This window comes from Lindgomyces ingoldianus, assembly GCF_010093535.1.
Source record: "Lindgomyces ingoldianus strain ATCC 200398 unplaced genomic scaffold BDR25scaffold_46, whole genome shotgun sequence".
Classification (NCBI taxonomy): Eukaryota; Fungi; Ascomycota; class Dothideomycetes; order Pleosporales; family Lindgomycetaceae; genus Lindgomyces; species Lindgomyces ingoldianus.
In genome coordinates this window covers 223,137-277,946 of record NW_022985207.1, presented here as the reverse complement: position 1 = coordinate 277,946, position 54,810 = coordinate 223,137, and the positions used below count along the sequence as shown (strand labels likewise).

General features: G+C 40.8%; 15 protein-coding genes across 15 annotated transcripts; 6 read left to right on the top strand and 9 right to left on the bottom strand.

Annotated features, from left to right (window-relative positions):
* Nucleotides 1-1,369: 1,369 nt before the first annotated feature.
* Nucleotides 1,370-2,442, top strand: BDR25DRAFT_361684 (uncharacterized protein; the record flags this gene model as incomplete). Its single annotated transcript, XM_033696463.1, has 8 exons — nucleotides 1,370-1,498; nucleotides 1,563-1,717; nucleotides 1,794-1,823; nucleotides 1,850-1,900; nucleotides 1,930-2,002; nucleotides 2,114-2,188; nucleotides 2,232-2,261; nucleotides 2,299-2,442. The coding sequence occupies 8 exons, from the start codon at nucleotides 1,370-1,372 to the stop codon at nucleotides 2,440-2,442; spliced, it is 687 nt and encodes a 228-aa protein (XP_033541253.1).
* A 465-nt stretch (nucleotides 2,443-2,907) lies between these two features.
* BDR25DRAFT_307232 (uncharacterized protein) lies at nucleotides 2,908-4,023 on the bottom strand. Its single transcript, XM_033690803.1, has one exon. It carries the CDS (start codon nucleotides 3,590-3,592, stop codon nucleotides 2,984-2,986), a length of 609 nt encoding a protein of 202 aa, XP_033541252.1. The 5' UTR covers nucleotides 3,593-4,023; the 3' UTR covers nucleotides 2,908-2,983.
* Nucleotides 4,024-5,229: 1,206 nt separating this feature from the next.
* On the bottom strand, nucleotides 5,230-6,327 carry BDR25DRAFT_97031 (uncharacterized protein). The gene is made up of 2 exons (XM_033699316.1): nucleotides 5,575-6,327; nucleotides 5,230-5,525 (listed from the first exon to the last, which is right to left on the bottom strand). Exons 1-2 carry the CDS (start codon nucleotides 6,225-6,227, stop codon nucleotides 5,513-5,515), a joined length of 666 nt encoding a protein of 221 aa, XP_033541251.1. The 5' UTR covers nucleotides 6,228-6,327; the 3' UTR covers nucleotides 5,230-5,512.
* BDR25DRAFT_361682 (uncharacterized protein) lies at nucleotides 6,251-10,474 on the top strand (the record flags this gene model as incomplete). The annotated part of the gene is made up of 18 exons (XM_033696462.1): nucleotides 6,251-6,352; nucleotides 6,399-8,111; nucleotides 8,149-8,410; nucleotides 8,456-8,551; nucleotides 8,611-8,707; nucleotides 8,734-8,776; nucleotides 8,841-8,994; nucleotides 9,050-9,238; nucleotides 9,278-9,354; nucleotides 9,391-9,464; nucleotides 9,489-9,530; nucleotides 9,576-9,804; nucleotides 9,862-9,924; nucleotides 9,968-9,999; nucleotides 10,051-10,225; nucleotides 10,282-10,324; nucleotides 10,369-10,424; nucleotides 10,460-10,474. The coding sequence occupies 18 exons, from the start codon at nucleotides 6,251-6,253 to the stop codon at nucleotides 10,472-10,474; spliced, it is 3,462 nt and encodes a 1,153-aa protein (XP_033541250.1).
* Nucleotides 10,307-11,512, bottom strand: BDR25DRAFT_381198 (endoglucanase IV). The gene is made up of 2 exons (XM_033697698.1): nucleotides 10,957-11,512; nucleotides 10,307-10,897 (listed from the first exon to the last, which is right to left on the bottom strand). The coding sequence occupies exons 1-2, from the start codon at nucleotides 11,318-11,320 to the stop codon at nucleotides 10,500-10,502; spliced, it is 762 nt and encodes a 253-aa protein (XP_033541249.1). The 5' UTR covers nucleotides 11,321-11,512; the 3' UTR covers nucleotides 10,307-10,499.
* BDR25DRAFT_361680 (uncharacterized protein) lies at nucleotides 11,385-12,432 on the top strand (the record flags this gene model as incomplete). Its single annotated transcript, XM_033696461.1, has 5 exons — nucleotides 11,385-11,499; nucleotides 11,571-11,757; nucleotides 11,851-11,931; nucleotides 11,988-12,371; nucleotides 12,408-12,432. The coding sequence occupies 5 exons, from the start codon at nucleotides 11,385-11,387 to the stop codon at nucleotides 12,430-12,432; spliced, it is 792 nt and encodes a 263-aa protein (XP_033541248.1).
* An 842-nt stretch (nucleotides 12,433-13,274) lies between these two features.
* BDR25DRAFT_242745 (alcohol dehydrogenase) lies at nucleotides 13,275-14,475 on the bottom strand (the record flags this gene model as incomplete). The annotated part of the gene is made up of 3 exons (XM_033685791.1): nucleotides 13,275-13,409; nucleotides 13,469-13,842; nucleotides 13,905-14,475. 3 exons carry the CDS (start codon nucleotides 14,473-14,475, stop codon nucleotides 13,275-13,277), a joined length of 1,080 nt encoding a protein of 359 aa, XP_033541247.1.
* A 1,669-nt stretch (nucleotides 14,476-16,144) lies between these two features.
* On the top strand, nucleotides 16,145-18,162 carry BDR25DRAFT_361677 (uncharacterized protein; the record flags this gene model as incomplete). The annotated part of the gene is made up of 12 exons (XM_033696460.1): nucleotides 16,145-16,192; nucleotides 16,230-16,331; nucleotides 16,384-16,488; nucleotides 16,530-16,558; nucleotides 16,667-16,855; nucleotides 16,893-17,002; nucleotides 17,395-17,464; nucleotides 17,499-17,517; nucleotides 17,595-17,912; nucleotides 17,944-17,991; nucleotides 18,048-18,090; nucleotides 18,149-18,162. The coding sequence occupies 12 exons, from the start codon at nucleotides 16,145-16,147 to the stop codon at nucleotides 18,160-18,162; spliced, it is 1,095 nt and encodes a 364-aa protein (XP_033541246.1).
* Nucleotides 18,163-19,109: 947 nt separating this feature from the next.
* BDR25DRAFT_296798 (cytochrome P450) lies at nucleotides 19,110-20,687 on the bottom strand (the record flags this gene model as incomplete). Its single annotated transcript, XM_033688956.1, has 2 exons — nucleotides 20,200-20,687; nucleotides 19,110-20,142 (listed from the first exon to the last, which is right to left on the bottom strand). Exons 1-2 carry the CDS (start codon nucleotides 20,679-20,681, stop codon nucleotides 19,110-19,112), a joined length of 1,515 nt encoding a protein of 504 aa, XP_033541245.1. The 5' UTR covers nucleotides 20,682-20,687.
* A 6,321-nt stretch (nucleotides 20,688-27,008) lies between these two features.
* BDR25DRAFT_361673 (uncharacterized protein) lies at nucleotides 27,009-27,781 on the bottom strand (the record flags this gene model as incomplete). The annotated part of the gene is made up of 4 exons (XM_033696459.1): nucleotides 27,009-27,050; nucleotides 27,394-27,546; nucleotides 27,586-27,707; nucleotides 27,748-27,781. 4 exons carry the CDS (start codon nucleotides 27,779-27,781, stop codon nucleotides 27,009-27,011), a joined length of 351 nt encoding a protein of 116 aa, XP_033541244.1.
* A 1,736-nt stretch (nucleotides 27,782-29,517) lies between these two features.
* BDR25DRAFT_319265 (uncharacterized protein) lies at nucleotides 29,518-30,681 on the bottom strand (the record flags this gene model as incomplete). Its single annotated transcript, XM_033691809.1, has 4 exons — nucleotides 29,518-29,942; nucleotides 29,998-30,263; nucleotides 30,318-30,339; nucleotides 30,519-30,681. The coding sequence occupies 4 exons, from the start codon at nucleotides 30,679-30,681 to the stop codon at nucleotides 29,518-29,520; spliced, it is 876 nt and encodes a 291-aa protein (XP_033541243.1).
* Nucleotides 30,682-31,357: 676 nt separating this feature from the next.
* BDR25DRAFT_381179 (uncharacterized protein) lies at nucleotides 31,358-32,579 on the bottom strand (the record flags this gene model as incomplete). Its single annotated transcript, XM_033697697.1, has 4 exons — nucleotides 32,458-32,579; nucleotides 32,342-32,409; nucleotides 31,781-32,277; nucleotides 31,358-31,421 (listed from the first exon to the last, which is right to left on the bottom strand). The coding sequence occupies exons 1-4, from the start codon at nucleotides 32,543-32,545 to the stop codon at nucleotides 31,358-31,360; spliced, it is 717 nt and encodes a 238-aa protein (XP_033541242.1). The 5' UTR covers nucleotides 32,546-32,579.
* Nucleotides 32,580-38,468: 5,889 nt separating this feature from the next.
* Nucleotides 38,469-39,413, bottom strand: BDR25DRAFT_164563 (uncharacterized protein; the record flags this gene model as incomplete). The annotated part of the gene is made up of 2 exons (XM_033684080.1): nucleotides 38,469-38,836; nucleotides 39,032-39,413. Coding segments are annotated over 2 exons (750 nt in total), but the record flags the coding sequence as incomplete, so codon positions are not given.
* Nucleotides 39,414-43,689: 4,276 nt separating this feature from the next.
* BDR25DRAFT_307230 (FAS1 domain-containing protein) lies at nucleotides 43,690-45,385 on the top strand. The gene is made up of 3 exons (XM_033690802.1): nucleotides 43,690-44,703; nucleotides 44,753-45,116; nucleotides 45,179-45,385. The coding sequence occupies exons 1-3, from the start codon at nucleotides 43,856-43,858 to the stop codon at nucleotides 45,275-45,277; spliced, it is 1,311 nt and encodes a 436-aa protein (XP_033541240.1). The 5' UTR covers nucleotides 43,690-43,855; the 3' UTR covers nucleotides 45,278-45,385.
* Nucleotides 45,386-46,218: 833 nt separating this feature from the next.
* On the top strand, nucleotides 46,219-48,289 carry BDR25DRAFT_271861 (uncharacterized protein). The gene is made up of 2 exons (XM_033687278.1): nucleotides 46,219-47,229; nucleotides 47,282-48,289. The coding sequence occupies exons 1-2, from the start codon at nucleotides 46,298-46,300 to the stop codon at nucleotides 48,264-48,266; spliced, it is 1,917 nt and encodes a 638-aa protein (XP_033541239.1). The 5' UTR covers nucleotides 46,219-46,297; the 3' UTR covers nucleotides 48,267-48,289.
* Nucleotides 48,290-54,810: the final 6,521 nt, after the last annotated feature.

Here is a 54,810-nt window from a genome sequence, read left to right as displayed (position 1 = left end):
TATTTAACATTTTTTTAATATGTTTAAGTAGTATTATTAGAAATGCATTAGTGTAAAAAAAGTAGTTTAGTAAAGTTTTAGTAAAAGTAAGCAACTTAGGTGTGTAAGTAACTTGCCTGTAAAGTACATTAACATACTAAATAACTTTTATAAGATAATTTTATAGCTAACTTATAAAAGCTAAGTAATAATAAAAAGTAAGTAATTATTAAGTATATACTTAAGCTATATATATAAGAATTTTTCTTTTAGCTAGTAGTTATAACTAATATAGCTAACTCTTTACACGCTAAGTAAAATTTAGGCTATATTAGCATAAACTAGCTTAGTATATTTATAACGCGTTATTTAAAGCTTAAAGTAAAGTTTAAGTATATATATAACTATAAAAAAGCTTTTTATAAAAGTTTTAAAGTAATTTAAAGCTAGTTTAGCTTTATAAAAAGTATTAAAGCCAAGTATAGTATTTAAAATAATAATATATATAACTTTAATAAAATAAGTTTTATAATAAGCTAGATATTTACTAACTATACTTATACTTAAAACCTTACTTTAAACTTTAGATAATGCTTTATAAACATACTAAGCTAGTTTATGCTAATATAGCCTAGATTTTACTTAGTGTATAAAAAATTAGCTATGTTAGCTATAGTTACTACCTAAAAGAATTTTTTTATATATATAGCTTAAGTATATACTTAATAATTACTTACTTTTTATTATTACCTAGCTTTTATAAGTTAGCTATAAAATTAGCTTATAAAAGTTATTTAGTATATTAGTTATTTATTATATTTTAAAAGAACTTTATATATAGCTATAGTATATTACTTTAAAAGTGTTATGTTTTATTTAAAAACTTAAAGTATAAGCTATATCTAATGTTTTTCTAGCACATTTAAGTAGTGTTATTAGAAATATATTAGTGTAGAAAGAGTAGTTTAGTAGAGTCTTAGTAAAAGTAAGTAACTTAGAGGTGTAAGCAACTTGCCTGTAAAGTACGTTATTGTAATTATTAAATGTTAAAACTTAAAGATTAATAATAATAGTTACTATTAAAGTTAGTTGCGTTTCTACTGCTATAACATCTTACTAAGAACTATAAACTTTAGAAGCTACTTAAGATAGATAATTTTAAGTAGCTAACGTAATTTAGACTAATTATTTTATATTATAGTAAAGTACTTATTGTTGTTAGAAGTATCTTTGTAACACTAAAACGTAAAGAGTAGGAAAGTTTTAAAGGTCTAGAGAAACTTTAACAGTTTAACTATTACTGCATGAACGCAGTCTTAGCAAGGCGCTAGTTGCAATCATGGGGGTTGTAAGAATAGTAGCTAAGGGTGTGAGGATAGTAGGAAGGGGTATGATAATGGCAGGGGCCAAATGCAAATCAGAGGGCGACGGTAACTTTTCTGGCATAAGACAGGTGTGCATGAGTGCCTTGAAGTCATTGACTGAATCAGCACAAGATGTCACCAGCAATCTTCTTAAAGTCGAGTAACTGTATTGTCTGCTATTGAAAAAATACTTTTAGGAATCTAGGGCTGTGATTATAGGAAGGTCGTGGTTTTAACTCTCTAGTAGTCAGTTGGTCAGTAATGTATGCTAGGGAACCCCTACATCGGCCAAAATCCAGAGCATTCATTCGATGTACCCGCCCTGACATGGATTGCGCTCTCACAAACCGACTTTTATCTCCTTCCAATTTGCCGTGAAGCAATTGTCTTCCCGACCATTGTAACACCTACCACTCTCCTTATTGAATAGTAGATTCGGTGGATGACCAGGTGGAAATTTAGTCACGCTTGTACTAGTGAGTGAGAATTCTGTGCCATGGATGCAGAATCTTTTATTTTCTTGTCCTTGGCATCGTCGAAACTATTTTGAAAAGTTTGTTGTTTCTTTCCTTCTCCCCAATCGAAGCCCTGCACCTCCTCCTATTTATTGTAACATGAGTGCTTTCAATCAAACTTTGACTGAGGATGAGATAGGAAAGGTAAGGGATATTTAAAACGACAAGAGTATCTTTCAAGCTTGAAGAATGGTAAGCTGGAGCGGAACGGAAAGAAATGAAAACTTCTCCAATACAATCTTATACACCTGTTAGATCGTCTTTTTATTCAGTTTAGCACCCAAAATGAATAAATTTATGAGTGAGGAAAGGCAGATGCCACTGTGCGATGTGTCTTTATGAATACGCCTTTGCCTCATGCACAATACTCCAGACTCTCGCCTTCTCTATAGCAGATCACTCTGTAGCAAATGAGCCCTAGAAGAAGAGGAATGAGAAAGCTTTCCATTGCAGCCACTATCTTAAGAAGTGATGCCTACTGGACGGAAACCTATATTGAACCTAGTCGACCCGAAGGTAGTGGCGACGTAATTCCTCATACTGAAGTGTCATCCACTAAAACGACCTCCGCTATGGAGCCTTAAATGGTGGCGTGGATAGCAATACTAGCATCACGATATGTATCGGGAATGTAGGGCCCTTATGTTAACTATACATACGTCAAAATTATGGTGAGCCAACCAGGCAATGTCTGGAGGGAGGAACGAGCCTCACGGAAGTTAAGGCTGCAGTATCAGTGAGAACTCCAAATGGCTTTTGAATGGGCTATCAAGAAGATCTCTGGCTGTTCTTTCTTGAAAATAATTGCTTCAAAATGTCGTGCATGGCAATTAGCGAGTTAGGATATTTTAGACGGATAGTGTAAGCATCTTCTACGAGAACGAATATTTTGATCCACTGCAATGGAACTGTCCCCTATTTCCCGGAAAGACTAGCGGGAAATGAATCAAAATTAAAGAAAAGTGCATTTAGAGATCGAATGTAAGAGAAATACTAGAGACACAACAAATACATAGTTAAGAAACTGCTAAATAACACAATCAAATCCACCTGCCTTCACTCCCAAAGAAACGAAATCAAACTTCCATCTTCCGGTCTACCAAATCTCCCCACCTCTTCCAAAAACTAACAATTATGCACGATTCTCCACCCACCAAACGGATGTCCGTTTGTCTGGTACATGCGTACTCCTCCGTTAGTAACCTCCGCTGGCACCCTAAGTCTATACGTCATCTTCTCCTTGCAAGGCGCCGAATTGATAACCTTCTTGACATCCTGCGAATAGCCAGGCGTCGGCTGCGGCGGCAACTCGATATCGCCTGTGGTCCCAAACAAGCTCGTCGTACTTGGCGCAGTATTCCAGGTCAGAGTGTAATTAAACGGATTGCGAGGGACATTTCCATCGACGTTCCATACATCCGTCTTCACAGGGCCATACGGATGATCTCTGAAAACCAGGCCGAAGCCTTTTTCGAAGTACATCTCTAGCTGGCAGCCCCATGATCCTTGGGGGATGTTGAATTCAAGGAGAGTGTCTCTCCATTGGGTCCACTGTGGGCCGGTGTATTTGCTAGCGAGGATGTCGGTGTTGCCAGCTTTGGGAAAAAAGTTATAGTCAACCATATCGGAGTCTGCCCAGCCGATGTAGGATGGGACCTCGATGGCGCAGCTGCGACGGTCGAGAGGGGACGCGGTAGCTAGAAGTGAGAGGAGGAAGAGAGGTGCGAAAACCATTTTGTTGATATGAATCGATGAAGTAGTGAAGTTGAGGTCTGAAGGAAGTAAAGTTAAAAAGGTGATGTGTTGTTGATCTGGCTTTTGGGGGGGTGAGTTGCCATGGTCAATCAGCGGGATTAAATATCCCAGTTCGAGAGTTCAAAGGTGATTATAATTAGGATGCATAGCACCAATTCAAACTAAATGGTGTCCACTCGTGCTTGGCGCCATGGCGATACGATGAAGACCATCATCTCATTCTCGTGAATGAAGATTCGCGAGGCCATTCCCTGAGCACAAAAAAAGATTCTCTATAATTAGGATTGTGGATTCTTGTGAACACATGTTCGTCCAGCCGTTGGCTCGTGTCCTTGCCTCGTGCGTCCCATGTCGAGAGTCGGATGGTGGGTGCCGCTATTCGCTATTCGATATTCACAAATGTAAGGCAACACCGCAAGAAAATAGGCAACCCCTCCATACCCGATAGAAATGTGGGCAAAATGAGCATCGCGTGCCCAGGTAAGCTTGCATGTAGATATCTTGGAAGGCAGGACTTCAAAAGCCTCGTGACGAGGTCGTCAGATCACGAGATAAGTTATAGGAATAGAAATTGGCGCCTGGTGGTATTGTATTGTAACACTTTTCATAGAGTGATGTTACCTTATCTCCTGATTCTCTGAGCGATACCAAATACGATTTTGTGCAAGCAGCCGAACGAAATGATGTGGAAGAGTGGAAGTTCACAGCAAGGTAGAGGTTAGGTGCGATGACTAAGCGGCTTCCAAACTGAGTTTCAATGAGAGTTCGGAGTAGGCTCCTTCTCCGGAAAACTAGGGTCCATTGCAAAGCATCTAATGCATTAAGGAAGATGCTACACAATGGTTTGCTGCACTGCATGCTGCGGAACGGACTAGTCTGTGCAACTGCTGCTGAGGACGCTATGCTCTTGCCCTAACTCGATTTAAGCGAATTGGTTTGGTTATCTCACCCTAACATACTGCCACCATTTACTAAGAATACATAGCTTTCTCTCCTTGACGTGATCTCAATCGGCCCTGGTTTGACAAGAATTTCCAGGTTGTCGTAAGGTCAAGTCGACGGCCGCACCTTGCTTGCTGTACCCGTGCTAACTTATGTGTTCACTGCTAGTTCAGGAATTTTTTTTAATATTTAATGAAACTACGGTACCGCTACCTAGGCCGCCTGAACGGAAAACGCTTGCGGAAAACCAGCAACTCTGATGTGTAGGCTGCTTAGTCAGAATCGCCGCCGACCAATCAATACGCGGAGAAACCGCCAACCTCGGAGAGAAGACCGACTCAAAAGAAGACAAGAATGAGAATGAATGTAGACAGGAAGAGGCACGAACCATTGGTGAGATGGGTCGTGAACAGGAGCAGAACAGTATATGTATTCATCTATGGCACGAGTTACACTTCCTCGTAATGGACCGTAGGTGTGACGACCCCCATTTCGATGCCTACGTTAATAAAATGTTCACATAACGGGAACCCTTCTCAGGTGAGCTGGTTGGAGAGGTAGTGGATGCAATGTGGTGGGAGATGTGGTGAGAATGGTGAGGGTCGCAAGTGGAGAAAATCCACGGAACGGATTTTCGCTTTCCTCGCCCATCAATTTGTAGCATGCAACGATATGTCGCCCTTCCCCAAACGTGATATGTCCCGGGCGGTCATTACAAGGCTAGTGTCCTCCTGGGTTATCTTCCACGAGTTTCCATCGTCTATGCTGAACTAAGATGCGGAAGGAATGATAGCCTGGAGCGGCGGTCGGCGTGAATTATCGACGGGCACTATTGCACGAGGTGTCCGGTTCTGAACTAATATAAATCCAGAAGGCATTGCTAGTGTGATTCGTGATCGTTCGGTTCGTGGATGATCGCTTGAATGCGCAGGATGGTGCTCGATTTTGATTCTTCTGTCAAGGCGACGATCTGGGTAACGCATTAGGGTTACGCAAGTTTCTGCGACCTTGTTACTCACTTGGAGAGTTTCTTCTTTTTTTCGACTCGACTGCTGCGCCGCAGGGTAGGAATTGTAGGAGGACTGTCGCTCCGCCTCTTCCTGGTGGTGCGCGGGGCAGCATTGGCTTGTCTAGCCGCGGCCTTTGGTCGGGTCGGCTTCTTCGGCGGCGTTGCAGGTCCCCTGTCGCTAAAGCAGCGTCGAAGAAGGGAAAGAGCAGTAATGACAAACTGCGCATGGCCCTGGACCGTGGTTTCGCGAATGTTGGAGAGCAGCGGCGGTAGTTCACTTGGGAGCGCAGACGGCGGGGTAAGGAAGAGATCCAGCTTGGATCCATCCATCTCGTCTTCTAGGCGGTCAGTTTCGTGCTGCATGCGACGCGCAACTTCGGCCTCGACGCCCTCAATGCCACCCACGGCCGCCATTTGCTCCACCACGCTGGCAACGAGACGCTCGAAACCCCAGCTGGGCATGAGGGGAATCGACCGCCGGTTGTAGCGCACCTCCCACTCGGCGAGGTAGTGATCAGATAATGCGCATTTGTCGGCGAAGGCCGTGGCCGGTTGTGTGCCGGCGGACTGCTTCAGGTTGGCTGTGGGCGAGGATGTGGGCGAGGATGGCGGCGAGGCTGATGGGCTGGGGGGCCGATAAGGTGCCGCGATTGCATTGGCCATGACAAGTGCAGCGGACGTGGTTGATGGATAATGTGGTTTCGCGATGGGATGGGGGATGGGGTGATGTTGTTGGTGAAAGTCACGGTGAGGTAGTGAGGCCGCTGAGGTACTTTGAGAATTCGAATGTGAGGTCTCGCTGCATGCCGAGCATTGCTGCCCTGACCAAACAAGCGACTAGCTACGGGCGGCGGAAGCACCCATGTGGACGCAGGCCATAGCCACAGCCACACCACCCCACACGGCCCCGCACCCCACATCCTGGCGAACAATCATGTTCTGATGCACGATTGTCTTCACTGCACGTGGTTTCACCGTACCATCACTATGGACAATGAGGAACCCCTTGTTCGTGCCGTCCTTATTCCCTTGTCTGCCTCTGCTATTGTTACCGTCCGCGAACACCACCGCAGGAATGCAATCTCATCCCAACTGGCGTCACCCCTTCCACAAACTCTACATACCCACGATGTGTCTTCCATATCGCTCTACCAGGACCGACATACGCACAGATTCGTCATTGGATCGGATCCAAGTAGCCATGTGAGGCTTCAAGAGCTTGGGAAAGACCAGGACTATATCAACCTGCACCACGCCATCATCTACCCAGACCCCGATAACCATCACGTGGAGGTGCACAATGTCTCTGGCTCCACTTCCTTTCGCGCTTGGTCTGTAGAATCGCGGGACATAATGCATACAATTTTACCGGGCGACCACTTCCGGCTTGCATGCGGTAATTGGCGCCTGCAAATCAGCAAAGCACTCGCATTTGAAGTTCGGCTTCCATCAAGCATGGAGCAATTCAATGCTCTGGTGGAACCCTCACTGCACGATCCCGCACCCTCTCCTCGCCGGTCGCTGCGGCTACGACAAATAACCAAGCTCAGCACCGAAAATACCTCCTGCGCCTCGCGTGCATCTACTTCCCGGGCCGATAAAAAGCTAACGGCAAAAGGAAAAGCAAGTTCAAGGGGAAGAGCCCAGGGTTATCACCACCCAAGACCCGAATCGGAAGTCAATACAAAGACCCCCGAACTCACGCCACGCAAGGCGGCTGGCAAATCTGCTGCTCCTCGACACATAACACTGCCAAGCCCACCAGAACTCACGTGGAATCCGCCATCTAGGCCAAAAGCTCCTGTCTTGCACGAAACTGTTGGTGAAACCGTCCGCACTATAGTCCATAGGGGCAAGCGCGATGGCATCGTGACTGCCGTGAAGACTGCTCGAAGACCATCCGCAGAGAGCACCGCTAGGGAGTGGAGAAACGAGTGTGACATCCTAAGTAAGCTCCAGCATCCCCACGTAGTCAGCCTCGTCTACTACGATGCCCGCGACCTACGACTCGAGCTTGAGTATGTAGGCCCCGATCTAGCCAAGGGCGTTGACGAAGCCGGAATGTCAACACTCTCGCAGGAGGTCCAGTATCGAGTCTGGCACGACATCAGCAGTGCCCTTCAATACATCCATGGGGAGGGTATTTCGCACTGTGACATCAAGCCCCAGAATATTCTTCTAGGTGATAACGGCAAGAAAGCCATTCTGTGCGACTTTGGACAAGCTACCAGAACAGGTGTTGTCCATAGCGGCGGCACTCCACGTTTCATCGCTCCCGAATACGTCACCGGAGGTATCCGTGGGCACCCCGGCGATATTTGGGCATTTGGGATCACAATGCTGTTTGTCTTGGCCTTGATTTCGCTTCCAGAGGAAATGGGATGGGCAATATATCGTCTTGCTGAGGATGAGAGGGTACGAGAAGAGATGTCCTCTTGGATCCGCCACATTAAGGCCATCGAGATTCCACCTCGTTACGCCCTGGTAACGCGAATGCTCGAAGAAAGGCGCCGAAAGAGAATTACTGCTACTGATTTGGTTCAAGAAGTTTGGAACATTGAATCGTTCCAGCTCACGACCTGAGCCATGGGAAGATGATCGGACCGGGATCTCCTACACTGCAAACTACAGTGAACGATTAGGAGCGGCGACTACCCTAATTGGACCTTGCTGTATTCTCGAAGACTTGGTTGGTTCGAAATGGAAACCGAGTTCATGTACATGGCTCATCCATGGCCACCGCCATCGAAGTCTCGATTCAAAAGACCGAAGAATGGCGAAGTCCCTACCCCTGAGTAAATTAACTCCCAGGCTCTTCGGTACGGCTGCCTTAGATCCGGGGTATGGTGATTGAGATCTATCAGTGTGTTGACTTGTCGAAAGCACTTAAGGTAATGTCCTTAAGACTCTCATCAGCATTGGTAGGTCTGGTATAGTCCAAACGCCTATCCCGCCGCATGACATCATCGCCATGCGACCTCCTCTTGGTGGATTCTTGCCAGCCTCCTTGCTAGCTACATCTACAGACTGACCGGTATCTCCAAAGTCTACAGCAATAGCCTTCCAACAAATTTCATTCCCTCGTCTGGTAAACCCACATTCCATTCACGGTCGGAGGAAGGAAGAAACGGAACCATGTACAAGTAAGCTTCTCGCCGAGGCGCTTGAGTAACGCTAGCTTAGCTCGCCTGAGCCAGCTGCCACAACTCCTCGTGTGTCTCAAGATCTCTTTATTTTACCATCGCACCGCTCAAGGCCGACTCCCTGGAGGCCTAGATCCCTCTAAGTGCCGAAACACAGCTTTTAGGACGTCGCGCAGCGAAGGTCTCGACGACAGCTCATACCCATCCGACTTCCCCTCCCATCGCTTGCGTCGTCGGTCTGGCTTGGCTGAAGTTCTCCTCTACTGTACTACAACTTAATTGGAGTCGTTCTCTCCCGCCAACGTAATCTTATATGAGATAACGCCTACGTACCTGAGTCAGTAGGTAGTGTGGGTAGTGGAAGTGGGAGAATTTTGAGTGGCGGAAGAGCGACAGCGGTACCGCCAGCAGTGGAGGAATCGGCGAAGAGATTACGGAGTGGGAGAATGCAGGATTCTGAACCGCCCTCCCTAGTCGTCAGTCTTAAAACTAAAGTTCACTTGCAGCCAAGGACCCATATCCCCCCCAACAGTGAGCTGTGTATGCTACACTATTGCGCCGTCAGAATAGATCCTCCTGTTCTTTTCACGGATCGATATGGGCCCAACCTCTCGGAGGACGAACTGGGCATGCCACACCACGACACTGTTTGACCCATTTCCCCTCCACCATCATGGATCGAGATGACACCGCGGACCGCCCCTCAAAAGGTGTATTATGGGTCTTGTCCACCTACGGCAGCTGTCCCACCCACTAAGTGAGGGGACAACTCATGAATAAGTAGCGTTCCGAATGTCGACTCCCGAGACGCTAGCGTACTAGAGTCTTCCATCAGGAGGCGACACCAATCCGAGACCACTTAATCAAGCCGTACCGCCGTCCAAGCTCGACTCAGCCATAGCTCAATTTGGCGCCTGAGGGTCTACTTTTCTCCACTAGTAGTAGGGGTTCGGGATAGCGACACCGTCAAGGAGGGTCCATCTCCGGTATCATCACGAAATGGAGTAGCAGCTAAGATCCTCCGCGATGAATGTGGTTTTGTTAATCTGCTTGTATACATCAGCATCGTTCCCCAAGAGTTCCTTATCGGCTACCACGTTCTTCACTTAGTTTAGCTTCTATACCTCCAATTATCGTTCTCCGCCTTGTGGCAGAGACTTATACCGTACTATTGGTGTTTCTTTTGGATAATCGTCGAATCTACTCTGTTCCACGAAGTTAGACCTGCTCAATTAGTAATTCGTGGGCTCGGCGAATTAGGCCTCTAAGACTTTACAGACGAAAAGGAGGAAGTCTTGAAAGTAAAGAGCTGGGAGGCGATCTAGCGGCTTGTCATAATCCAGGCGCAACATCAGGCCCATTGAGCCAGGCTCTCGGAGGCAGGGCGGACCAATTACCAACGACTTCCAGGAGACTTTTTTTTTTTTTTCCAAAGATGTTCAATATCACCTGCGCCAAATGATCTCATTTTCGATTGTGATTACGGAACTCTCTAACCTCCTTCACCTGCTCGCTTTCGTATGATGCCGCGTCCTGTGAAAGTCACATTGACGCTATTCCTGTCTCAGCCCTAGTTTTACTTTCACGACCTGATCCTTGGCGCTCCAATGCTCTATTGTATCGTACCTACCGTATATAGCTGAGCTGTTCCTTCAACTCAGTCCGTAATAATCTGTGCGCTCCCAAAAAGCTCCACAGCTCTACCCATAGCATTCAAGTAGGAGTAATATCTTCAGTGCACGATTCAACAAGTTATCTACCATGTAGGGCGTGTGCCTTAAGACATTCCCAATCAATTCGCCCCCGTCCAAAGAGCTGGACCTGGGATGGGATAGCTCGAAAAGCTCGTATACAAATTAAACACAATCCCCACATCCGTGCTCCTATACAAGGCTGTCCCCGCAGTACCCGTCGGAGGTGCCACGCTGCCACTGCCACCGACCTTCAAATTCAAGCACTGGGGATAATTTTGCGCACCGTTGGCATTCTGGGCTCCATGCAGGGCGATGATCTCGTGTCGAATGACATAGTTACCAGCCTTCAGCTTGGGAGGAATTACAGTGGTGGAGGTGAAGTTGTTTTGCATCATCACATCAGTAACCCACGTGCCTGGAGCACTCCCGGAGATGAAACCGCCTTGGGATATCTTGGTCCATTTCAGGTCTCCTGCGGATGCGGTTGTACATTCACCTGGAAAATCAGCTCTCGATGGCCATGATCAAGAAACAAGACCAGAGTTACTACCATACCATTACAAGGCGCGATGTAATTGATTATTGGGCCCTTGTGGCTATCCGGCCACGTGTTCCAGTAAAATGTAATAGTATCGCCAGCATTGACGTTGACATATGCTTTCCCGGCAGTGGCGCTCCTGTGGCAGGCGATATTGGAGGTTCCATACGAATCTGGGGCTACGAAACCGTTGTCCTGGTTAAGCGCATCCCACCCCGCTGTTACAGGTGCAGTCCCAGCTGGGTAGTAATACCAGACAGGATCAGCACCAGCGGTCCATACTCCTTTGTCCGTGACTCCTCGGACAAAGCCGTGTGCGGTAGCGAATGGGAGCAGAGAAACACACCCTGCTAGAGCCACAGCGGAGATGAGAGAGTGCATGGTGTGAATAGGCAAAAGTAAAAACACGAAAGGGTAAATTGTGTGAGGTGTTCTTCGCGCAGAAATGGGGAGACTCGGGGTCGAGAAGAGCGGTTCTTATATCACTTGCATTTTCGCTACCAAATCTTCCAGTTACGAATCCGAGAATGCTACTTACCGTCCTTGCATAAATCCGCCGAGTTAGAGAGCCTCTTGGACGCATCATAGTAAAAGGAGACTGCTAGCCTCATGAGACACGGAACATGGTGAGCTAACCTCCCAAATATCAGGTCATACGGTGCGATTAATCTCCCATGTCACGGAATATCTTGGTTTCTTTTGAGTGCGAAGGTGCCACTAGGTATTTTGCGGAATGTAATCCAGTTCGCCGAGGCTTCAATTGAGTTTCCTTACCGTACAAGATGGCATCTGGTTGGCAGGTGGTTGGTGAAGCTGATGTTTTGTTATTATTTCGATATTATTTTGCCTAGTTTGACTTAAGATATAGCCGTTGTGGACGGAAAATCCTTTCACATTGGTGGTTCACTCAGTACCGGGTTGGACATTCGGATTAATATAAATATAGTGGGTGTTCGGAATATTTCACACGGGATACTCGTAGCCGAGCGCATGTGCGCAGGGTTGGCTAGGATCTTTCCCCGGATTTCCGTCGCACGCTCGACGTCAGCGTATATCGTCGTCCTACCATCGTGTATATTGGTGGAGATGGTCTGGTGGCCAATATGTTGTTGAGGAATAATATCAAAGTACGGGTCAACGAACATGTCATGTCATGTTTGGGCATGATTGGCGACGTTTTGGTGACAAGCAGGGTTGATGTGTATATACTCCATTGCCCGAAACTTGAGAAGTATCTCCACGCTGACTTGTCCACGACGAGGCTTGGAAGTTTTCATGAGAAGGAACCGTATTCCCGGACTGCCGTGAGCGAAACTATTCTCACTATCGTTAGGGGTAATCCTTTGAGTCGCTTGCTCCTTTACTCTTCTTCTGCTACTCTAGATCTTCTTCTCTTGTGTCTGATCACTGAAACAAAATGCTTTTCGCTCGAGTAAGGGCACACTATCGATCCTGCAACCGCCGTTAGATGCGACTTCCATGAGAATAAGTAAGGGGGATCCATGTATCTCACCTTGCCCATGATATTGCGAAAGCAGGTGTAGAAGGTAATTAGTTCAAAGTTAACGAGAGTTGCTGAAGGCCCGAGAGTGTCTTGGGAACGTAGTGGACTGAGTGGGATAGGTGGAGGGTCCCATCTGTGGCATTTGCAAATTCAGGCCTGCTGTTGTGCCATCTATGTAGGGCGGCGTCATCACTGCAATCAGTGCTGAGGTCGTGCTATAGTCATCTCGAGTCCACACAGGATCCTAGTTCGAGAAAAGACATAAAAAAAGCCTCGAGGCTAGCCTGGCCGGAGCGACAGCGAAAAGGTCATATTGCCGCGAAAGTCGTTCTGACTCCTTGATCATAAAGGCAGGACATCGAGGGATGTTCAGACGCTACCTGGCAGGTTTCGCATTATCATGACGAGAAGTTATCATATAACCCATTTATTGCCAGCGCACAATGTCTCCATGCCGTCGTCATGGGGAACAAGTTCAGACGTTTATTTAGCGCCGTTCGAGGTAGTTCCACGGGTAAGAGAGTAATAGTCGCTTGCTCTTGATTCAAATAACCTATCACAGTTCGTCGCAATTCTTTCAATCGTCGGGTGCCAAGTTAGCATCGTTGCTTTCTGGGCCAAGAGGAGAGCGACCCGAGGGCTAATTGAACGAGAGGACATCGGATAGCTGGTTCGGGCGCGCGGAGATGGACTGCGACGGCCGGTTCTAGCGCCTGGAATTCCGTCGTTCAAACTCACCCGGGGTAGATTGTTCGAGGTCACGCCGTAAAAAAGTCAACTGGAAGCGAAAGCATGGAAAGTTCTTATAGTTCAAGATCACACCAGGGCTCTTTACGCCGCAATCTTAATTACAGCCCGCCCTGCAAGCTTTCCAGCATTCATTTCTTCGCACAACCTGTTGATGTCTTCCAGTCCACCATGCGTTAATATCGGACGCACGAGACCGCGAGCGGTGAAGTCGAGAGCCTAAACGTGTGTATGATTAGTCACCTTGCTTCCATCAGGGATCTCAACTCTAAACTGACCTCTTCGACGTCCTTCAATGTTCCAACAACACTGCCCACCACGTTCAACTTTCTCAAACACATTACGATCGGCGGCGCACCCGCGATGATCGAGCCATCTTTCGGTAAACCTACGCAGACCATAGTTCCTCCAGGTCGAAGGAAGCTAGGCGCTATCTCATAGCCAGCCTTGGTGGCTGCGGTCACAACGACACCATGAGCACCGTATGTTGTGATTTTCGTCACTTCGGCAGGAATGTCTTTGGTGGTGGTGAAATCAATGAATTTCTCTGCTCCAAGCTTTAAGCAAAGGTCTCGTTTCGCGTCACCACCGTCCACGGCTATGACACGCATGCCCATGGCTTTGGCATATTGCACCGCTAGATGACCGAGTCCTGTCCAAAAACCGGTCAGTACTTTTCCACAGCTTCACCTGCGCGGGGGGCTTATGACTTACCACCACCGGCACCCGGCAACACAATCCACTGTCCGGGCTTCACGGCGCTCCGTTTGCACGCTACATACGCCGTCACACCGCCGCACATAATCGGTCCAGCTTCCTCGTCCTTGACGCCATCTGGCAAACGAGTCGCATACCGCCCATCCGTAAGCGCATATTCTTGAAACGTGCCCGCAATGCTGAACCCACTGTTCAGCTGCTTCGGACAATGGCACTCGTCGACCCCGTTGGTGCAAAACTCGCACTTACGGCACACACTAGCAATCCACTTGATGCCCGCTCGGTCGCCTTCTTTCCAGAGATCCCTGACGTCAGATCCAACGGCCACGACTACACCGGCACCTTCGTGGCCTGCGATGCCCTTCGTTTGAGGCTGCATTGACACACCTGAGAAAGCCCATTCGTCATGCAGGAGGGACTTATCAGAGGCACAGAGGCCGCTGTAGTTAATTTTGACGAGAATTTGATCGGGCGCTGGCTGTGGGACTTCAATGGACTTGACCTCGACCTTTGCAGTATCGCCCTCACCAGTTTTGACGGCAGCTTTTTGGGTCGTGGCGATGGCCATGATTCGTGGTCGTTGTCTTCGATTTCGATATTATGATCGGTTTGGATTCCGGTGAATTCTGTACAGGAGGGCAACCCAGGGGTCCTTGTATCGCTGAGGGTCTGGCGTGGCGACTGCGGGGTTGGGGCTCAAAAGGCCACCTTCTACGAGGCACCCAGGAATCCTTCATCATCGGATGGTGTCTCCCGGGTTGCAATGCCGCTGTTAGGTGTTAGGCCAGTGGATAACATCACACTGACACGGGAGACCGAGTTGATACGACGGTCTAAAAGGTGGAGCTTAGGAAGTTGTTGGTGAGAGCTCTCGCGGGGAACATCAGGCTAACCGACTTGCGCCATGCGCACGCGGTTCGAGTTCCGGACCTTGGGGTTATGGGAGCCAAGGCCGAGGAGGTTCCTGATTGTGTCGAGCGGCTCAAAGGAAGCTGTGAAGCCTATTGTAAGACAGATGCGCGATCTCGGACGACATGCGGATGCGGAGGCGGGGTAAGGTGGCCCCCCCGCCCTCACAATCGGACCCCGTTCTTTCGAGGAATCAATGCGGTCCTTGTGGCACCCACACCCACACCATGGAACATCAAGGCAAGCCAGGCCGATTTAAGGACATGTCTTCGCAAATCTCGAAACAACAAACCCTGGTCCGTAGGCATCCGGACTCTCCGAGCTACCAAGGCACGGTCTTCAAACACAAGTGGGGGCTTGAGGCTCCCCTTCAAGAACGTATCGCATAATTCGCCACTAAAATCTGGGGTCGAGGCAAACAGTATCCTTGTCTAGTAAATCCGGTGTATCCGCAATTTTTGATTTGCCTGTGGCTCTGCCTGTGACCATGTCGTATTCCCGCTTGAATTCAAGGTCTGCGACCGGCCTGATGTCCTGTCAGAAGTGGACTTGGATATTTCTATGGCTCGCATATCTTTCACGCTCTCTTCGATGGATTTTATAGCTTACTTGTTGTGGAGCATGATTCCTAGCATTATGCTGTATTTTTGCGACAGATTAACTGGGCCTTATACGGCCTCCTTTGCCATCTTTCTCCTTCCAAATTAAAACTTCATCACCGGTCCTACGCCATGAAACGAAACCCAGCGCTTCGTTGGTGGCTCTGACTTAGGATCGAAGTGCCGTGCGCAGCGAGCACAGACCAGTCCGGAGAGGGGAGAAGTACAATGTACACGCTCGTGCCTCGCCGCGCATCTTCAGGCTGGCGCAAGGGAAGATGGTGTTTGGTTGCTTTTGCGGGAGGGTTCGGCCAGACTTATCTTTCGCAAGAATCAATTCGACAAGCAGAGCAATAGTGATGTGGATCTTAAATAGCTATCTCCTCGTGTGAGAGCACAAACGTCTGTTCGCGATTAATATTTTCACGACTTCACTGAGCCCTTCCCATGACGAGCGGTTCCTGATAGGGGCACTAGGCTGATGCTCTAAGCGTGATCTATTGGAAGATACAATCCCCTTATTGTTTTGTTTACTATTAATAGACGACAAGTGCCGCCAGCGCGCCACTAGCGCCCTCAGTATATAGTTTGCTCCTTTAGCTCTTCTCTATCAACCAATACCATTACTTTAAAACTTCATACTTCAATATGATCAACGGCTTTGGCCTGAGGTAAGCCTTCCCGCTCATTCCATAATGTCCCTATTCTTGTCCCAAGTCCCCCGAGTCAATGTCTTCGCCAATGACTAGAATGCAAAGACTTTCTGAGTCCGTTGTTGTGCGTATGAGAAAATGCTGGATTCTGGATGGTGAAGGCTGATTTGTTGTTCTTGGGCACCATAACGCGGCTTGTTGCCGCAAGGGCCTTTCATTTTCTGATTAAAGATATGAAGGACACTCGGAGTTCATCGTCGTGGGTATGAGAGTTACTAGATGCCGACCTCTGAAACACTGACTTGTTGTTTCGAGACACTGTCTGCTCATGAAGAAGGCCTGAGGCCAACTACGATATCGATAAGCCAGACATGGCCCATTCCTGCAGGAACCTCCCTTGAGAAGGCACTCCCGGAGCTAGTACTGAGGCCTCACCAAAGATTTATCTAGAGAACTCTCAGCTTAACACCGGCGTAGTGTTTCCAATTGAGTGGGGTCTAGAAGACTTCAGCTAAGCTAAGGAGAATAACCCGCTGCTTAATCTCCTCTCATTTAGTAGCTTTAAGTGGGTTGTTATAGCTATTTAACCCCCATCAAGATACCCCTCGATTTCCTATTCATATTTCGTACCAGCTGCGATTGCGGGAGAGCTTTCAGTGGAGCATGTCGCATTCCTGGTGCAGAAACCTTCCTTCCCTGTGCCTCGACGACCCCTCTACCTTCGCTATAGCTCCTACTACCTTCGACATAGCCCCTTAGCCATTGCTATGGCACTGCCCCTGCCATCGTAGATGTAAATAAATACTCTTCAACAGAGCACTTAGACTTAACACAATACACTTCACTTCATCAGCTTCTTACATAGCTGCGTGCTTACCGGGGCTTCCGACGAGGCGCAGTACTGTACGATTGGGCGATTTTGAGGCCTGTACGGGTGAGATTTTGTGTACGTTCGTACAACAGGGAGGAGGAGAGGTAGGTGTACGTATTGTAACTGTTACAGCTCACGTGATCTGTACAAGTAGTACAATTTAATTAAAGTACACTGTACTCTAGTTAAAACAGCTAAGACTATAGGTCTCTAAAGACGTAAGATTAAGGTCTAATTAACTATAAAATAACTAAAATAACTAGTTCTCCTTAGTAACAAGAGCAGATAGGACTAGATAAGGCCTGTAAGGCGGCAAGAGGCGTAGATAGATAACTCTGTAATAGAAAATAGTCTATAATAGGCGTTTTTAAGACAACAGACTGCAGATAGATAGATTAAAACCCTTAGAAAGAGATTTAAGCGTCCTTACAAAACTTTTAGCTAATTAGTGTAAGGACGGAGCTCTGTACCACTACGCCAATACAACCAAAAAGGTGCGAATAATCAACCAACGTTGATTTTCGGGTGCAGAATAGTATATATACCTGTCGCACGTAAGCGCCATCTCGGCCTTACACGTAAGCGCCATCCTGGCCTTACAATTAGAGCCCTAGAAGCCCCCCTAAACGCTCCCTGCAGGCCTCCTGCTCGCTAGAGCCCTCCTACCCCTCCAGAACCCCTATACAAACTTCCTAAAAGGGTAATAAAATCCGTACTACGTACTGTACCTAGGGCATCATTAAACGTACGGTACGGCTCACGAACTGGGCACGTTCGTACTGAACACGTGACCGTTACGGTTCACTTCGTACGGACCGTAGTACGGCCCGTTGGAAGCCCTGATGCTTACACCACCTCTCCATTTGCCGCAGACGACGGAGGGCTGTTACGTTTGAGAGCAATTGGCTTAGTGAGACCATCATTAAGAACCTTCAGTTACAAAAGAACTGGCAAGGATGGAAATCTGTTCGCTGTGGGCTGAATGAGCTTGCTCACGTCATCAGGAGCAAAATAAAGCCTCCCTTGAGGCTATTGCCTCCATTACTCCCCAAGTTGAAGCGTAGCTTTTCACCAAACGCCCTTATGCAGATTAATCTGAACGTTACAGTTACGCTCCGTAGCCGTAACTACTAACTCAATCCACTATATCCGTATGTACGAATTAGCAAATTGAGCTAACTGATATATTCATAACCGGCGGTTGCCTAGCGCCGTATATTTAAATTTTGGGATCAGGCGATGATGCTCTAAGATGTCGCACGTGACGATTGGAGCAGGTGAAGCTACGTCACATGACGTAGTGTTTCACCTCAATTTGAGTCAGCGCGGCAGTAATCACTCTTGTAGTACTAGCGCGTTTTCTTGTTGAGATCAGTGTCTTTTCGCTCCTTCAATATATAGTTACCCGAGAGACGTGTTGAGACTGACCTCACTTCTTTCATATAGTCACCGGTCCCGGAGTTATCACCAGTTATCCAGTCTTGGTCATCAAGAAGGCTGGAATGGGGTCTTGGGCGTTGTCTCAGGGTGAACTGCGAGGCAGAAGCGGCACCGAACGATCTACCCCTTACAATCACAAACCCAGTCCGACAACTTAGCTGCTTCATCCGCGAGATCACCGCCTATCGCACAATCTTCGCCGTTGTGAAAGGTGGAATTATTATTGGTAGTGGTGTCGGAGTAGGTTGATGAAATACTGAAATCTAAGTGCTGAGCGGTAAGGAAAGGATTTACAAAGGATTTACCCGTAAGAACGGGCATTTACTGACTATGCATCTGCGCCCGAATGCACATAAGGCTGATGGCTAGCCTACTGGTGTTGCTCGGCTATGGAGATTCGCTGCCGCACGCATCGGTTGAATTTATAACGCCCGACTAGCACCTTAGAAATCTTGGGCCGTAAGCTGCTTATGGTAGTATGAAACTTCGCAGGAAGCTCGGGCGCGGGTGGGAGAAAAGGCGGTCGACGTGACAAATGATGAGAGGAGGTACCTCACTATGCACAAAATTGGTCGTTCCTTGGCCGATTGATTCCCTTTCCCCTTAGATTGGGATATTCTTACTCAACTAAGAGTCCACTACCGTTATTGCACGTTGCGTCCTGCCGGGTTATTGTCCCAGAACAGACACTTCAACGTGTACCCTGGTAATAGAAAGGAAAAGAATATTCTTAGTCTCTCATGGTAACCCTGACTGGAAACCCATCCACTGGGTGGGCCCCACCGCCACCCATTTCAGCCTGATATACTCTGTTTCCGTCAACAGATTTGATGCCCTTCCTTGGATGCAGTCTGTCCCACTCGTCGTATGCGGGAGTGATATCAAACGTTCTAGAAGTCATGACGAGTGCAACTTTGAGTTCAAGTTGCGCAAGTGTCTGACCGATGCAGTTGCGCGGGCCCCATTCGAATGCCCTCCAAGAGGCTTTCTTGGGGTGGAGAGGGTCTTCAGGGCCGACTAGCCATCGTTCTGGGATGAATTCCTCTGGCCTTACGAAGACATCAGGGCTGTTATGCATAACCAGACTGAGCACCCAGATATGACATCCCTGAGTAGGATACTGATGGCCTTGTTCGTCCACAAGGCTGAGATCTGGACACCCTTCACGTAGACTTGCTGCGGGAGGGAAGATGCGGAGGACCTCCTTGATAACTGCCAATGTGTATGGTATTTGGTTTAGAAGCGTGGGATCGGTGTGGATTACCTCATTAATGTGATTGATGGAGAAGTCAGAACCGAACACCCGGTCATGTTCAGCGCGAACCTTGGACAAGACTTCAGGATGGCCAGAAAGCAAGAAGAGGCAGTACAGGAGCGTGCTGCTTGTCGTGTCGTGGCCAGCATAGAGGAACATACGGAGTTGAGGCTTGGCAAGTTCCTTGAAGGTGTTCCCTGACAGCTCTCCAGTATCCCCCACGTCCTCCAAGTACTTGTCCATGGCCAACGAGATGATAGATCTAGACCGAGACGGCGATCCTTTCGGAGAGCTTGAACGGGACAGTGTTAGTTCTTTAAATCGCTTGTCGATCTCTAGGCCAAGATATTGATTCATACGGTAGCTGTTGTACTTCTGGACCAGGGGTCGAGGGCTGAGGTAGCGGCGAAATGGATTGAAGGTAGTTCCAAACGGAGTCCAGTAGACTTGTCTCCGGAGGCAGTCTGCAAGAGCACTCCCCTGTGTCTGATAATGGAGACGAGCATCGCTGAGGCAGATGTTAGTAAACGCTTCGTACTCGGAGCGCTGCTGCGTGAGAGCTCACAGGGTCACGCGACCAATGATGTCGAATGTGAGTCGCAATGCATATTCTTCTAGTTGAAACATCTTCTCTTCGCTAGCGCGCCGGCGCAGCAGCTTGCAAAAGACGGCCACTTCGTCTGCAATGGCTGGGGCAAGCCCTATCATGTAGCCAGCAGCAAAGCCGGGATTAAAGAGGCCCCGCCACTTCTTCCATGCACTCCCGTGCATCGTCATTAACGATGGCCCTCCATTGATGATCTCCAAGGTACCACACATAGCGGCAGGTTTGTCGAGGAAAGCAACCTCGACCTGGGACGCCATGAATGGATTGGTAACAACCATAAGGGTCCTGCTGAACGGCCACAAGTTGAGATAGAAGACGCCATTCGGGAACTGTTTCGCCATACGCCGCACTACGACGTGCATAGTCGTATTTCGTGGCAGAGCCTGGATGCATTCTTTGAGCGCGACGAAATGACCAAATAGCGGGTGAAATTTTGGCATGGGCTCAATATCATCAGCGAAACATATTAATCGTGAGAGTATTCGAGTGGCGGGCTCAACTCACTGCCTTAGCTGTTTGCAGCTTCCACACTTCTCGTCGATTGGAAATTAACGCCACGACAAAGAGGATGAAGGCGGCCACAGCGGCAGCCACGATGGTCGTTATGCCCAATTGTGTCATGTCGTCGATTTACAAGGACGTTCAAGAACGGAAGAGAGGGAATTAGAGATGAAGGTGAAGGATGCAGCTCGTGAATGAGGGGCAGTAGAGTGAAGGCACGTAGGGCTGTGAAGCGAAATGGCGGCCACACGGGGCCAACGTTCCGTACTAGGGTGGATGGCATTGGCCCAACACTGCCCACGGCTGTGCCTTGTGTAGTGACATTCTCTAACGCAATCTATCGACTAGAAATTGCCCATGTTTTTCGCACGCACTGAATTTCTCGGTTGTGGATTACCCTGCACCCCTTGCTATTCTGTCCCCGCTCCCCGTCGATTTGCTACTCCGTACTATCGTCTCTGTTCCTACCTTTCTGTTTTGCGAACATCACATTCCCTTTCTGTGCCACCCCAGCGTCTTTCATAGAATGATATTCTCCCTCACCATTCGTTTGCAGCCTTCTCTAGATGTACATTTGCCTCCTTCTCCATTTACTTAGGTACTATCCCGCGCGGCCTTCACAGTCCCGGGTCACTTCCCCATCCTTCCAGCAGCTACAATCCTTCCTACAATGAATCCTTCCTTTCCCACAATTCACCATCTACTTGCTATGCTATTCTCTGCTAAACCCCCCCTCCTCTCCTTGGCACTACCTTGCGACTATCAGGCTTGAAGCAGCGGGATGTCTTTGGTGACGTTGACAAGGTTGGTATAGCCGTTGTGAATGACGCTACAGCTGGAGGTGTAGACGGGAATTTTGACAGGATCATGATTGCACGTAGAGTGCGATGCTTTTGAGTTCTCTTGATGCTGAGGTTGTAGAGCGGCTTCCTGAGTGGACAACGGGAGCTTTCGTGATGTCGTGTTGAGAGGTAATTCTGGGCCATGCCTTGGGGGTGGCATAAGGTATGTCCTTCTAACCAAAGAGGTTTTGTATTACCTGAAAGTTCACAAACTTACGAGGTACTTGAGCATGCATCTACTTAGAGCTCTTCGCGGAAGATACGCTGCACTAGATGCTAGCGACACAAAAGTATGTGGAACAGGGTGTTTGGGGTATAGCCCCCTATATTGCATTTTCGCGCTCAACTCAAGCTATTCTGGCTCCGCTAGGCCCGGCAATTGGTGTTGTGGCGCGACTATTTGGCTTTCTCTGGGTTTGTTAGCTTACAGTCACTTCGAGCATGCACGAATAACAAAACCTTGCTAAAAATAGCTTAGCAATCTCCTCTTTAATACTTCACACCACTCTAGCTAACAGCGTCTATCTTATTCTTGTCCTGTTGCGACCTCCTAATTGTGGCTTGCTAGAATGTGTAATACTTCTTTATTTATTACACCTACTTTAGCTACTTAATGCCGCCTACTTCTTACTCCTTAAACACTTCTATGGTAATAGTATATTAGCTTTAGTACATAGCTATATGTACTATATTAGTAATTAGTCTACACAAGCAAACAGTTTACTCTTTAATACCTATATTTATTAATTAAAGAATAACAAAAATCTAATTAAAAATATCTACTTTATAACTTAACATACTGTATAGGTAAGTTGCTTACTTTTACTAAGACCTTACTAAACTACTTTTCTATACTAATACATCTTTAATAACGTACTTTATAGGCAAGTTGCTTACACACCTAAGCTGCTTACTTTTGCTAAGACCCTACTAAACTACCTTTTTTTACACTAATGCATTCCTAATAGCACTACTTAGATGTGCTAGAAGAACATTAGATATAGCTTACACTTTAAGCTTTTAAATAAAATATAAAACTTTTAAAGAAACATGCTGCAGCTATGTATAAAGTCTTTTAAAAAATAATAAATAGCTATAGCACTAGATAACTTTTATAAGCTAATTCTATAGCTAACTTATAAAGGCTAAGTAATAATAAAAAGAAAGTAATTATTAAGACTATACTTAAGCTATATATATAAGGATTTTTCTTTTAGATAGCATTTATAGCTAATATAGCTAATTCTTTACATGCTAAGTGTAATCTAGGCTATATTAGCATAAACTAGCTTAGTATGTTTATAAAGTGTTATTTAAAGCTTAAAGTAAAGTTTTAAGTGTAAGTATAGTTAATAAATATTTAGCTTATAATAAAGCTTATTTTACTAAAGTTATACATGTTATTATTTTAAATGCTATACTTAGCTTTAATATTTTTTTATAAGGCTAAACTTACTTTAAATTACTTTAAGACTTTTATAAAAAGCTCTTTTATAGTTATACTATGCTTAAATGTTACTTTAAGCATTAAATAATGCTTTTTAAATGTACTAAGCTAGTTTATGCTAATATAGCCTAGATTACACTTAGCATATAAAGAATTAGCTATATTAGCTATAAATGCTATTTAAAAAAAATTTATGTATATAGCTTAAGTATAGTCTTAATAATTACTTTCTTTTTATTATTACTTAGCCTTTATAAGTTAGCTATAAAATTAGCTTATAAAAGTTATTTAGTGCTATAGTTATTTAGTGCTATAGTTATTTAGTGCTATAGTTATTTAGTGCTATAGTTATTTAGTGCTATAGTTATTTATTATTTTTTAAAAAACTTTATATATAGCTGCAGCATGTTTCTTTAAAAGTTTTATATTTTATTTAAAAGCTTAAAGTGTAAGCTATATCTAACATTCTTTTAGTATGTCTAAGTAGTGTTATTAAGAATATATTAGTGTAGAAAAAGTAGTTTAGTAAAGTCTTAGTAAAAGTAAGCAACTTAGGTGTGTAAGTAACTTGCCTGTAAAGTACATTAACACTGCTTAGATGTGCTAAAAGAATATTAAATATAGCTTATACTTTAAGCTTTTGAATAAAATATAATACTTTTAAAATAACATTCTATAGCTATGTATAAAGTTTTTTAAAAATAATAAATAACTAATATACTAAATAACTTTTATAAGCTAATTTTATAGCTAACTTATAAAGGCTAAGTAATAATAAAAAGTAAGTAATTATATATATTATCATTCTTAATGCTATACTTAGCTTTAATATTTTTTATAAGGCTAAACTAGCTTTAAATTACTTTAAGATCTTTATAAAAAGCTTTTTTATAGTTATAGTTATACTTAACTTTACTTTAAGCTTTAGATAACACTTTATAAATATACTAAGCTAGTTTATGCTAATATAGCTTAGATTATACTTAGCGTGTAAACAATTAGCTATATTAGCTATAGCTACTAGCTAAAAAGAAAATTCTTACATATAAAGCTTAAGTATATGCTTAATAATTACCTACTTTTTATTATTATTAAGCTTTTATAAATTAGCTATAAAATTAGCTTATAAAAGTAATTTAATATATTAGTTATTTATTATGTTTTAAAAAGCTTTATACATAGCTATAGTATATTACTTTAAAAGTGTTACATTCTATATAAAAGCTTAGAGTATAAGCTATATCTAACATTTTTCTAGCATGTTTAAGTAGTGTTATTAGAAATGCATTAGTATAGAAAGAGTAGTTTAGTAGAGTTTTAGTAAAAGTTAGCAACTTAGGTGTGTAAGCAACTTGCTTATAGTGTACCTGAATGTATTTTACAAGCAAGTAGGCTACACAAGTAACAAGTCTACTTTAACAACATTTTACATTTAAATTATATTTTACTCTACAACATCTACATTAATTAATTTAAAAAATATAATCTATAATATCTACTTTATAAATAGTATAAGTTTTAACTTAGTAACTCTACTAGTAGTAGTAGCTATAGTGTTGTTAAATTTATTATGTAGTAGCTAATCTTATGCTATTCTAGCCTATTTTATTTATATTTAACTTATTGTTTAATAGCTAACTTAAATTTGCCTTTTTTATAACTATAAAAGCTTTTTTTATGTTAAATGTAATATTTCTTTTATACTTTATAGCATAAAATAACTTTATTTACCTTTTAATGTGTTATAACTTACTTGTAACGGCGCAGGCAAGACAATGGGTCCGAATGCGGAGGGAATCCACTCAGAGGCATATGGGAGTGCGTGGGGACTCTGAACCTGGGAATGCCATTGACACCTATAGGCCTAGTACAAAAGGATATCAGAAAACTACTAAGCTAGCTACAGGGCAAGGTGCAACTAAATACATAAGAGAATAGGGGTAACAGCAGGGGGCTAGGCAGAGTTAAGTTAGGGTTAAACCAGGGTCAGAGCCGATACAGAGACCCTTCGGATAGGTTCCGGGCGACCTAAGATAGAACAATTCATAAGAATTGTTACACTACCCCCCCCTCTGTAGACTAATAGTCCCTATTAGTAGTAGTTATAGTATAAAGTATTGCTGTTATGTTCTCTGCATTCTTAAAACAAAACTAGTCTAATTTAGCTAGGTGTCCTTACTAAGTATTCCTTCGCACTGCTAGCAGTGTCCTCCACAGAGTTGGCAACAATCAAGTCAATCAAGTCGGGGTGAATTGCTTGATTAATTAACGGATCTAGCACGTTTTAATTAACTTAATTAACTTAATAGCATAAATAAGGCTTAACTTAATTAACTTAATTAACTTAATTAATAGATTACATAGTAAATTAACTGCTGTATATCTTATAGATGGTCTCCAGGTCTTTAGGAGAGATGGCGTCACTACGTGGACTTTTTGCTAACTTTGTAGGCTTTAAGCTAAGGCGCTTCTAAACCTATCGCTGCGATAAGTTTAAGCGCTGGATAATTAAGTTACCTGTACTAGAGGAGTCCCTGTTTGCGCGCAATTAGGCAGGCGTCATCACCTTGTAGGGCAGCTCTCATAAAATCTGACTGGCTCCCAGCTGGCCCTGTACCTGCCTTCTTCGGCGGAGGCTCTAGAGTACTGACGGGAGAGGCGGCGTCTTTAAACTCTGCCCACAAGCGTTGAAAGCTAAGGTGGCAGTTGTCTAGCCAGCCTTTGTATACGTAGTAGAGGCAGGTAAGTTGGTGGGCGGGTTGAGGAATTTCAGATATATGGCGCTAAGCCTAGTTAGGCAACTATCACGACTCTAAAGTCCCTTAAAGCTGAGCTGCCTCATACTATATTTACTACTCCCGCACACTAAAGGATCCTGTATCCCCCACTAAACCTAAGATCCTAGGGATTTAAGTCTGTTAATTAAGTTAATTAAGCAGGCACAATTTGCTTAATTAACTTAGTAAATTTTGCCTAGCTGATTAACTTAATTAACAGCTATTAATTAAGTTAATCAAGTCAAGTTATCAAGTCGACTTGATTGTTGCCAACTCTAGTCCTCCATACCCAACGCCATGCGCGCCTGTTCTAATAGTGATCTGTATAGATGTCTAGCCTGTTAATTATTAAGACCTTTGTTTATTGCTATCTGTGCAGTTATTAATCTTAGGCGTGCGTTTAGTATAGTAGCATTTAGGCGTTGTTAGGGGTGCCTTAAAGGTCTCTTGCTATTAGAGTAGCAAGGGTGATTTAAGGCATTATTAAGGGTGATTTAGTAGTTAGGGGTTAAGGTTGCCTAGCAGTGTTTTAGTAGATCAGCTGCTTAAGCTGTGCTTATAATTAAGCATAGATATACTGCTAGGGGTCAACTCTAAATCAGGTGGGTCTAGCTTTAGGTCCCGCAGACGCAGGTTTAGCTGTTAACAGGGTGGTGGTTAGTAGTTAGGGGTTAAAAGTTAGGCATTAGCAGTTGTCTCTAATCCTAATAGGTTATTAGTAGTCTCTAAGTTTCTACCTTAGCGCATTCTTTACAACTTTTCTAAAGGCAATTCTAATTACATAGGGATAGGAAGTTCTAAACCTAAAGGCTTTAGTTAACTAGAGGTTAATAGGATCTAGTCTATAAACTAAATAGTTTAATATAACAGTGTGTAAGTATTGCAACCTAAACTAAATTAGACGCGTCTTAGGCTTAGACGTAGTTAAACAAACAATTAGTGCAATATTGTACAAGGCTGTTACTAGCAAAAGTAAGTTTTTTAATATAATGTAACAGCGCAGGCAAGACAATAGGTCTAAATGCGGAGGGAATCCACTCAGAGGCATATAGGAGTGCGTGGGGACTCTGAACCTAGGAATGCCATTAACACCTATAGGCCTAGTACAAAAGGATATTAGAAAACTACTAAGCTAGCTACAGGGCAAGGTGCGACTAAATACATAAGGGAATAAGGGTAACAGCAGGGGGCTGGGCAGAGTCAAGTCAGGGTTGAACCAGGGTCAGAGCCGATACGGAGACCCTTCGGATAGGTTCCGGGCGACCCGAGATGGAACGATTCATGAGAATCGTTACATTACTTTAATAAAAAAGTTATTAAAATATTTAAAAGCTATAGTTATACCTACACTAATATTAGTATAAATATATATAAAAATTTCATACAAGTCCTAGGCAACGTACACTACTACTAAACTAGATAAAATCTCTAATTAATATAACACTAGGCTAACTTGATAAAAAACAGAGTTGTTCTTGCACTTAAAGTCTACTACGTAAAATAGTTCAAGTATGTACAACAAGCTACTATCCTATCTTAAATTGAAATAAATGCGGCCTTATCAGAGGACAGCATATCAGCGGACTGCACCTTCTTCGTTTGGACGATCTTCATCATCTCCGCCTTTATGATCCTTGGAGGCATGGCTATTCCGTTTGTTGTGCGGGAATCCATCAAGGGAGTCAATCTGTTCTAAACCACCTCTTTTATATGAGTCATTATCTGCTTTATTGTGGTCCTTTGCAAGAGTGGGAAGGTTTCAGAACGGCCATGGCACGACTTCGTTGGTCACAGAGTTGTATGCCGAAGCGTAAAGGACCTCAGTTATGTAACGAGCATCAAGCCCCAGATCATTATAGCAGGGCTGATACAAGAAGCGCGAAGATATATCCTGATTACCTGAGGACCTTACAACGGGATGTTTTTACTCAGAGGTGACAATAGCGGGTTCTCCATTGACCAGTGTCCAGCATGGGCGGGAATGTTACCTATGGGTAGAATAACTATAGGTTATGGGCGCCCATGGGTAACTTATGGCATAAAAGTATGGGCTACTAGAGCCTAGTTGACAGGCAACAGGTAAGCTTATCTAGAGTTCTCTATTAAATCTGCCTAGCTAAATTAGAAACAATCTACTCTAAACACAGCTTAGCGCTGTATAGTAAAAAGAGTTGTCTAAAAGTTATTACAAAGTTGTTTAAAAGTAGTGGGTTTACTCTAAAATTTTACTTAACTATCTTAGTACTAAATTAATCTCTAAACAAGGCCTTTAGAGCGTTGTTCATCTTAAAACTTAACGTTGCGCTTTTAGTAATCTTATACTCACAATCCTCTAATAAGCCCCCTGCATGCTAGCTAATTTTAATAACGCCTGCTCTATTCTATAAGTCTATACATTTATAATCTTTAATAATGTTACTCTAAAGATAGTTGTTGCGTTTGCTAAAAGGTTAACCTTCTAGCTAGCACAGCAGAAGGATATATATAGGCGGATAGTTGTATGCGACAATAGTTTTATTAATATGTTATAAGAATACCTGCTAGAGAGAAGATCCTCTTGGGTTTAGAGCTTATAGAGGGGATTAAGAAGATATAAAGGGCTATTCTGAAGAGTCTTAGCCACCTCTGCTGTTAAATAGATCTACATCCCTAGTAGCTTATAAGGATTTAGGTGCTGCGACAATAGAATTAGCACTGTCTTAGTAAGAAGCGTTTAAAGTAGGTGCAGCAGAGATTTTAGCTCTTTTTGCCAACGTTACCTGGCATATAAAAGGGATGGGCGGGCGACTAGTGTTCACTGCCTTAATACACTGTCTTGGCACCGAAACTACCCCATTGGGTTAAGCCCCACCTGATTAGGCTTAGATTGGTGTCTGAGGCTCCTACCCATGAGCGCCCATCACCCACGGGTAGCGGGTAGCGCGGGTAGGTAGCCACCCACGACCTGCCCATGCTGGCACTGCCATCGACAAGCCCACCTCGCTCTCTACCATGCTTCATAGCGGGTTTGTGGTCCTCAAAGTCGCCAATGAAAAGGGGGAACACCTAGTGTGCTTGGATGTACGCAGAGGAGCTGAAACAGCTTTCTGCATCCAGGTCAGGTGGGACACATACCTGGCATGTCTTGACGTCGGAAAGGATGATACACAAATGGAAGCAGATGATATCGAGAAGGACCACGCATCGAAGACCAAAGGGCATGACGGGTCCCTGGGGCCAGCACACGGGCACGGGGAAAAAGCCTAGCCAACCCAGGAAACTGTGCATGTCCCGAAGGAAGACGAAAAGCAAGCTGATCCGGTGCTATTCCTAAAGGAACTATAGGTCCACATGAACAAAATTATGGGAAACTTTATCCTGGACTCCAAGTTCGGCTAGTCGGTTACACTCAATCGTATTTATTCATGTGCTACATTCCAACATCGTCTCAGCGAACTCATCTTAATCCTTGGACTGAATGGTACACGACCAACCTCTAATATTTGACCTAGGGAAAGAGGCAGTCACCTCATATTACATATTACAAGCCGGAAATAACGGCGTAACAAGAGAAGAGTAGAAAAAAGGTTAAGAAATCCAGATCACTTAGTATCGTGCCAAATGAAATGCATCAAGAGCGCCACATTACTGACTTTCTGAAGTGAACGCTATCCCCGCGCTCCTAATACAAGAGGCGCACAGTAAAATTCAAAATCCAAGTCCGACGCCCTCAAGAAAGCTCACTCCTCCGATTCGTATTTGGGTCCACTGCCCCCAGCAAACTCTGGTTATACACCGGCATCGGCGCCGCAGACAGGGGGGTCGATTGCCCATGAACCTCGTGATGTGTCATCTCCGGCACCCTATATTCCGCCACATGATCCCGCTTCCCGTCTCCATACCCTGGTATGGGTGCTGAAAGGGGTTGACCGTATGCTGGCGGTGGAGAGAACGTTGCTTGGGGCGGAGCTGGAGCCGGAGGCATTGCAACTGCCTGATCTGGACCTTGATATGGCGTGTTGGGTGCAGTGACGCGACGGTTACTGAAGAAGAAGAATGCACCAGCACCGATCAGTCCAAGCAATATGAGGGATCCGGCGACGGCGCCGCCGATTACGGGGGCGTTGTTCTTTTTCGGTGGGTCGGGGGAGCTTGCTGTCATGGTGTCAGATACACTGCCATTGAATGAACCGGGGATCTTGGGACGTACTGTGCGATAGCGTGGCAAGCGATGGAGCTGTAGTTGAAGCTGCCGTGGTAAAAGATAGAAATGCACTTGACACGGGAGATCTTGGCATAGATGTTGAAGCTTGCGTGGGTGTTAATGAGTTCAACGAGGCGCCTCCTGTGGGTAGGTCTTCCTTTGACACGTGAAGTAACTTCAGCCCGTATGATTGTGTGGCACAGCCCACCATCCAGGCGGGAGATCGATCGCTCGCGGACGCGAAGATCAGGTTCGTGACACAGTAGTCGTTACTATATGGTGATTAGCTGATGGTACGCCAAGAGGGATTAATTCACGAGCCTTACCAAGTTCGTGCTCCACCGGGGGCTATCGCCGTGTTAAAGTAGCAATTGGTGAAAATGTCAGAAGCATAGTAAGCGCATCCTGCATAGGCACTGGATGAGATCGTAAATGTTCTAGAAGTGTCGGTAGTAGGACATGAATAAGTGTCAACTGGAAACGCAGGTTAGTTTCCACGACGCGGTTTGAGAAGGCGCAGCGCGTACTAGAGCCGTCGTCAAACATTGCATATCCGACAAAGAAGCTGCCAAGCGACCGAGGAATAAGAGGAGCGGGAGTTATCAGGGGCGCTGAAGGTACCGTGGTCACCGGGGACGCGTATGCTGCTCCCAAGGCAAGAACCACGGGGAAGAACGAGGAGGGAAACATTGTAGCGAGGTTGGAAATAAAGCACTTTAAACAACGCGATACTGAATTCTGCGGTACTTGCCCTTCGCGGTCGGGCGCGGTGGGAGACTTATAACCTTCTCACAAAGCGGCTCTACACTGACACTGCACTGGCCCACACCACGGCAGAACCACTGCGCCTTCTTCCCATAAATGGGATAATTCAACCAAATAGAATGGGTGGAGTGTTCGCTCACATATTGCCAAGATCGAAAGCAATAACCTTTGCTGTTATGCTGTTGGCTTGCCCGTATTCCAGCCTCTTTGATCAAAATGATAGACTTCGTTTCACACCATGGCTGGCTGATGGCGAAGTTCTCGAATCCGTCAGGCTGGATTACCGCCAAGATGGCCCAATGCAGTGCATCGGGCTGTATTGGGCTTAGCGCCACAATGGACGCCACCGACCCCCAGTGCAGGGGAAGTCGAACGCTCTGGCTACTACGATCGCAATCCGGCCGTTCTCCTCAGGAGGCTCGATGACTCCTTCTAGAGATGCTGTCCAAATCTAACAATCCCGACCTCTAGATAATTTTTCCCTTTCCACATTATATATGTGTGCATGGTCTAACAACTTCGTGATAAGTATAATGTTGAAAATTAGGTTAGAGTTAGTTTTTTCTGAGGAGTTAGAATTCTGAGGAGCAGACATGGGTACTTAGTTGTTGGGCTGGCGCACTTCACTCGAGCCGACAATCGTGTCGCAAATACTATCTTGGTTCCTACAAATTGATATCAATAGTAATTACATACATCAACCTAGGCTCGCCGAATGATTTCTTAGAATTCTAAAAGAAAACTATTGGAAGTGAATGTTTCCTCCAATGGAGCCATTGGAACAATTGCTGGAGATACGATAACCGCGCCGACGAGGATTCCTCAGTACATACACTGTCAGCAGTGGGGAAATTCTGCAGCCCATCCTCACACCCCAAAAATGTTCTTCTCGAGATGTTCCATCTCTCCTGCCACCCTCTTGACATCCTTTGTTCTCATCCCACCCCCTCCTTAACATACACTGTACATACGCATCAACAAACTTCTGATCAACCCACTCAAACCATTCACCAAAAACGCTGACCTGGACCTCCAAATCCGGAACCCTGGCTTCGTACTACGACTTTGTGATCTCCCTTGCATCGTGTTCTCCGCAGGATGAAGCTTGTCATCTCCCGCCGCAATCTTATCCGAATTACTCACGACAACAACTTGAGCATTCTTATTCAAAGTCCGCGCACATATAGCCACAGCCAAGAAACTGATTTTGTTTGACACAGCGCCATCATGTTCAATCCGATCCGCGCCGAGCAGAACCAGGTCGATTTCCCAAGCGACCGTCGCGACTGCGCAATCGCGTGCCATGATTATCTCGAGGCGCTCGACGTGCGGGTGCGGTGCGGATTGGATGGAGGATTTGGACTGCCATAGTCGCGCCTTCGAAACGGGGTCGGATTCTAGGATAGTAATTTCGATGGTGACGGTGGGGACGTGTTCGAGGAGGGCGAGGATGGCGGTGCAGATTGAGCTGCTGTTGCTAAGGGAAAGGATGCGGATATTGGATAGGCCGCGACCGTGTTTCTAGTGCGGAGGGCCGTGTTAGCGATGCTATCCTGACGGATTGTGGTTGTTCGTGAAAACTCACGGTGATGTAGAAGCCCTTGAACCAGTCCGTGAACTGCGTTCCGAGCCAAATGCTAGCATTGCTCCGCTCTGTTTGGATGGTTTTAATGACTGTTTGAGCAATCGTTGCAAACTCACCGCGTGTTTTCTCCTCGGATGATACTGCGCATGTTTCTTGAATGCGTTGGAGTGCGCGGAGAAGACACCTTGTCGTGGTAGAGCCCATTGCTAGTCTTGCGTAGCACAGCTGTTTACAGGGCTTCCAACGAGGCGTAGTACTGTACGATTGGGCGAATTTCAGGCCTGTACAGGTGAGATTTTGTGTACGTTCGTACGACAGGGAGGAGGAGAGGTAGGTGTTACAGCTCACGTGATCTATCTAAGTAGTACAATTTAATTAAATTACACTGTACTCTTGTTAAAACAGCTAAGACTAAAAGTCTCTAAAAACGCAAAATTAAAGTCTAATTAGCTATAAAATAACAAATTTTTTTTTATTAATAAAGTAAAGAAGTTTACTTCTAACATTAATAGTAGAGCTAGAGGTAGATTACCTTACTTTACTTCTTTAAAAGCGTTATATTTGCACTATAAGCTTATATATTTAATTGTATACAATTACTTTATAACACAGTCTTATTCTTTACTTAGCAACTTAATTATACTAAGAGTAATACCTGTTTTAAGTTTAATAGCTATACATTACTCTAATTAATCTTTAGCTACAGATAGTAGACTATTATAGAATAAAGTAAAAGATATAGTGTAAAAAGCTTTTAACTTCTGTAGCTTATAACATACACTATAGGCAAGTTGCTTACACACCTAAGTTATTTACTTTTACTAAAACTCTGCTAAACTACTTTATTTACACTAATACATTTCTAACAACACTATTTAAATGTAATAAAAGAATGTTAAATATAGCTTATACTTTAAGCTTTTAAATAAGACATAATACTTTTAAAGTAACATGCTGTAGCTATGTCTAAAGTTTCTTAAAAAATAATAAATAACAAATATACTAAATAACCTTTATAAGCTAATTTTATAGCTAACTTATAAAAGCTAGATAATAATAAAGACTAAGTAATTATTAAGTAACATGGTCCACAAGCAAATGTTCAACACAAGCGAGTGTTCTGCCCCACTACTAAAACGCAGCTAACCTACTACTAACTGCGATGCATTAACAACTATATAATTAATTATCTTTAAAAGAGGCTAGAATTAACCTAGCTATTTAAGCTTTTAATAAAAACATGTTTTTAACTAAGAGGTGCGCTGCAGCACTTTACAATGTTAATTAAATAGCTCTCTGCTAACAACGCGTAGGGATAACTATGTAACGCAACTGTACAGCTAATAATAAGAAGCTTACAAAGCTAGAAGAGAAAGTAATTATTAAGCATATACTTAATCTAGATTTCTAAGGATTTGCGCCTACTCTAGGTGCTGTATAAGAGATGGCTAACAAGCTTCTTACTAAGCGCAGCGCTCTACTAGCAGGTATTAACTAGCCATCTAACTTTGTTGCGCGTACGCTAGCAGTTAAAACTTACCTTAGCTAACTATATAATTATTAATAAGTAAAATGCAAAAATCTAGTAATTATAAGTAAGTAGTTTAAGCTTATAAAGGCTACATAATTAAAGTACAGCATTATAGATTAAGACATGTATAATTTTAACAAGATAGGCTTTTAGATAAAGGTTATATTAAGCTAAATAGTTATTATAGGCACAGATAAACATAATTAGCTAAAGGCTATATAGCTAGGCAACTATAAATAGGTAACAGTTATTGCAGGCATTAACACAGATAAGTAGGCAATACCTCTGTACGCAATTTTTAAAGGCAAGCATCACCTATCTACCTAGTATAAAAATAAGAATATACTAAAGGACTAGGCTATTAGTGTTAGTAATAACAGCTAGATAACTAATAAACATAAAATTACATAGCTAGAGCACTTTAATCTGCACATAAAAAATTACTTAGTAAGCTTATAGTAGCTACTTATTTTTAATAGCTATAAAAGCTATTACTTTGTTAAATTCCTAAAGCTCTATAAGTAGAGGTGTATTATAGCGCTCTGTATACTAGCACACGCGTCACATATTTTACAGCTGCTTAATGTTAGCTGCTTTTTGCTGTTAAAGCGTGTGTACAGTACTAAAATTAGCTAGTTAATCTACTACTAGATTAACTATATTAATAAGCTAACCTTTCTACTAGCCTTTAAAGCAGCATTTAGTTGCTTAATTATAATAGATAATATCTATGTAGGCTTTAAAGCTATAGAACTAGTCCTATTTAACCTAAAGCTAGTGCTTTTAAAGCTTAATATACAGCTACCTAATTAGCTAGCTACTCTACTACTAAATACTGCTTAGGAGGCTTAAACACTTAGTAATCTTTATAAGGTTAAGGCTTAGTTAACTTTACTATATAATTAGATTTAAAGGCATTAGAATTTATCTTTTTTTACTATGCTTAATCTAGTAAAGCAGCTAAGTAAAGGCGCTACTAAGATAGCTTATATTACTGTTATATAGCATAATTAAGCAGCTACTCTAGAGAGGGCCTATAAGGCAGCTATAAAGCGTAAGCAGTGTAAAAAAAAGTAAATTTAGAAAAAAAAAACTTTAATAAGTTATTAAGGCTTTAAGTTAAGTACTTAGAAGCTTACTAGTATAGCAGGAGGTAGTAAAATGCCTTAGAAGAAGTTAACTGCTAAAAGCAGCGCAGCGCGCGCACAGCGCTGTAAGCGCTGCAACAAGCCTAGGCATAACTTTTATACATGCAAGAATATTAAATAATTCTATAGTAGTTTATTTTATATAGTATATTTTTGTGTTGTTAAATTAATAGTCTTTAAAGTTAAATTTAGTGGTAGGGCAGAACACTCGCTTGTGTTGAACATTCGCTTGTGGACCATGTTATATAATTAAGCTTAATGTATAAGAATTTCTCTCTTAGATAGTAGCTATAGCTAATATAGCTAATTCTTTACACATAAAGTGTAATCTAGGTTATATTAGCATAAACTAGCTTAGTATGTTTATTAAGTATTATTTAAAGCTAAAAGTAAAGTTTAAGTGTAATAATAACTATAAAAAGCTTTTTATAAAAATTCTATAGTAAGTTAAAGCTAGTTTAGCTTTATAAAGAATATAAAGCTAAGTATAGCAGTTAGAATAACAACATATATAACTTTAATAAAATAAAGTTTATAATAAGCTAGATATTTACTAGGGAAGCTATTATAGCTTTAAAAAGATAAAAATAGCTAAAGGTAGTTTAACTAGGTAACTAGAAGTAGACAACAGCTATTTAAAGCATTAGTGCTAAAAAGTAGACTGTTTTACTTTTTATTATTTTTTAAAGTAGTAATTACTTTTTAAACTAGTATAATAAGGAAAATCTACTTTAAAATTAAGTTATTATTATCTTTAAGCATAGCTAGACTACTAATAAGCTTAGTCTAGACTAGTTAAAGCATCTTAACATGCATATAAAAAAGTGTACTATTAGTAACTACTATCTGCTAGTTATTAGTAGCTATAAACGCTGTAACTTACTTTAGTTTTAGTAATACTATAAATATAATAAGATTATTACTATTTATATTCTTTTTTACCTTTTTTTTTTTAAAAAAGTGTATAGGTGCTAAGCTAAAAGCCTTATACATAATTAGATTACTTATATTATAAAAATAAAGTTTTTACTATGCTTTACAGTAGCTTATAATCTTGTAATTACTTTTAGTAATATCTAAGAAAAGTTCTAAGACGCTAAATTAGTTTATTTTAACTTATAATAAGTTATAATAAACTTTAATATAGAGTTATACACTTTATTACTACTACTTTTTATTAATAATAAGCCTTGGTAGTTATAAACTTTAAGTAATACTTTAAAACTTAAGTTATAATTAATGCTTATAAAGATAAAAATTTAATAGCATATAAATAGTTCACTAACTTTTAAAGTTAAAGTATTTAAAAGAGTTTTTAAAAAGATAGTAATAATTACACATAAGCTAGTATTAGTATAATAAAAATTACTAAGCTTTAAGCAGCTAATAAAGTAGCTACAAAAAATAGATTATATTAAAAAGTAAAAAAGCTGTAATAGTTTAAAAAAGCTTATACTTAATAACTTTAAAAAAGTTTAGAGCGCGTAGTAATAAAAAAAGCAAAGAAGTAAGTATAAGCTAAAGTAAGTAAGCTATTCTAAAGGTGCTATAAATAGTGTAATTAGACTAGGCATAACACGCAAATGTGTAAGAAGAGGAAAATCCTTATACATCTAGCTTAAGTATGTGCTTAATAATTACTTACTTTTTATTATTATCTAGCCTTTGTACGTTAGCTATAGAATTAGCTTATAAAAGTTATTTAGTGTGTTTGTTATTTATTATTTTTAAAAGACTTTATATATAGCTGTAGTATATTACTTTAAAAGTGTTATATTTTATTTTAAAGCCTAAAGTGTAGACTATATCTAACATATTTTTAACATATTTAAGTAATGTTATTAGAAATATTATAGTGTAGAAAAAGTAGTTTAGTGTAGCCTTAGTAAAAGTAAGTAACTTAAGTGTGTAAGCAACTTGCATGTAGTGTACGTTATTACAAAGGCTTTATTTAGCTATAATAACTAGAAATTTAATATATTATATAAATAATTATATTAGAGGCTTAAGTTAACTAAAAGTCTTAATAGTTTAATACAAACTTTAGCTAATTTTTATATAATTAGCTTACTTTAAGTTTACCTACTACTTAATTAACATCTAGCTAAGTTCTTATATAAGCTAGCTTTAAATAAATATTATATTAAAAACTTAAAGTCTAACTTATATACTATACATAACATACTTAAGTTGTTATTAGTTGTTGGTAGCTATTGTTAGTTCTTGTTGTTGAATATTATTCAAGGACACTATGTAAGCATAGTATACTTTCTATATTATACTGTAACAAGTTAGAAGGGTAGCGTAGCTACCTTACTAGTAGACTACGTTATACTTCTTTATACAACTAAACGTTAAACTGTTAAAAAAAGACATAGTTTTATATTAACAAAACTATTTGTTACTAGTATAGTTCACTTAGTTACTTCTAATAGTGCTAGTAGGCAGGAGGAAGGTAAAAAGTTGATAAAGAGACTGTACGCAGTTACAGCAGGACTAGCTACAATACGCGCACTTGTAAGGTATGAATAGTAGATGCAGAGGATAGTAATAAGTCTAAATAATACTGTATCATCCTGAAACCGAGAGTATATGGTGGTAGCGCGGCGGGGCCGGGCTGGTATTAGTTGAAACTTAGCTGGATGGCTAACTTAGAGAGGCTAACTCGCTTGGCAAACACGTTGAGAGTTAAAAATGATCACTATTACACTTCGCCGAATAAACGCATTGTAAGAACCGCCTGGTAAGTAACAGGATTGTGTAAACAAAAGAGAGGGAAAAGACACGGCGAGTTACCTCGCCTCCAACCAGCCACACGATGTCCCTCCTCTTATTACCCAGCATGTGGCCATATGTTCGACCAAGTGTTCAGTCTGTAGGACCCTATCGGAAGCCTGCGAATAGAGGCAAAGGACTCAACCAATAGAAACAGTCGGACTATAAGGACAGGGAAGAGTCCAAGGCCAAGGAAAACTCCGCACACTTTGCTTACTATTTTGCTTTCCTTTTTCTTCTCGACGAAGACGCTGAGCCAAAGCGACAAAACAAACCCGCCCCAAGTGGTTGCTGTGATCACCGAAGAGATCTGCCAGAGAACTCTCTCGGCATAGCTGGGAAAGCTGCTGTTCCAGGCGGCAAGATGAACGCCTCCAAATACTAAGCCAACGAACGAGATGGACAGAGACTCCTTCCAGAATGCCCGTTTGCCCCGCCATAGACGAATGTACGCGTCACTCATGGCAGAGAAGAACTCGGTCCGAATATCTCTATGTCCGATAAGCCGTTGGTACATGAGCTTCCCGATCCCCGACCGGGAGGTCAGAAAGACACGGGAGGTATCGCGGTCAGGCGTTTTATGAGATGAAACCGTTTCTTGTCCCCAAGGGTTAGTGGGGTCGGGCTCTGATTCACCTTTTCTAAGGAAGAGTATTTGTTCTGGAGTGAGGTGGACTGTTGTGGGCAGATTAATATCGACTGGTTTATTCCACCACGTAAGGTACATCGCAAATGCGGCGAACGCGTGAAGGCAGGTGTGGAGCTCGAGAAGAGTGACAGGTATATCCGGATATTCCGCTCTCCGTCCGATGACCTGGGCGATCATCCATAACGCCTGCCAGGCCACGATCAATTTGTTTAACAAGTCCGCATTACTCTTATCCCGGACCTCGTCGGATGTTATGTTAATCAATTTGCCGCCGTGCTTTTGCGTGGATGATCCCCACTGCCATTTGAGTAGTTGAAGGACACCGTAGGGAGTCAGCGTCAGAAGGCGGTTGATATCTTGCAAGTCATCGTTTTCTTCACCTCTGTTGCCGACTGCCTTTTCTTCGTCACGGCTGACAGTGTCGATCGTATCGATGCCTTGATTAGAAGCTGTTTCCGAGGGTACTTTAGGTGCTTCTGACGGCATTGCCGTCACCGTCAGGTTCTGGTCCCGCCTCACTTCGAGCTCTGTATCGCCATCGATCGGACTTTTGAACTGGGCGCTCACAGAGTCATAGTCCTCTTTACGGATTACGAAGCCTCCCATGATGGCGTAGTAGGCAAGGAACATATCCCATCGTTCTGGTCCCTTGGGGATAATCTTGTCAACCTGGGAAAGGAGCAAGTTGGCAATCTTCCTTTCGTAGGCTGCGATGGCCATGACCCCCTCGGGCATGATTAGGGCGATTAAGCTCCAACCCAGCTTGCGGACCCACCTTTTCGCGAGAAGTTTCAGCAGGGCCTTGTTCTTCTTCAATGCCCTGATTGGAATAAAACGTGCCAAGGTTGGATTGAGGTTCTCCTGTGGCTCGATGTTCACTTGAACTGTTGTCCAGACGCAGAGGAATAAAGTGATACCACAAGAGAAGACTAGGCTCAGCGTTCCCCGGCTTCCTGGGCCTGCTACCCATGCGGGCTCATAGTCCCTTTGAGCTTTGTTGATGGTGGAGTTTCGCGCATGCAAAGTAGCCGTCGGTATCGCAAGGCTCCGTTGGACGAGCCAAAGCAGAATTGTGGATGTCGATGCTGGAGACATTTGGGCGAGGCGTATCTATCTAACTTAATCAAAGATCCCTTCCGTAGAACGATGTTTTTCACTCACCTTTCCACCTTTTCCGTTTCTATTATCTGGACTCTCAGATCACATCCTAACCTTTATTTCCTAAGCAAGAGCAAATAGCTATAAATGCTGGAGTCTTATAAGGCTTTGGAATTGCTATCCCATTCTCCAACCCCGATAACACTGGCCTGGGCAATTTGATGGCGCCTCGTCAGCCGCCCTCCCTCTCCCAGGGCAAAGGTCCACCTGCAGTCCAATGCATCTCAAATGTGTGAAGCCAAACCCCTGCTCACAACAATTAGCCCAAGGCAAACCGTATTCAGACCGTGCAGAGACTTCGCACGCATGGGTTAGGCGCAGGCAAAATCGATGGCGTTTGCCTAAACCGGGCTTAAAAGGCCAAGAAACGTGACATGACAACTGGGGGACGACAGACTGGAGGGTACCACATTCCGGGGTAAGCGAGCGTGGCGCGCTGACAAAAACAAGCTGAAACGTAGGGGTGACTGGAAAGAGAGGATTGCGTCTCGATTACCTTCCAAGCGAGCTGTCACAATAAGCGAGCTGCTACTGCAACTAACATTCCCTGAAAACCCTAAACTACTACGGATTTACTAACTACTACTAAATTACTTAATAAGAAAGTTGATATTATTCTTTCTATTTCCTTTATTAACTAAAGGCGGACTTATGTATCTATTAACTACTATATCTACACTTATAAAACACGAATTAGATTAACTTATAAACATCTTTTAGCTTCAAGTATTCTACTACTAAGCTAGCTAACTTGAAACCTATACAAAATCCTACTTACTAGGCAACTCTCTCTCTGTAACTACTAAAAAGTATTAGCTAACATTTTATTATAAAAGTATATATATAGTACTTAAATTATATTAAAATACTAAAGTTCTAAAATTCGTATTTCTAAAGATAGTATAAAGTAGAGGCTAAAAAAACAGTTTTCTTAAATAGCTAGCTGCTTACATAAGATAGAATCTAAATATTTTAAAATTATAATATGTTTATAGGTACATTTTTATAGCTAAAGTCTTAGCTAATTCTATTTAGTAGTTATAGAAATAAAGCTAATAGTAAGTATAATTTTATATAAGTTGTAATTTAGCTAGCTTAGTAGTAGAATATATTATATAAAAATAGTATAGATTTGCTTCTTTTATATTTACTATAAAAACACTTTATACACTTTTTAATATACTAATTAAGTTATACTCTAAAGTTTTATAAAAAGTAAAATATATCTTTATAACGTACCTAACAGGTTAGCTGGCCACACAGGTTAGCTAGCCACTTTTGCTAAGCCCCTACCACATTCTACTTATCTACATAATGCCTTAACAACAACACTAGATTAAATTTTCTAAAAAATGTTAAATACAGCTTACTTTTTAGGCTTTTAAATAAAACTTAAAACTTTTTTTATAACACACTATAGCTATTTATAATAGTTTTTATATAACACTAAGTAATTAACACGCTAGATAGCCTTTATAAGTAAAATGCTAGCTTAAATTAAAAAATTTAACTAAGCTTAAAAAAAAAGTAGTTATTAAGTACATACTTAAGCTTATTACACACAGATTTCTTTTTAAGCTTATAGCTATAGCTAATATAGCTAATTCTTTGCGCGTAGAGTGTAATCTAGGCTAGGTTAGCTTAAACTAGCCTAGTATATAGGTTAAGCACTGCTTTAAGTTTATAATAAAGTTTAATTATAAGTATAATTATAAAAAAGTGCTTTATAAAAATCTAAAGGTTATTTAAGGCTAGTTTTACTTAGTAGCTAATATAAAAGCTAAGTATAGTATCTAGAATAAAGACATGTATAACTTTAATAAGTTAAGCTTTATAATAAGCTAGATATTAACTAAAGCAGTTATTATAGCTTTAAAGAAATAAAAATAGCTAAAAGTAATATAGTAAGGTAATAGAAAGTAGATAATAGTTATTTAAAGTATTAATATAATAAAGTAAGCTATTTTACTTTTTATTATTTTTAAAGGCTGCTATTACTTTTTTACTTAGTATAAAAAAAATCTACTTTAAAACTAGGTTATTATAGTTTCTAAAAATAGCTAGATAATAAATAAGCTTAAGCTATAGTAGTTAAAGCACTTTAATAAGTATATAAAAAAAAGTTATAAGCACTTATTAGCTTTTTATTATTAATAGCTATAAAAGCTATAACTTACTTAATTTTTAGTAGTACTATAAAAAAAATAAAATTATTACTATTTATATACTTTTACACTTATTACACTTTTTATAGCCTTTTAATGTAGGTTATTTTACTTTTTTAAAAAAAAATATATAAGTGCTAAGCTAAAGATCTTATATATAACTAGATTACTTATATTATAAAACTTAAGTTTCTACTATGCTTTATATATACTTATAATATAGTAATTACTTTTAGTAATATCTAAAAAAAGTTTTAAAGTGCTAGTTTAGTTTTATTTAACCTAAAATAAGTTAAAATTGCCTTTAATGTCTAGTTATATACTTTATTACTACTACTACTTATTAATAATAAGCTCTAGCAGTTATAAACTTTAAGTAATACTTTTAAATTTAGGTTATAATTAATGTTTATAAAAGTAAGAATTTAAAAGCATATAAATAGCTTACTAATGTTTATAGTAAAAGCTTTTAAAAAAGTTTTAAAAAAGGTAGTAATTATTACGCATAAGCTAGTGTTAGTGTAAAAGAAGATTATAAAGCTTTAAGCAGTAAATAAGGCTACTATATAATATAAATTACATAAAAAAAAGTAAATTTAAGTAAAAAAGACTTTAATAGTTAAGAATAAGGCTTATCTAACTACTTTAAAAAAGTTTAAAGCGCGTAGTAATAAGAAAAAGCTAAAAACATAAGTGCATGCTAAAAAAAGTAAGCTAAGTTAAAAGTAATATAGGCAGTGTAATTAGACTAAGCATAACTTATGTATATATAAAAAAGTAGTAGAAGTAGACTTTAAATAATATCTTATGTTGTATTGCTTTATATAGGGCTAAAGTAGGCTGTTTTGCGCTAGAATAGGGTGGTTTTAGTAGGGGCTTAGCAAAAGTGGCCGGCCAACCTGTGTGGCCGGCCAACCTGTTAGGTACGTTATATAGTAAAATAGTAGAGAGAGTAAGTAGTAAAGTTGAAATAATTTTAAATACCTAATTAGTGTTAAGTAGAGATATACTAGTAGGTTTCTAACATATATAATGTATTTTACTACTAAGCTAGTATCTTTTTCTTAACATTATAAATACTATGCTCTACTATTAAGTAACTTAAATCTCTTAGTAACTCTTATTACTATGAAAACGCGTAGAAATTCATTGAATTTATCTCGCTATTAAAATAGTTATATATTGCTAATTTAGATACTCTGTACACTTTTACAATAGCCTATTTACTTAAAAGGACTATTGAGAAAGCTGGTAATAGCTCGCTGGATTGACTGTTCACGCGTCACTATAGCAAATCATATAGCGGTGGATCACAATGCGATATTTTAATAAGGACTCGCTATAGTGCGTTTGCGCGAGAACACCTTCCGCACGAGAAACCCGCCGTCTAGCGTACCTACCGTAAGGACATGCTAACAGAGCTGATGTGGAGTTCCGGAAATGGCCGACTCAGGGATGTGCTAGCTAATGAGGCAGCCATTTTTCGCCGACAAAAACACTACAATCCCGTACACGCACCCGCATAGGATGGCGTGATATATGGACATCGGATTCCAGGTGCGTCATCGAAATCCGCCTGACAGTCTTGGTTGGAGGAGTAATAAGCATGCTGCACCAATGCAGGATTCCTTGCAGACTGGGGCTGGCTGAGTCCGGGCCCCAGCCTCGTTGTCTTGGATGTCCACAATCCATCGTATGGACCCCACTCGGGATGTCGACGGCAGCAATTTCGTCCTGAAAGTTCAGCCTTGGGACCACCTCAGCCAGAAAACCGATGAAAGCCCACTTATTTCCTGTTTCCGGCTGCGTGGGCTAGTGGCTTCCCGTCTAATCTCCGCATTCAATAGAAGAGCCCATTTTTAGGCTCGAATGAATGGCTCAATATGTGCTCGTCTGGCCTTGGAGGCTGACAAGGGAAATCACAAATGTCTCATAGCTGAATTTACAGAACGTCTTTAACTGGGAAATGCGACCTCCTTCCATCATGATCTGAACCCCAATCTCGAACTCATTGCATTGTGTCTCGTTAGAGTTGTCACAATACTATTTTGTTGCTTCCTCTCAGTAAACTGTCTTTCTTCACTCATTATGAAACTCAACATATCCGTTTGCATTCTCGCCTCATCTTTGGCTGTATGTCAAACTGTTCCTCCTGGAGGATCCGATCTTCTCGCTGTTCTCCGAAGTGATCCTGACACGCAAGCGTTTGCTCAACTGCTAGAAGAGCATCCTGACCTTCTTATGAATCTGAACTCTGCTAAGAATTACACGGTATTTGCTCCTTCAAATGCAGCGGTCGCCACATTCCAGCAATCTTTCAACGGATCACTTTCCCGCCGCGCGTATGGTCTCCACCGCCGAAGCATTCCCGACTACGCCGCCGCAATTGCGCTGCTCTTCACAGACAGGTCAAACCAAGGCAACCTAAACCTTCAGCCGACAAATCTCATCACTAATTTGACAGACGCGGAATTTGTCAACCTTGGGCCAGCTTCGGCTTCAGCCTCACAAACCACCTCTAGCTTCAGCCTCATCCAGTCGAGCCTCGGATCAGCATTGTCAGCCTCAAGCTCAGTGCCGTCTGCGACGTCTTCATCTTCATTAAGCTCCAGCCCCACGTTTACTACGTCTATCTCAGCACCGGTATCTTCGACCTCGCTTTCGGTGCTGGAGAGCACTCTGGTACCCACCTTGCACTCACAACCGTCGACTTCAAGTCCAGCAGCGCCCCAGCCAACTCCAGAGCCCGAACCCGCAGGGTGTCCATCTATACCACCAAAGCCAAAGAAGAAGAGATCCTTCGAACCATACTCCAAGCAGTATCGACGGCAGCTGAACGAGTCGTCCTTACTAGTCTCCTCCGGTTTTGGCAGTGTGGCTGAGGCATCATTGAGTGAGACGATATACAACAATGGAGCTATACGGAAAGTCGATAGGTATGTCCGCAATTAATGACTTGTTGATCGCGACTTACACGCCCTCTAGCTTCTTTACCCTCTTTGGTGATCTTGCATCAACTCTTCAGCAAACCAATGGTACAGCATTCGCAAATTCCCTTGCCCAAGCAGGCATGCTCGACTCGGTCTCAAAGACGCCGCGCATTACCGTCTTTGTTCCCACCGACGCTGTCTTGACTGGGCAAGTCTTAGATGCTATCTCTTTACAGCGCTATGTCTTGCCGAATACCCTGGCTACAAGCCCAAGCCTAAGTGCTGGCATGTACAAAACTAGCGCCGGTGATTCAGTTAATATTACTGTCAATAGCGACGGATCTTTTTCAGTCAATAATGCAACTATTGTAAAGTCAGATGTGATGATCAAGAATGGCGTTGTTCATTACATTGATAATGTAAGTTCTTCATGTGTCCATTGCTGATAATCAACAAGAGCTCGGATTGCTAATTTTACTAGGTGTATACTGGTTTGGCCAGGGGATCTGCGCCTGGACTCACCTCTTCGAGGCTTTCGATTGTTGTAGCTATTGCTATATCTTGCTCGGCCCTGTTATGAGCCCTACCGTGAGATGACTGAATTGTTCGCACAAGTTACTGAAGGGTTTCCTAAGGATTATAGTCCCATCTGTAATATTTAATATCATACATGAATTACTATTAGATCTGTATGTTGTCTCTATGCCGTTGCCTCGCTCTTTGGTCTGCTTCTTGGCAGTTCTGAACGATGTTAATGCGGCTGAAACCAATAATGCCTCCGAAGGCTCAATCTTCGTATTCCCTCTTGTAAGGAATACGATGCCGACAGAGTCGGTGTGTTCATCCGCTCTAAACCCTGAAGGTCACCCGTGGGAACCTCATGCTTACGCATTGCGACGAACGCCCCGGGTGGTATTGGTGCATGGAGCCAGGAAACAGACCCCTCCGATGCGGCGCATGCAGGCTGCCGGAAACGATTATCCGCCCCAGCTATGGCAGGCAAGCTTTGCCCACTTAATGCTTGTATGGATTGTAAGGCTAAAGCTGAAGGACCACCGATGAGAGCTGTAGACCGGAAAAGGCCAAATCAGAAGCGCCATTTCACGTAATATTAGATGCGGTGCGACCTAACGTGTGTTCGTCAAAATTTGCCCGAGAAGGCTAGCAGGCATGTTGGGAGTATGTCAATGTTAACCATGACATTGGTCGAGACAACAACAGCTCCTCCTCATTATTATACCCCAGGCGAGATCGGCGATGTTCTGCCATAACAACATCGGAGAAGGAGATGTAAGCAAGGGAGAGCCTATCAATACCATGGAAGCCACCATGACTTGCGGCCACGGCTGCATATGGGATGCCAATTGGTAGCTGAGATGCGCTCATTTGGCCTACTAATCTTACGAAGTCGGAGCATTTTCTTCCGAGTTCGCCGATTAGAGATGGAGCTGAGTCTTTGCTGCCTGTCAATTATATAGAGACACCACAGACAAAGTCGTGTGCACAAAACACCGTCTTAGTGTTTGATCCATCCAGAACTTCCGTTTCTAGATTATTCTAAGTCACAACCGCGTCTCGTACTTCAAGAGTCGTCTTCAAAATGTCCTCCGACCACATACACACTGGAGGATGGTTCAACTGGTCCCACAATGCCGCTTTCGGCAACACAATTACGATTTCTTCTCGGAGTGGATACTTCCTTGTTGCGTTCCTGACACTTTATGTTACCATCGCTGGGTCCCGCTTCTGGGTCATAATGGCCTTCATCGTCCATCAGGAAATCACGAACAGTAAAGAGTATGATGGTATGCACATACAACAACAGGCCATCCTCCGGAATTCTGAAGCTCCCATGAGCGCTGCCGTATCACTGGCTAGGATAGCCTTCCGCTGGAGAGGGGTTGCAAAAAGACCACTCCTCCGTTCTCTGCCACTTCTCCTTCTTGCTTTGTCTAGTCTTGGTGCCTTTCGCGCAGCTAGTATTTTGACGGCTGAAGTCACAAAAGCCGCTGGCAACGAGACGCTCATCGACAGTCCTGGCTGCAGTTACTGGGCTCCATCTTCCGAGGACCCTCTCAACCAGGGTGGTTTCCGGACTAAGGTTGCGGCAGATGCTCTTGCTGCAGCGAGCTATAGCCGGGCTTGTTATAGTACCAACTCTACGGCTTCGACACAATGTGGAGCCTATATGGCACGAAAACTCGGCTGGAATGGCACATCTGGGGTGCACTGCCCCTTTTCACCCAGTCTATGTTTCCCCTCACTGTCGGCAGTTTATCAAATGGATACAGGACAACTCAATTCGCACTTCGACCTTGGCCTGAATGCGCAGGAGGAGGACAGGGTTGCATATCGTCGACTCACCACTTGTGCACCAATCAACGCCACGAAGTTCTTGAGTACGGGCCCCGACGGTTCAGGGAATACGTATTATAATTACTCTCTCGGGAACATTCAAGATCTTTACCCAGGCAATTTGAGCTTCATCTATAACGACCATAGTGTGTCAGACAGGATTAGCTATCAGTTGACGTAAGATCCTCCAACCAAACTTGAACTGTGTACAGCTAAAATTTAGTCATAGAGCTTTCTCTCCCGATGTTAGTGCCAACTGGACTTCGGAAATTCAGACTATACCAGCCGAGCAGGCAGACATTACCATAGCTTTCATCAGTGCCAACTCCGTAGTTTTCGATGTCTCCAATACGGACCTCATCTTCGGTGCCACGAAGTCCACAGTTCGTAGGCAAAGGGGCAAGGACCAAACCTTCTACTTGCCAGACAACTTTGTAACGGTACTCGGCTGTGTGGACCAGCATCAGTTCTGTCGTCCCTCTACATCACAGTGCTCAAGCCTTTCGCGAGTCAGGACACTACGGGAATCGACACAGGGATTGAATCTCAATTCCAAGCAGAATGCCGCGGTCCGCTATATCTGGAACGCCATATACTACAATAACATATATTGGACTATCGGTCCGCGAGGTGCAGCCTCTCTCCGTGCCAGTGAGTCGGTATACCAGTACCTCCAACATGAGCTTTCCAATACGCAATGGATCACGGAAGTCCAAGGGTGGTTCGATGCTTCGCTAGCCAGATTGCAGCAAGCCATGGTCGAAATCGCGATGGGCCCATCCTCGCAGAATCCCGGTATCAACTATACGAGGCCTGGTTCGGACCCCCAAAATTCATTTGAAGAGAATCTTTGTAGGACGCAGATACTTCGAAGTACAGGCAAGTACCAAAACTTCAGCGTGCTCGGTATTGCCATCATCGTCGCATTCTCTTCCTTCTTCATCTGGCTCAGCTTCATGATTGGCACAGCTACAGGATGGGTTCAACGCTGGATTCACAAGGGCGAAGACCGGCGACTTCAGTGGCTGCTCGATGATAGCTTGCAGCTACAGCGAATGGCCTATGCTGGTGCCAGTGAGGGCACATGGCACGATAATCCTGAAGAGATTCCAATCACCCATGAGTCGGCCTTGCTCAAGGCTTCATTATACCTACCTGCAAATAGGGCCGCTCTTAGAGATACCGACCAGCCGCAGACACCTAAGCACGGGTAGTTAATAGGCGAGGGCGTTGCTTTACCTAGAACGATTTGTATTATTCTTAAATATTTCAATTACTAAACTGAACCCTTGGGTGTTATGGGCTTTCACGAATCCATTATCAAAATACCACATTGGATCCCCATAGGGATTAATCTCTCCATACGTATACCTGTTCTTAAAAAAAAAGTGAAACTCATTGTTATTTATGTACTCACAGTGTTCGGAATAGACAGGTCGAGCACCTGTAGGTGTTGTCCGAGGCTTCAACACGAGCCTAATTAAGTGGAGGCTAGGCCTAAGAGGGTAGGTTTAAACGCTTAAAAAATTTAATTAAGGTACTAAGCGTAGTTTCCTACCTATCTCTTTCATATACTATATACTATTAAAAAAAATAAAAAACCATTGCTAAACGGAGCGTGTTTCATATGCCAGCGCCGCACCGAAGCGAGCGCCGCAGCATCCCCACTAAAACGCCCGTGCAACAATAACATAAAATACCACAACAACGCAAGGCTTAAACAGACTAAACTAAAAAATAATAAGTTTAGAGCCTCTAATGCGCTAAGCTAATTGATTAGATCTCTAACATATAATATAATATTAATATAATAGAAGATGGCATTAATGTAACAATACGCTAAACTTTTAACTTTGCTTTACATAGTGTGCTCTTGTTAAAGGCTTTAGAATAATATATAGCTAATAAAATGTAATAAAAGCAGAATAAAAAGCTTATTAGTAAGAATTAAGTTAATAACTTTATTAAACGTACACTTAAGCTAAAAAGACACTAAAACTATTTATATAATTACTAGTAAAATGCATTTAAAAGTTAGTAATTATCTGCCTCTAGTTTACACTAGTTTAAGATATAAAAGTTAAGTAGAGTATGTAGATAAAAATATATTTAATTTTAATATGTCTAGCCTTTAATACATAAGATATTATCTTAGGTAGTAGTTAGAAGCTTAAAAAATAAAAGCATAAAAAATATAGCTTATTAATAATAAGTACGTTACTTTAGTACAAAGTATTACAGTAATAAAGAAGTAGACACTATCTTTTATTATCTTTACACTTGTAAGAACTATAAATAGTAGTATATAAACACATTAAATAGTTAGCAAAGTATTTAATTTAATTACTACAACAAGTAAAACACTTGTAAAAAGAGTATGTTTAAAAAGCTACTATAAGTAGAATAGAAAAGTTAGGCATAATTTTTATACCTATAAGGTGGAAATTAAGAATATAGAAAATAGTAACAGTTCTAGGTAATACTATACTATACTATATTACATAAAAAATTATTATACTATTATTAGCAGAGCTTGCTCTGCTTATTATATTCGGGTTTGCAGAACGAAAAGTTTAGCGGAATCTCCTCTTTTAGACGCGCTAGTTAGTTAGAATTTCTTTAGATAAACCCTAGTAACGCTGTTTCTCTGTTAGCTTATGTGTTTCTTATATTCTTTTTTAAAAAAAAATGTATACCTAAGGTAAGTGCACCTTTATGCTAATTTGCATGCAGTTTGCTCTAGCATGCGTTGTGTAAAACATATTTAAATTATGGTTAGTTGCGTCTGCTCCACCTCTCTAGCCATGTCACGGTATCCTCCTCGGATCCCAGACATAACCGTATTAGATGTGTACTAGAGTATTATTAGTGCATGTCTAACATAAACACAACATAACACAGACATAAACTTAAGCATAAACTGCCTTAACACTAACTAAACCTAGAACAGGCTTAATTTATACTTAAAGCGCTTAGACTTTTAAGCTAAGTATTTAATTACTAATTTTTTTTAAACCTTTTTATTTCTTATATAACATCTTATACTTACTATAATACTTTACATAGTAATTAAACTAGACCTTTGTAAAGCTCTATAACCTTACTTATGTATAATTATAACATTATATTATGTTAAAACTTTAGCTAAAAATAGCCTCTAAATTTAATTTAATAAGCTTAGTACTTACATAACTCTAAGCTATTAAAGTAAGCTAAAAAGCTTTCTAAAAAGCGCTTACTTTATAAAAAAGCTACTATGTTATAAACTTTAAAGCTTTTTAAAAAGACTTTAAAAAATAGCTTTATATTATTAAGTAGTCTATTTCTGCCTTAACTTTTATTATAGTAGTAGAAACTAAGAACTTACTAGCCTTAAAGCTTACTTAGAAGTCTAGAGATAGCTTAACTTTTTTCTACCTAACACTACTTATAACCTGTAACTTTTTTAACTTAGTAATAAAATCTAACTAACTCTTTAATCCCCTACTGTTTAATAAAAAATAGAAAGACTTACTTTTTTTTCTATACAAGCTTTAATATAAACTTAAAAAAAATATAAACTAATTCTTTTTTAAACACTTCTAGTTACTATATACTTACTTTTAACTTAACTATAATATAACAGCTTTAATTAACTTACTAATAAATAAAAATATTATTAACTTAAATTAATTTATAGTGTTTTTATAAGTAACTTATAAAAACCTAAATAAAAAGTTAATAGCCTTAAGTTACCTAAACACTTTATAATAAATAAAAAAAGCTTTACTTTACACTTTACTAAGTTTTACTAACTTACATCTAATATAGGCCTAAATAAGATAGGTCTAATTATAGCCTTATATAACTCCTTTTTAACTAAACTATAACACGCTATAGTAGAAGAACCCCTTCTAAACAACTTTAACACATATATAAACCTAATTACTACCTATAATAATAACATAAGGTTTCTTCCTATATAAGCCCTAATACGCCTCTAAACTAGCGCAGTTATAAATAAAAACCTTAACATAATAAAAATTAATTTAAATTATGCTTTAGTTAGTTTTAAAAAGTGTAAAAATTATAAAAAAAAAGTTAATACTTTAAGTGTAGTAAGCATAGTTATATTTTTTAAAACTACTTTATTTTTTTTTTAAGTCTGCGCAAGTAGCGTAGCTAGCACTTATTAAAGATCTTTACTATTTTAATTTTATTTTTATAAAGGCTTTAACTTATATTTAAGCTTTAATTCTTTTTACTACTCTTAACATAGCTGCAGCTATAGTAGTAGAAGCCTATAAAAAGGCTTGTCCTAGAGCTAAGTTGCCTCTTAAAACTAATTTAACACTAGATTTTTACTAACTTATAAGCTAAGTCTTCTACTAATAACTAAAAGTACTAAGTTAATATTTTTATATATTTATAATAAGAAACTATATTAGCTTTAATATAAGCTTTTATTAACTTAGAAGTAAATAGCATAAGTTACATTAATAAAAAACTAGTGTGTAAACTAAATTTTTAATTAACACTACTTACTTAAATAATTTACTTAACTAAATTTAATAAAAAATAACTTAAAAAAGGTTTTATCTTTTATACTATAACTATTATAATTACCTACTAATACTATAAGAAGCAGATTAAGCTCTATATAATAAACATAAGATGTTGTCACAGTATCCTCCCCAGATCCTAGACATAAATATATTAGACGTGTACTAGAGTATTATTAGTGCATGTCTAACACAAACATAACACAACATAGACATAAACTTAAGCATAAACTGCCTTAACACTAACTAAACCTAGAATAGGCTTAATTTATACCTAAAGCGCTTAGACTTTTAAGCTAAGTATTTAATTACTAATTTTTTTAAACCTTTTTGTTCTTTACACAATGTTTTATACTTACTATAATACTTTATATAGTAATTAAACTAGACCTTTATAAAGCTTTATAACCTTACTTATGCATAATTATAACATTATGTTGTGTTAAAAACTTAGCTAAAAATAGCCTCTAAATCTAATCTAATAAGCTTAGTACTTACATAACTCTAAGCTATTAAAGTAAGCTAAAAAGCTTTTTAAAAAGCACTTACTTTATAAGAAAGCTGCTACATTATAAGCTTTAAAGCTTTTTAAAAAGACTTTAAAAAATAGCTTTATGTTATTAAGTAGTCTATTTCTGCCTTAACTTTTGTTATAGTAGTAGGAACTAAGAACTTACTAGCCTTAAAGCTTACTTAGAAGTCTAGAGATAGCTTAACTCTTTTTTACCTAACACTACTTATAACCTATAACTTTTCTAACTTAGTAATAAAATCTAACTAACTTCTTAATCCTCTACTATTTAATAAAAAATAAAAAGACCTACCTTTTTTTCTATATAAGCTTTAATATAAACTTAAAGGAAACATAGACTAATTCTCTTTTAAACACTTTTAGTTACTATATACTTACTTTTAACTTAACTATAATGTAACAGCTTTAATTAACTTACTAATAAATAAAAATATTATTAACTTAAATTAATTTATAGTGTTTTTATAAGTAACTTATAAAGACTTAAATAAAAAGTTAACAGCCCTAAGTTACCTAAACACTTTATAATAAAAAAAAAGCTTTACTTTACACTTTACTAAGTTTTACTAACTTGCATTTAATATAGGCCTAAATAAGATAAGTCTAATTATAGCCTTATATAACTTCCTCTTAACTAAACTGTAATATGCTATAGTAGAAGAACCCCTTCTAAACAACCTTAATGCGTATGTAAACTTAATTACTACCTACAATAATAACATAAGGTTCCTCTCTATATAAGCCTTAATACGCCCCTAAACTAGCGCAGTTACAAATAAGACCTTTAACATAATAAAAATTAATTTAAATTATGCTTTAGTTAGTTCTAAAAAGTGTAAAAATTATAAAAAAAAAAGTTAATGCTTTAAGTATAATAAGTATAGTTATATTTTTTAAAACTACTTTATTCCTCTTTTTTAAGTCTACATAAGTAGCGCTGCTAGCACTTATTAAAAATTCTTACTATTTTAATTTTATTTTTATAAGAGCTTTAACTTATAGTTAAGCTCTAATCTCTCTTACTACTCTTAATGTAGCTATAGCTATAGCAGTAAGAGCCTATAAAAAGGCTTGTTTTAGAGCTAAGTTACCTCTTAGGACTAATTTAACACTAAATCTTTACTAACTTATAGGCTAAGTTCCTTACTAATAACTAAAAGTACTAAGTTAATATTACTATATATTTATAACAAAAAACTATATTAGCTTTAAGATAAGCTTTTATTAACTTAGAAGTAAATAGCATAAGTTATATTAATAAAAAACTAGTGTGTAAACTAAATCTTTAATTAACACTACTTACTTAAATAATTTACTTAACTAGATTTAATAAAAAATAACTTAAAAAAAGTTTTATTTTTTATACTATAACTATTATAATTACCTACTAACACTATAAAGAGTAGATTAAACTCTATGTAATAAACATAGGATGTTATAACCTAATTCTAGAACAACTATAGCTATATTAGCATAAAGTTGCCTTTAATTACTAAGAGTAAGTTTTAAACTTTAACTTTTTTTAATGCTAAGACATATGCTTACACTTACACCTAAATAACACTTAAGTAGCACTTAATATAGAAGGTCTCTAGACCTACTTTTTAATAACTTAAAAAAAAACTACTTAAGTAAGGCTAATAAGCTAGGCCTTTTACTAAAATAAGCTATATAAAATAATTTAATAACTACTTAAACTTAAAAAAAAAAAAGCTTTTAAAAAATCTTTACTTACTTAATTTAAACATAAACTAGAACTTAAACAGTAGATAGACATCTACTATATAAAACCTACTCTATTTATAACTCTAGCTTAATAACTAGATTATAAAATCTACGCAGTTATAATTTCTAATATAGACTAAGCTTTAGCTCTTTAAAAACATACTAACTTAAAGATAATAGTCTTTTAAGACTACTATAACTTATTACATGTTTTTTTTTAAGACAAGTCTAATAAGCTTTTAATACAACACTTATATAATTCCTAGATAACTCTTAAGCCTAGTAAATAACTTAGTTATAGGCTACTATATAAGATGTTACTAAATAAATTAAAAGTGCTTTAAAAATACCTTAATAAAAACTTAAAAAAAAGGTTTATTTAAGCTAGCTTTTTACTAGTAGTGTTACTTATACTATTTATAAAGAAACCTAAAAGTAGGCTTTAATTCTACATTAACTACTAAGAACTAAACACTATTACTATTAAAAACTAATACTTAATTTTTTTTTATAGAAAACCTTAAGCTAACTAAGTAAAGTAAAGTATTTTATAAAGTTAAATATTATTACTGCCTTTAATAAGCTAAAAATAGTAAAGAGTAATAAGTAGCTAACAGCGTTTTAGACTTAATATAGACTATTTAAGTACCTAGTAATGCTTTTAAGCTTAGCTAACACACTTAGTACTTTTTAACATTTTATAAATAACTTACTCTAACCCTACCTAGATGTGTTCTGCACTATGTATATTAATAATATTCTAATCTACAGTAATAGCCCTTTAGAGTATAAATAGCATGTACACTTAGTGCTAAAGGCTATAAAAGAAGTAGGTCTATAACTTAACATAGACAAATGCAAGTTCTACTAATTAAAAGTTATGTATTTAGAATATGTAATTTTTATAGATAGCATCTAAATAGACCCTATTAAAGTTTAGACTGTACTAGATTAGTAATA

Bases quoted from the DNA above. Each gene is read 5' to 3' on its own strand.
- BDR25DRAFT_271861 (XM_033687278.1), top strand. From the start codon at position 46,298: ATGTCCTCCGACCACATACACACTGGAGGATGGTTCAACTGGTCCCAC. The intron at 47,230-47,281 runs GTAAGATCCTCC...ATTTAGTCATAG, and splicing joins AGGATTAGCTATCAGTTGAC to AGCTTTCTCTCCCGATGTTA.
- BDR25DRAFT_97031 (XM_033699316.1), bottom strand. From the start codon at position 6,227: ATGGCCAATGCAATCGCGGCACCTTATCGGCCCCCCAGCCCATCAGCC.
- BDR25DRAFT_381198 (XM_033697698.1), bottom strand. From the start codon at position 11,320: ATGCACTCTCTCATCTCCGCTGTGGCTCTAGCAGGGTGTGTTTCTCTG. The intron at 10,898-10,956 runs GTATGGTAGTAA...CTGATTTTCCAG, and splicing joins TTACATCGCGCCTTGTAATG to GTGAATGTACAACCGCATCC.
- BDR25DRAFT_307230 (XM_033690802.1), top strand. From the start codon at position 43,856: ATGAAACTCAACATATCCGTTTGCATTCTCGCCTCATCTTTGGCTGTA. The intron at 44,704-44,752 runs GTATGTCCGCAA...CACGCCCTCTAG, and splicing joins GCTATACGGAAAGTCGATAG to CTTCTTTACCCTCTTTGGTG. The intron at 45,117-45,178 runs GTAAGTTCTTCA...TAATTTTACTAG, and splicing joins TTGTTCATTACATTGATAAT to GTGTATACTGGTTTGGCCAG.
- BDR25DRAFT_307232 (XM_033690803.1), bottom strand. From the start codon at position 3,592: ATGGTTTTCGCACCTCTCTTCCTCCTCTCACTTCTAGCTACCGCGTCC.